Source organism: Hibiscus syriacus, unplaced genomic scaffold (assembly GCF_006381635.1).
Source record: "Hibiscus syriacus cultivar Baekdansim isolate YM2019G1 unplaced genomic scaffold, ASM638163v2 tig00110221_pilon, whole genome shotgun sequence".
In the NCBI taxonomy this organism is placed as follows: Eukaryota; Viridiplantae; Streptophyta; class Magnoliopsida; order Malvales; family Malvaceae; genus Hibiscus; species Hibiscus syriacus.
The window spans coordinates 585,476-657,564 of NW_024062635.1; the positions used below are offsets into that span (position 1 = coordinate 585,476).

General features: G+C 34.4%; 1 protein-coding gene, 2 long non-coding RNA genes and 1 pseudogene across 6 annotated transcripts; 3 read left to right on the forward strand and 1 right to left on the reverse strand.

The window, feature by feature from the left end:
- Positions 1–20,437: 20,437 nt before the first annotated feature.
- LOC120114273 lies at positions 20,438–38,579 on the forward strand. Its single transcript, XR_005515373.1, has 3 exons — positions 20,438–20,448; positions 25,805–25,808; positions 38,409–38,579. It is a non-coding gene; the product is annotated as an uncharacterized LOC120114273 (long non-coding RNA).
- On the forward strand, positions 30,619–34,013 carry LOC120114270 (KH domain-containing protein At1g09660/At1g09670-like). 4 transcript variants are annotated; one of them, XM_039135237.1, is made up of 8 exons: positions 30,619–30,782; positions 30,890–31,014; positions 31,381–31,466; positions 32,033–32,172; positions 32,375–32,509; positions 32,584–32,700; positions 33,263–33,406; positions 33,487–34,013. In XM_039135237.1, exons 2-8 carry the CDS (start codon positions 30,911–30,913, stop codon positions 33,643–33,645), a joined length of 885 nt encoding a protein of 294 aa, XP_038991168.1. In that variant the 5' UTR covers positions 30,619–30,782; positions 30,890–30,910; the 3' UTR covers positions 33,646–34,013. The 4 variants fall into 4 exon arrangements, with proteins under 4 accessions (XP_038991168.1, XP_038991167.1, XP_038991166.1 ...); XM_039135236.1 differs by having other exon boundaries at positions 30,619–30,781; positions 30,879–31,014; XM_039135235.1 differs by having other exon boundaries at positions 30,619–30,781; positions 30,884–31,014.
- LOC120114269 lies at positions 34,404–36,970 on the reverse strand (annotated as a pseudogene).
- LOC120114272 lies at positions 37,613–37,837 on the forward strand. Its single transcript, XR_005515372.1, has 2 exons — positions 37,613–37,664; positions 37,718–37,837. It is a non-coding gene; the product is annotated as an uncharacterized LOC120114272 (long non-coding RNA).
- Positions 38,580–72,089: the final 33,510 nt, after the last annotated feature.

Genomic DNA, 72,089 nt, shown 5'->3' on the forward strand with positions numbered 1-72,089 from the left:
TATAAAATCACATTATAAATAACCTGAAATTATAAACAAATTATACTATCAAAATCCAACTCGTAAATATAGTACCAATAAATAATAATGTAATTTAAAACATGTCTTCAAATTCAATATCACAATAAACGGGAGCAGTATTAAACAAAAGAGTTATCATTATAAAATCCGATATTTTAAAATAAGGTCCATGTCACCAAAATAAAGTCAACTTGCCAGATAAAAACATTACAATCTGATTTACTTCAAGAGATATGTTGATCCTCCAAGTGCTCGAACCAAGGTATCTAACCAACAGTATCTGAAATGGGAAAACATTTTCAAAAGGTGAGCTAGGCTCAGTGTGTCCCAACATTTCCATAAAATCACAATAGGTACAAATCATAGTCCAGTAATCTCACAAATTCGTAAAAGAGTTTAACTTTTTGAAAATCATAGTTTAAACCCTTTTCCGGTACACCATCAGTAGTTCCCAAAATTATTTTCCATATAGCTTACTTTATGCACATAGCAAAAAGAAAGCCGACTTAAGGATAGGCTCTGAAGCTTGTATCCTTAAGCCCAAGTCAATAAGTCCATATAGCTTACCCTAAGCACACAGCAAAGGAAAGCCGACCTAATGAAACATCTTGGGGCCCTCAAGAGTCACATTAGGCCCAGTTAGCTTGATCAGAGCTATTCCATCGTAATTCAATTCCAAAATTCAATTGCACCGTGACACAAATTCCATAAATCCAAAAACATGGTAATCATATACCAGTTCAAAACAAAAATTAGATAGCAGCCATATTCCATGAATTGTCACATTAAATTGGTGCATCAATAAAACAATAACCAATGAATTCGGTGTTCCACATATTAAAACCAATAAAACAGTTCAGTAATAAGTAGGGAACACACCTCGACAATAGATTCAAATAACAAATCTACTGATTGCTGGTTTCACCACGCTCTGCTATAGTTTTCGAACGGGTGAATACTGGTACACGTGGTTTAACTGATCTAGAAGAGCTGGGTCGAGCTGTCGAACGATCCGGAGAGTCTCTTGTACCTTCAAACAATAATATTTATCAGTCCCAAATCCTATTTAATTGTTCAAAGCTAAACTTCTTAAGTATATAAGCATTTTTCAGGTTTGACTATCAATTTGAGGTATTTCGAGTCTGAATTTGGCCAAACGGATTGCGGAATCGGAATCAAGGCGTCGAAAAACATAAAGTATGACTTTTCGAAAATTCAAATTCTTGGTCAAAGTCAAAGTCAACCACTTTGACCGTAGATTTGGAGACCTTCGGATTCGAATTTGACAAAACGGACCACGGAAACGGATTCGGCACGTCGAAAACTATCAGGATAGGTATACTCGGAAAAGATTAACGGTCGTTTAATGCTCGGTCAAAGCCATTTTAAGTTTTGGTCAAAGAAAGTCAACGGTCAACGGTCAATGGTCGGGTGGGTCGGGTCAACGGTCGGGTCGGGTCGGGTCAACGGTCGGGTCGGGTCAGACCGGTCAAACCGATTCAGACCGGTCAAACCGGTTCGAACCGGTTGAAACCGGTCAAACCGGTCAGAACCGGTTGAAAACCGGTTTCCAGCAGCCACTAGCCCTGCGGCGGTGCGTGTGGCGCGTGAGGCGTCCTCCGGGGCCCTAAAAATCCCGGAAAAATTTCTAAAAATTATTTTGAGCGATTTCGAGATACTTACAACGATCGGTTCAAATTTTTGAACGGCGGAGAGCTCGATTTCAAATCGGCTGAATCTTTGACTGCGCCACCTCCTCACGCGCCGCCGTCTACGGCGGACAAGGTTGACACCGGTGAACTCGGAACGGCACAAGGAACACGATGGTGCGGGAGGTGTCGTAAACGGAGCAACGATCAGCGGTGAATTTAAGATTTCCTCGGCGATAGAGCTAACAAAACCGTCGCTACTTTGACTGGAAATTCCCGACGTTTGGCCGCGTTTCGCTTCAATTAATTTGAAGGGTTTGTTCCTCGCTCGATGATGAACACAACGGTGGTTTTAAAACGATGATCGGAATTTGGACGGCGTCGGAATCGGAGTTGGAAACTGCGTATGGGAAAGGAAAATTGGGAGCATTTTGGTTCTGAAAATCAGAACCAAATGTACGCTTATAATCAAAGCTGCCGACAGTTTTAGGGTAAATTCAAGGCTTGGTCCTTGGATTTCCTTCAGTTCTAAAATGGCCTATAAACTCTCATAAATTTTGATTTAGTCACCAACAATTTACCAATTTTCACAATTAACCTCCAATTTCAATTAAATATTATTTTGTAAATATTCGGGTTGTTACAATTCTCCCCCCCTACAAGAAATTTCGTCCTCAAATTTACCTTATGAGAATAGTTGAGGAAACTGAGCCTCCATTGACTCCAATGTCTCCCAAGTAGCTTCTGAGGGGCCTCGATTACTCCACTGAACTTTGACCATTGGAATTCGTCTATTCCGAAGAACTCGTTCATCTCTCTCCAAGATCTGAATGGGCTCCTCTTCATATAACAAATCAGGTCTCAACTCTACTTCTTCAACCTGAATAATGTGACCTGGATCTGGATGGTATCTCCTCAACATTGATACATGAAAGACATCATGAATACGACTTAGCTCAGAAGGCAACTCAAGCTGATATGCAACAGGTCCTACCCTCTTCAAGATACGAAATGGTCCAATAAATCTTGGACTCAATTTACCCTTACGCCCGAATCTCAATACTTTCTTCCAGGGTGAAACTTTCAAAAAGACCCGATCTCCCACTTCAAACTGTATATCCTTCCTTCTTTGATCTGCATAAGATTTCTGCCTATCAAATGCCTCTTTCAGACGGTCATGGATTAATCTGACTGTGTCCTCCGTCTCTCGCACTAACTCAGGTCCCAACGTTTTCCTATCACGCAACTCAGTCCAACAGATCAGAGTGCGACATTTACGCCCATAGAGCGCTTCATAGGGTGCCATACGAATGCTGGTCTGATAACTGTTATTGTAAGCAAATTCAGCCAACGGCAAAAAGTTCTCCCAACTACCATGAAAATCGATTACGCAACCCCGCAACATATCCTCCAGAATCTGAATTACTCTCTCAGATTGACCATCAGTTTGTGGATGAAAGGATGTACTATAATCCAATCTTGTTCCCAAAGCTGTATGTAACGCCTTCCAAAATCTCGAAGTAAATCTTGGATCTCGATCAGAAATAATAGACAATGGAACACCATGCAATCTGACAATCTCTGAAATATACAATCTTGCCAGCTTATCCAAAGTATAATTTACTCGCACAGGAATGAAATGAGATGACTTTGTAAGTCTGTCAACAATCACCCAAACTGAATCTTTTTTCGAAGGAGTCATAGGCAAGCCAGTAACAAAATCCATAGTAATACGCTCCCATTTCCATTCAGGAATCTTGATAGGCTGTAACAAACCTGATGGATATTGATGTTCTGCCTTAACTTGCTGACAAGTCAAACATCTAGCCACAAAGTCAGATATGTCTTTCTTCATACCAATCCAATAATACCTCTCTCTCAAATTTCGGTACATCTTATCTCCTCCGGGGTGCATAGCATATGGACTACTATGAGCCTCAGTAAGGATAGTCTTCCTCAACTCAGCATCATCAGGCACACAATATCTACCTTTAAAGCATAAAACTTCATCCTGATCAATTGCGTAATCTGAGTTTGTCCCCTGCTCTACTTGCTCAAAGATGGAAAGTAAGGAGCTATCAAGGGGCTGTTTAGCTTTGATATCATCAACCAAGGTCGGCTTAACTTGCAATTCTGCTAACAAAGTGCCATCGTCATATAAATTCATCTTGGCCATTAAAGACCTCAACTCCGATACCGTCTTTTGACTCAAAGCATCTGCTACAATGTTAGCTTTACCAGGGTGGTAATCAATCACGCAATCATAATCCTTTAGAAGCTCTAACCAGCGACGCTGTCTCAAATTAAGTTCCTTCTGGGTCAGAAGATACTTTAAGCTCTTATGATCTTTGAAAATGTAACACTTCTCTCCATAAAGATAGTGTCTCCAAATCTTCAAGGCAAAAATTACTGCTGCCAACTCTAAATCATGAGTAGGATAGTTACTCTCATGCGGCCGCAGCTGACGGGATGCATAAGCCACCACCTTACTTTCCTGCATTAAAACACAACCAAGTCCTGAATGTGAAGCATCACTATACACTGTAAAATCCTTCCCGGACTCTGGTTGAATCAACACCGGTGCTTGAGTCAAAACCGCCTTTAATTTCTCAAAGCTCTCCTGTTGTGCCTCGCCCCAGTCAAACATCACATTCTTCCTTAACAACTTTGTCAAAGGAGAAGCAATGATCGAGAAGCCCTCAACAAAACGTCGATAATAACCAGCCAAGCCCAAGAAACTGCGGATTTCAGATACGTTATTAGGTCGTTTCCAATTCATAATAGCCTCTATCTTGCTGGGATCCACCTGAACACCTCGCGCAGAAATAATATGCCCCAGAAATGACACTTCTTGAAGCCAAAATTCACACTTGCTTAGTTTGGCATATAGACGATGCTCTCTCAAAGTCCGCAGAACGATCTTCAAATGCTCGTCATGCTCTGCCTCAGTACGAGAATAGATCAGAATATCGTCAATGAAGACCACCACAAATTGATCCAAATATGGTCGGAACACCCAATTCATCAAATCCATAAAAGCTGCAGGAGCGTTCGTCAAACCAAAAGGCATCACTAAAAATTCATAATGACCATATCTAGTGTGAATGGCTATTTTTGCAACATCAGATCCTTTAACTTTCAATTGATAATACCCCGAACGAAGATCAATCTTAGAGAATACAGTAGCTCCTCGCAATTGATCAAATAAGTCATCAATCCTGGGTAATGGGTATTTATTCTTGACCGTCATCTTGTTCAATTTCTGATAGTCAATACATAATCTTAGCGACCCATCCTTCTTTTTCACGAATAGAACTGGAGCTCCCCATGGTGAAGTACTATGTCGGATAAATCCTCGATCGAATAATTCTTGCAATTGGACTTTCAACTCCTTAAGTTCCTTTGGAGCCATACGATAAGGTGCCATAGAAATATGTGAAGATCCCGGATAAGTCTCAATCTCGAACTCTACCTCTCTATCAGGAGGTAACCCAGGCAACTCCTCCGGAAAAACATCAGGAAACTCGCTAACTGTACGAATCTCGTCGATCGTGGACAATGCACCTTTGGTGTTCAAAATACAAGCAATGAAGGTCTCATATCCCTTCCGGATCATATGATCAATTTCCATCGCTGAAACTATATTGGAAAGATAACCACGCCGTTCACCAATTAACACAACAGTCCGACCATCTGAAGTCTTCAGAGTAGCCCGCTTGTATTCGCAATCCAGCTTTACCTTATGTTTATTCAACCAATCCATTCCAAAATTAGATCGAACTCCCCTAAAGGAAGTTCCATAAGATCAGCGAGAAAAATTTCTCCCTGAACCTCGAGAGGACAACGCCGAAATACTTTATTCACTAATACCGCTTGTCCTACTGGACTTGTAACTGTAACAGTATTTTCAGTGTTCTCGATCGGAATCTGAAGGTTTTGAGATACTGAGCTCGATACATAGGAGTGAGTGGAGCCATTGTCCAATAATGCAAAGTATGGGGTAGAATTAATAGTAAATGTACCTGCAATAACCTCAGGCTCATCTCTGTCATCACGACGTCTAGTTGCATAAACTAAAGCTGGCTGTCTAGCCTCAGAAGCTGTTGGCCCTCTATTTTGCTGAGGTGGGCTCTACTATCTGTCCTGGACGCTGATCCTCGAGTCTTTTCTTGACTACGATCTCTAATTGGGGTCTGTATTGTAGTCTGCGAACGCACAGGAGTTTGGGTAGTGGTCTGCTCAAACGAAACTAACTGAGGACAATCCCTCCGATAATGACCACTAGATCCACACTGATAGCAAAGACCCATCTTCTTACGACACTCTCCTGAGTGCTGTTTACCACAATACTCACAAAGGGGCCCATTATAATACGACGAGGAACCGCCTCGACTGACAGCTAAAAGTGAGGATGCTGCAGGCCTGAAACGTGTATTGCTTCTCTGAGGGGCTGAAGTACGAGTCCTCTTTCCGGACTGTGCTGATGACTTCATCGGGCCTGAAAATTTCTTAGATCGATCTTGATCAACACGCTCTCTACCAGAAGCTAAAACCTCCACCTCTTCCGCATCTTTGGCTCTGCCCACCAGCACATCAAATATCTCATCCTGATGGGTTACAACTTGCCTACGCAGCTCGTATCTGAGTCCAAGGGTAAATTTACGACATCGATCACTCTCCGTAGGTACCATACTGAATCCATACTTCAGCAACTTCAGGAACTCGATCTCATATTCAGAAACAGTCATGTCTCCCTGAACCAGATCTTGAAACTGTTGTCGTCTCTGAGCTAAGTAGCGCTCTCCCAGAAAACGGCTCCGAAAGCGATCCTTAAAGAAATTCCAGGTCAAACGATCGGTAGGAACACTACTGGTCACTGACTCCCACCAAGTGTAGGCATTGCCATCTAACATCGCCACAGCACCCTGATATCTCTTAGTTGAGTCCAAACCCAACTGATCCATGCGTCTCTCTGTATCCTGGAGCCAATCTTCAGCTTCAGTAGGAGCTCCACCTATTTGTCCCCCAAAAGTTCTAACTCCATTGGCAATCAAAGTCTGCGAAATAGGAACCTCAGCTACAACACCAGTAGCTCTGACTGCTCCCTGTATTAACTGCAGAAATTGTCTACCAAAATTCTCATCCAAAGCAACTCTGGTAGACTCTGACTCAATATCGGTCGCTCCTATTATCGGTGTAGTCATGCCAATACCAGCGGCAGGAGGCAGATCTGTTGGGGTCGTAGGAGCATGATCACCTATCGGAGGTGGGGGATCTACCCGTATCTCATCGATCGGATCTGCGAATCTAGCCACTCGACCTCGTTCACGGCTAGTTCGACGACCACGTCTAGCACTCATTTTGATGGATCTCAAGTTTACTACAGAAGATAAACTTAGGGTTAGATAAGCACTTGGAGTCTCAAACATAGTTAAAATCTTAATAACTTTGTGACATGGCCTTAGTAACTCGTTTTGTAAATATTTCAAAACCGTATTTTCAATGTGGACTCATACACAGTCCGAGGGTTAAAAACCAAAAGCTCTGATACCAATAAATGTAACCCCCTAGACCCGGCCTATGCGTTTTGACTAAGTCTAGTGGATCACATTATGATTATTAAATACATTTTTCGAAACCGTTATTTCATCAATATAAAATCACATTATAAATAACCTGAAATTATAAACAAATTATACTATCAAAATCCAACTCGTAAATATAGTACCAATAAATAATAATGTAATTTAAAACATGTCTTCAAATTCAATATCACAATAAACCGAGCAGTATTAGCAAAAGAGTTATCATTATAAAATCTGATATTTTAAAATAAGGTCCATGTCACCAAAATAAAGTCAACTTGCCAGATATAAACATTACAATCTGATTTACTTCAAGAGATATGTTGATCCTCCAAGTGCTCGAACCAAGGTATCTAACCAACAGTATCTGAAATGGGAAAACATTTTCAAAAGGTGAGCTAGGCTCAGTGTGTCCCAACATTTCCATAAAATCACAATAGGTACAAATCATAGTCCAGTAATCTCACAAATTCGTAAAAGAGTTTAACTTTTGAAAATCATAGTTTAAACCCTTTTCCGGTACACCATCAGTAGTTCCCAAAATTATTTTCCATATAGCTTACTTTATGCACATAGCAAAAAGAAAGCGACTTAAGGATAGGCTCTGAAGCTTGTATCCTTAAGCCCAAGTCAATAAGTCCATATAGCTTACCCTAAGCACACAGCAAAGGAAAGCCGACCTAATGAAACATCTTGGGGCCCTCAAGAGTCACATTAGGCCCAGTTAGCTTGATCAGAGCTATTCCATCGTAATTCAATTCCAAAATTCAATTGCACCGTGACACAAATTCCATAAATCCAAAAACATGGTAATCATATACCAGTTCAAAACAAAAATTAGATAGCAGCCATATTCCATGAATTGTCACATTAAATTGGTGCATCAATAAAACAATAACCAATGAATTCGGTGTTCCACATATTAAAACCAATAAAACAGTTCAGTAATAAGTAGGGAACACACCTCGACAATAGATTCAAATAACAAATCTACTGATTGCTGGTTTCACCACGCTCTGCTATAGTTTTCGAACGGGTGAATACTGGTACACGTGGTTTAACTGATCTAGAAGAGCTGGGTCGAGCTGTCGAACGATCCGGAGAGTCTCTTGTACCTTCAAACAATAATATTTATCAGTCCCAAATCCTATTTAATTATTCAAAGCTAAACTTCTTAAGTATATAAGTATTTTTCGGGTTTGACTATCAATTTGAGGTATTTCGAGTCTGAATTTGGCCAAACGGATTGCGGAATCGGAATCAGGGCGTCGAAAAACATAAAGTATGACTTTTCGAAAATTCAAATTCTTGGTCAAAGTCAAAGTCAACCACTTTGACCGTAGATTTGGAGACCTTCGGATTCGAATTTGACAAAACGAACCACGGAAACGGATTCGGCACGTCGAAAACTATCAGGATAGGTATACTCAGAAAAGATTAACGGTCGTTTAATGCTCGGTCAAAGCCATTTTAAGTTTTGGTCAAAGAAAGTCAACGGTCAACGGTCGGGTCGGGTCGGGTCAACGGTCGGGTCGGGTCGGGTCAACGGTCGGGTCGGGTCAGACCGGTCAAACCGATTCAGACCGGTCAAACCGGTTCGAACCGGTTAAACCGGTTTCCAGCAGCCACTCGCCCTGCGGCGGCGCGTGAGGCGTCCTCCGGGGCCCTAAAAATCCCGGAAAAATTTCTAAAAATTATTTTGAGCGATTTCGAGATACTTACAACGATCGGTTCAAATTTTTGAACGGCGGAGAGCTCGATTTGAAATCGGCCGAATCTTTGACTGCACCACCTCCTCACGCGTCGCCGTCTACGGCGGACAAGGTTGACACCGGTGAACTCGGAACGGCACAAGGAACACGATGGTGTGGGAGGTGTCGTAAACAGAGCAACGATCAGCGGTGAATTTAAGATTTCCTCGGCGATAGAGCTAACAAAACCGTCGCTACTTTGACTGGAAATTCCCGACGTTTGGCTGCATTTCGCTTCAATTAATTTGAAGGGTTTGTTCCTCGCTCGATGATGAACACAACGGTGGTTTTAAAACGATGATCGGAATTTGGACGGCGTCGGAATCGGAGTTGGAAACTGCGTATGGGAAAGGAAAATTGGGAGCATTTTGGTTCTGAAAATCAGAACCAAATGTACGCTTATAATCAAAGCTGCCGACAGTTTTAGGGTAAATTCAAGGCTTGGTCCTTGGATTTCCTTCACTTCTAAAATGGCCTATAAACTCTCATAAATTTTGATTTAGTCACCAACAATTTACCAATTTTCACAATTAACCTCCAATTTCAATTAAATATTATTTTATAAATATTCGGGTTGTTACAATAGCTCCACAGACTAACAGATAAAATAGACTAATAAACCATTGCATAACGTTCTAGATGAGAGAACGAGTGAGATACAGCTAGTGAGGGGATGGCCTTACATTCGTATGTCGAGCTATGCTTGTGTGTGGCGAGGATACCTCAGTTTCCCCAGAGGGGCATTTTCAGTGGTATGTAGCTAAGCTACCTCAGTTTCCCTTGTGAGGCATTGCCAGTGTTTTGTGCCCTTGGGCCCTCACATATCCATGTGTATTTGTATTAGCACAGTACAACAAATACTCTTAAATCTTGGCTTGACGGTTGTGTTATATCGATCCAATGTTTTAGTTGAGCAGGAATTATACCGATGCTATGTAATTATCGGGTTCCCCTTGTAATACCCGCTTTTTGTCCGGTCAATTTTTTTCCAAAGCCGAAACATTTTTATTAAAGTTGATTTTTAAGTCCAATACATCAGTCAACTTAGAACCATTTTTTGGACAAGATTCAAACATTTTTAATGAAGTCTTTTCTTGAAACTGAACCGTCTTTCAATTAGCTTTTCAACACATTTTGAAACGCATCAATCGAACATCAGAAACTCAAGATATGCTTATTTTAGCAAAGACATCGTGTGCAGAAAATAGGATATGGGCCTAATACGGGGATTTTAATTTATTACTAATTTTCAATTATTTTGTTGAATATTTGTAATATTAAATTCAGTTTTCTACTTTTCATAGTTTATTTAGGGTAATTTATGATCATTTTATTATTTTAGAATTACTTTTCTTTTATTAACATATCTAGCATTAATGAAAAGATGTTAGCCTTTTTTCCTTTAGGGTTTTTTTGGGAGCCTATAAATAGACCCTCTTATTTTGTAATTAGGGGAAGAAAAGAAGAAAAAAAGAGAAAGGAGAAGGAAGAAGGAAGAAGAGAAAAGAATCATCCATTGTAATTTGAAGAGCAAGAGCAATAAAAGTGAGTTTTTTTTCATTGTTATTTTTTTTATTGTCTTTATTGTTTCGATCGACTTCGTTATTTTTTCCTTAAAAAAACTATTTCGGATGAGAGAAAACTGATGAACAAAGAAAATACTCCTAAATAGAATTTTGTAAATCTAACATTCCTTGATGTTTCTCCGTGAAAACCGATGATTTTCTTTTTATATATATTTTTTATTATTTTTTTATTTATTGTTTCGACATTGATTTTGTTTGAAAATTCCATCGAATGAGAGAACCAATGAATAAGATAAATGCTTTTAATTAGTTTTTCATAAATCAAGTCTTCCTTGAGGTTTCTCAATGAAATTGGTGGTGGATTTTGAATTAAAAGTTTATTATTTATTTATTTATCTTGATTTAATTTCACATTTTTTTATTTAAATGACCAAATGACACAATTTAAATCCCTATTAAATCCATATATTTTATTGAATATTTTTAATATTAAATTCAGTTTTCTACTTTTCATAGTTTATTTAGGGTAATTTATGATCATTTTATTATTTTAGAATTACTTTTCTTTTAATTAACATATCTAGCATTAATGAAAATATGTTAGCCTTTTTTATTTTACGGTTTTTTGGGAGCCTATAAATAGACTCTCTTATTTTGTAATTAGGGGGAGAAAAGAAAAAAAAGAGAAAGGAGGAGGAAGGGGAGAAAAGAATCATCCATTGTAATTTGAAGAGCAAGAGCAATAAAAGTGAGTTTTTTTCATTGTTATATTTTTTATTATTGTCTTTATTGTTTCGATCGACTTTGTTCTTTTTTCCTTAAAAAAACTATTTCGGATGAGAGAAAATTGATGAACAAAGAAAATACTCCTAAATAATTTTCGTAAATCTAACATTCCTTGATGTTTCTCCATGAAAACCGATGATTTTCTTTTTATATATATATTTTTATTATTATTTGTATTTTTTATTTCGACATTGATTTTGTTTGAAAATTCCATCGAATGAGAGAACCAATGAATAAGAAAAAGGCCTTTAATTAGATTTTCATAAATCAATCATTCCTTGAGGTTTCTCAATGAAATTGGTGGTGGATTTTGAATTAAAAGTTTATTATTTATTTATTTATCTTGATTTAATTTCAATTTTTATTTAAATGATTGAATAACACAATTTAAATCCCTATTAAATCCATATATTTTATACAGGTAGGAAATAATTACAATTGTTATTCTTATTATTTAATTTTTAAAATTTATTTTATTCCCTATTATGTATTTTCATTCTTAATTTATTAGCTTTTTAAAAAAAATCATATATAATTTTTTAAAAAAAATTTATTCTCATTAATTTCTCTTTATTATTATTATTTTTATGACAAGTTATTTTCTTACTAAATTTAATTCAACACTTTCATTTAATTTGATTTTTTACCATGTATTTTCTTAAATGTTTTCCTTTTTACTTTTAATTCACTTAATGCAACTACTTAACCTTTTCTTTTTGACTTTTTTATTTACTTTTAAATTTTTTGATATTCTTTCTTTTTATTTACTATAAAAATAATTCTTTTTTATTTTAAATTAATTTAATTTTGTTCATTTACTTTTCAAATCATTGTATTTATTTTTATTGTTTATATTAATTGTATGTGCCTTTTAAGTTTTGTACATTAATATTGATTCCATTTTTTTATGTTTGTTTATTTTATGTTGGTATTCGTGACACTTTTATTCGTGTTTGCAATTCAACCCAAATTTTCTTATTTTTATTTTTTCTTAAACCCTAATTTAGTTTGTTTCATCATACCAAATCTCAAAGGTAAATAATTTGGATCCTTTAAATTTTGGCTCTAACTTTAATTTTCACTATTAAGACAACTTGTATTTGTGATGGTACTGAGAGGGCAATGTGGGGGTGCTCATCCTTCCCCACATGTAATCGAGTCCTGAACCCTTCCAAGTGAATCTCTGGTGAGATGTAGATCCAACTAAAGGTAAAATTTAGGTATCCGACCTTACCTAATCGAAAAATATTGGTGGCGACTCCAAGAAGGTAAAATTCACTTTAAGTCGAAATGTGATCTTACGACCACTCGAAGTACCGTTGCGACAGCTTGGCGACTACACTGGGGACATGAAAAGAGTCAAGCCATAATCGATTATTTGTTATCTTTTTAAGAGAAAATTGTAAGTTTGAGCCTTTATTTAATTTTTATATCATTTTTATTTACATTTGATTATTTTAATTTTTTTGAATAAATAGTTGGACTAATCGTTTTTTAATGGAAATACTACTCATCTCAAGCTCTATATTCGACCTCCAAACCATTTTTTAAGTAGAGGTGAAAGCGACACCTTCGTGAGGATTTATTCTCCGTATAGTCCTAGTAAATAACTTTTGGGGTTCAATACCTTATGTCTTCGTGTGAATTTATTCTCCGTACAGACATAAGAAAATGTATCATCTCGAGTTTAACTCGGTCCACAGGAGCATGTGATGGGCTTAGGATAGAGGGTCTGGTAGGCCCAAGGGGGCACCAGCAAGGAGAACTCGGTTCCCTTTAGAACCAAACTGGGTTGCTGCAACGAATTAGAGCCCACCCCAAAGCTATATTCAAAACGTAGGATGTTTGATTTACTTTCTTGCTTTATATTTACTGTTCAAAGCATGCGAACTAGAAATATATGTGTTTAGGATTTGTTATATAAAATAAGCGTGCGGGATAAAAATCTTGTTCGGGTACGAACAAAAGCATATGGGGTAGACAATATGTGGGGTAGGAATTTTTATTATTATTTTAATTATTATGATTTCTATCTTACTAACTTGTTTCCTTTCTTTTCTACTTTTTTATTATTTGTGTAATTTAAAAGAGGTGTTGATTTGTAAAGTGTTTGTTAATCTCGAATAGTTTTCATTAATGGACAAAAGGGTTGTAACGCAAGAGGTCAAGAATGCAGAGGTATGACTATGGTCAGAAAATTAGACCAGTAAGAAAAAGGAGACAATCTGAAAGATAGCTATGTGTTAGATCTGGCTGGCTACAGCTCAATCAGTCTCAAGTAAAACGACCTTAAGGAATTGTGAAGCATCTGGGACAGTTGGAAAAATGACAAGAAGCATAAGTTTTATTAGCGATATGCGATATCGCATATCTTTTCTATATCAAGGTAGACGAACCCCTGATTCGAGCCCTAGTATAGTTTTACAATCTGGGGCACAACTATTTTACTTCCAATCAAGAAGACATTGTGCTCACAATCGAAGAATACGCCACTCTGTTACACTGTGAGGGAATCATAATAGATCAGGTCTTCATCAAATATATCAAGAGCCTGCCTTTCAAAGATGGATTAGCAAAGATTGCAGGGGTCAATGGAAAATGGGTGACTGATCAAATTTAGCCCAAAGGAAAATGGGAAGGAATTGCTTAGACCCACATCAGGCAACTGATGATGAATCATCCCGATGAGTGGAAGGAGATCGATTTTTTTTTGCACTAGGTATTAATGGCTTGGTTATTTTCCCAAAAAATTTGGGATATATTGAAGCGGTTGTGGTAGAATTGTTTGAACAACTACCTAAGAAGGTGAAACCTGCTCCAATAATCCTAGTTGAGACTATCCGATTGTTAAGCCACTGTATGAGGATGTGAAGAGGTTGTTTTATAGAATGCATACAATTACTACAAGTCTGGATTCATAGCCATTTCTAGAAGACTGACGGGATCTCGTACCATGGTTCAGTACGACATATTCCTCTTTAGAGGAATTCCTCACACAAAAATTGAAAGAAGGCTTTCCAAGAGAAAAGTGGATAAAGGTATTTATGCATCTTCAGGACAATGAGATTATGTGGGAGCCCCTTGGCTAACACGTAGTCACATTTTTTACCGATAAGGAGACTCAAAAGTGGTAATGTTACTTGGTTATCGGGAGGAATTGGCTACACTCCACTTTTAACCCTCCGACAGTATTGGGCACGAAATTTTGTTCCAGTCACACATGAGATATTTGGGTCCGAGTTCGTATACCATGAAGAAAACTACAAGAAGAAAGTCAAAGCCATAGTTGAATCATGGAAAAAAAAATTCAATCTGACGTCGTAGCTGCCAAAGACATGCTTACTCCGGATTATTTAGAATGGAGGAAGTTAAGGAAAAATGATAACATCCCCATACCTGATCATGAAGACACTCAGACCATTGAGGAGCATTTTAAATAAGTTCCATCTAAATTAGTGATAGGAAAAAATGAGTTTGAAGAATAAAAGAAAGAATTGAAGGAAAGATTGAAGAAGCTAAAAGGTTTCAGTGGAAGCTGGATGCAGATGTTCAAAAAGATCAAGCGGATAGGATGGAGAAGGAATAAAATAAAGTTTGCTACGAGATAGAGAATCTGAGAAAGGGGTACCAAGAGCATGTCCAGAAAAATGCTAGTTTGAAATGATCTTTAGAGTATTGGAGAGATGAAACAGGTAACTTAAAAAGGAAGTTTGAAGAGCAATGCGACATGGAAGCACTGAAAGATCAATTAAGGCCTCCCCAAAGATAACTATCGGAAAGTCGACACCAGAACCAGCGACTGAAGACCAAGGTAAATTACCTGGAGAAATCCCTTCGAAAGCAACAAGAGCAGGATAATATAGCTACAAAAAAATGAATTGTTAAACTAGAGGGCATTGTGGACAAGTATGAAAAGTAGGAAAGCAAACTTCATATAGTCCCTTGTGATGGGGGACACCAATGGCGTTTTTGTTGGGAACAAGCTCAGCGAAGGGTGAAAGCAAGGGATGCAATCATTCGGGACTTCTTAGAGAAAGTACAGAAAGCAATCCGTCACCTGTATGGTTTGGCAAGAGAAGCTGGAGTGGTCAAGCAGGGTATTCAGCTGATAACTGATAAAGCAAGAAGACTTATCAACCTATTAGAAGCTGTCTGAGATTTAGAAGATCTAGCTAGGGTGTACCTTTAAATTTTTGTTGAACCCTTTGTAATAAAATTGTTGCCTCAATCAAGGCTATTTACAATAATAGACACCTTTTTTAGATTAATGCCTCAGATTTTTCATGCATTTTGCATTTTTTTACACTTTGCATTAATGTACATTCATTGTTAAAGATAAAATCAACTAATAAATAATGTTTTGTTGAAAAAGAAACAAGTATTGAACCCATCTTGAACGCATATTACTTGACTCAAATCGAAGCAAATGGAAGCTAAACTAGAGGAGATCAAGGAAAATTTTGCCAAAAGGATCTGGAAAATAGAGCGAGCTAGAACCACAAGGACATCATCACGAAAAAACAAAGTAGCCTGGTTGATCAGATTGTGGCTAGGCTGGAATGCTTGAACTTTGTAAACGTCCCTATAGAAGAGGGATCGAAAGAATTGTGGAGTCACTACTACCATCAAAGTTGGTAATCACACCTGAAAACTTTCAAAGGTACTTGAGAGACTCTTCTACCATGAAAGCATAGGCTTCAACAACAAACCTGAAAGACCATCGCATTCCAGGCTTTAACGAAGAGGAGAAGTCTCAAAAAATGGAGGAAACAACATAGTTGGAAGACCGAATGAAAACTATCAAATGTGATAAGGACTCCTATAGAGTTAATGCCGCAATCGAGGAATGGGACATCTTGGGACAAGACAAGAGGAGATCATAACCATTACAATAGAGTTTTGTTGCTTAGGAAATTACGTATTGTTTGAATTTATCTTTTATATGCCTAAACTTTTTTAAAAAAAAGACATTTCTTTAAGTAACAGAGCATTGTTTGAAATTCAGTGAATATCAAGTATAATGAAATGCCCATTTTGAGAGATGAGGTTATAGCCTTTTGACATATGCCGAGATCAAATTTCTTTAAAAAAATAAAATCCATATTTTTTACCTGAAAAAAGAAAAAATGTTTTCTCTCACGTACAAGTATGGAAGTTGACAAGATGGGGCATCTTTGATGCATGACATTGTAAGACCAGTTAGTTTACATGTCTATTAAGGACATTCTGAGATGATATACAATTTTCACAAATGGAATGGTGGAATATACAAATTTGTCTTAGATCAATTGCTTGGGAATTGAGCTCTAAAGATGAAATTTTTGATTTTCACTGACGCTTACACTATAACAGATTCTTCCTGACAAACTTAGAAAATCTTGAAATCGAAGAATTAATGTGATATTAATGAATGATAATTTTAACAATGTTGGGGGCACTCCGCTGAAAGTAGTAGGTTGTTAATCTTCGGAGGTAATGTCTGAAGCAGCTATGGAGGTAATGTCGTGCTTTATGAAGTGAGTTTCATTCGAGTTTGTCAAGTCGAAGATTTTCTGACACTTGAATCCTTTGATTAAGGGTATTCCGCTAAAGTAATGGGCCATGTTAATTGACCTAACTTTATGAATACGAGTACATTTAGATCATGACACTAGTCTCTATGTGTCGAGATGAATCTTCCAACAAAATCTAAAGTGAGGACATTAAGTTTAGCAAAGTACAATTTAAAGAAAGAAGGTAAGGCCTGAGATAAACGTGGATTTGAAATTAAATTTTGATGAAATGTTGACTAAAGTAGTCAAGAAACATATGTTATAGTTAACTACACAAAAACAGTCAGGGGTTTTGTTTTTAGATCGATATTTCTGTGCTATCTCTGTTTAAGAAGTCTACAAAACTAGAATAAATGGAAAATTCATGAGAACTAAAATAGAAATGCTCTCTATAGGGCCTTGCAGTGGAGTGCATCAGTTGCGCTACTTGGTTCACGTCCTATTTGAAAATCATGAGAATCAAAACCAAATCGCATTGCCTTTCCATATCACTTATGGATCTTGACACTTTTCAAAGGGCTATAATTTTTTAAAACAAAATATATGATTCGTTTATTTGATATACAGTTGACGATACTTTGCTTCAATTGATCTGACATCATTTTTATACCAAACCTTTAAAAAAAAGGAGATGTACTAAGAAAATACATATTTTCTCAAAAAAATCGATTAAAGAACCTAAAACGATGTGGAGCATCTCCATAATTCTAATATCTTTTCCTTTCACCACATGTGCGTTCTGATGTGGTTCCTATCAAAAGAGAGCCTGATGATGCGAAGAAGAATGTAGCATTACAACCCATGGCCAGACATGGTACTGGATCAAAAGAACAAAAGATAATTATTCTAACTAATTATTTTAAAGTGAAAGTGGGCAATACAGATGGTTAATTCATCCAACATAGTGTCTCTCTTTACTATGAAGATGGTCATCAAGTAAGGTGCAAGAGACCTACAACAACGAGTTGGCTAGAAAGAGTTTTGCCCGTGATGACGAGAAGTTTGGTCGCTATCAAACCCCTTCCGAATAACAAGAATGAGTTCATTGTTGTACTTGAGGATGCCATATCGAAGAAAAACAATGGGAATGCAAGCTCTAATGGTAATGACAACCCAAATAGGAGTGGTAGGAAGAGAGAGATGCTCAAAGACATTTAGGGTAAGATAAGCTTTGCTGCCAAGATTCCCATGCAAGAAATTCAAAGTACTCTACTAGTACAAGAATCTGAGAACTCACAAGAAGCACTGAAGGTGGTTGATATAATTTTATGGTAGCATGCCTTCTTGTTCGCCAGTTTTTTTCATGACAATCAAAATAATTTTACAGACATTAGAGGAGGTATTCTTGGTTGTAGAGGTTTTCACTCGAAGAGACCTTTCATTGAATATTGATGCATCAACTACAATGATGATCAATCAAAACAAAAGAGAGCCTTACCCCCTCAACTAAACCAAGGCAAAAAAAGAGCATGAAAGGAGTACAAGATCACTGGATTGAGTGAGCAAGTGTACAAAGATCAGATAATCACCATGAAGCCGTCAGCGCTGTGGAAAGATCGACTCCAGGGATGAAATTAATAGACAAAGAATAAGATTATGTCCAAGAAATAAAACAAGAACTAATTTATTTTACATATATCTTAGACATACTTAAGAGCATCAAATTTATCATTTTCTGCATACATAATTTTTGCAGCTTTAGAGTTAAGTTTCAACTTCACAACAAATGATATTCGATTCAAAAGCGTCTTAAAAAATCGATGGCATTTTAACTTAACTCAATAATTAGGAGCTACATCTCAATCAACTCAACCTATAGAAAGATCTACAGGCCTTGGAATCAACTTCAAGTCCACGACGGAGGATGTTAGGTTCAAGAGTGAATTCAGAAGCCAATACGATCTAGCTTAACTCAACTACGAGGAGCTAGTTTCCAATTAAAGTTTTCAAGATAGATTTTAACCCCACGATGGAGGATATCCGACTGACAAAATATCTCACATGAATTTCTCACGAAGAGGAGTCATTCGAAGAACATCTCACATGGTTTTCCCGTGAAGGAGAGTCATCAAATGAGCATCTCACATTATTTAGACCCATGAAGGAGAACCATCTAGAGAATCAAGATTGACTTTCTAGTGAAGGAGAGTCCTCCAAAGAATCAAGTCGACTTAAACCGTGAGGGGGTCATCTCTTTTGGCTTTCCCGTGAAGGTAAGTCATCTAAAATCGACTACATTTTGGCTTAACTCATTGGTATTGAGCCATCTTCTAGTCATATCTTCTAAAATCAGATTTTAACTCTGCGACGGAGGATATCGACTTCAAGAATAGTAATCTACAACTTTGACTCACGATTTCAACTTCATAATGAAGGATATCATACCAAGGACACTTGAGATCAACTCAACTTCATGACGAATGAGTCATCTGTAACCTAGCTCAACTCAACAACGAGGAGCTATTTTTCAACCAAAGTCTTCAAGTCAAATTTCAACTTCACGACGAAGGATATTGGACTAGAATAAGACCCAAAATCAATTATGATTTAGCTTAACTCAACAACAATGAGATACTTTCTATTTCAAATTTCGAGCTTGATTTCAACTTCATGACAAAGGATATCATGCTCAAATCACCCAAGATCAACTCAACTTCACAACCAAAGAGTCGGCCACGATTTTAAATTCATGATGAAAGATATCTTGCTTAGGGAGCTATTTTCAAACCAAGGTCTTCAAGTCAAATTTCAAATTCATGACAAAGGATATTGGACTACAAGAAGACCCAAAATCAATTGTGATTTAGCTTAACTCAACAACAAGTAGTTACTTTCCAATCAATTTTCAAGCTAGATTTCAACTTCACGATGAAGGATATCATGCTCAAGTCATCCAAGATCGACTCAACTTCACAACGAATGAGTCATCCATGATTTCAACTTCACAATGAAGGATACTATGCTCAAGTTATCCAAGATCGACTCAACTTCACGATGAATGAGTCATCCATGATTTTAACTTCACGACGAAGGATATCATGCTCAATTTATCCAAGATCGACTCAACTTCCCGACGAATGAGTCATCCATGATTTCAACTTCACGACGAAGGATATCATGCTTAAGTCATCAAAGATCGACTCAACTTCACGACTAGGAGTCAACCACAACTCAACAACGAGGAGTTATTTTTCATCCAAGATTTCGAGTCAAATTTCAACTTAATGACGAAGGATATCAAGTTCGAGTCGTATGAGATTGACTCAACTTCACGATGAAGGAGTCATCCATAACATAATTTAACAACGATGAGCTATTTTCATCCAACTTAACCTGTAGAGGGTTTTTAGATTTTCTTGAGTCAAAATTTAACTTCAAGACGAAGGATATTGGACTCAAAGAGCATATTTATAGACACACTAACCAATGATTATGTTAACTTTTGCATATTCAATTACTCTGGGACCAAGACAAACTAGATGAATATTTTCAAACACATCTACTTGAAAATGTAGAAGATGAAGACAAGCCCTCATAATGAACTCCAAAAGGCCCAATTATATTGAAGATGCAGAAAAGTGGAAGAGCATATCAACCGAAGGATAAAGAAAACGATAATACCATGGAACAAACTTATATCAACGAACCAAAATCGGTCATATTTTATCTTTGTTATATTCACATTACATTCCAACAAGCAAAGAGGGGCAGCTATAATACCCAATTTTTGTCCGAACTATTTTTTTTCAAAGCCGAAACATATTTATTAAAGCTGATTTTGAAGTTCAATAAATCAACCAAATTGGAACGATTTTTTGGACAATTTGCAAACATTTTTAAGGCATGGTATCTCTTGAAACTGAACCGTATTTCATTTATCTTTCCAACGCATTTTTAAACACATCAATTAGACATGAGAAACTCAAGATATGCTTATTTTAGCGAAGACATCGTGTGTAGAAAATTGGACACATGCCTAATAAGTGGATTTTAATTTATTACGAATTTTCAATTATTTTATTGAATATTTGTAATTAAATTCAACTTTCTACTTTCCATAGTTTATTTAAGGTAATTTAGGATCTTTTTATTATTTTAGAATTACTTTTCTTTTAATTATCATATCTAGCATTAATGAAAATATGTTAGCCTTGTTTACTTTAGGGTTTTTTGGGAGCCTATAAATAGGCCCTCTTATTTTGTAATTAGGGGGGAGAAAAGGAAAAGAGGAGGAATGAGAGAAAATAATCATTCATTGTAATTTGAAGAGCAAGAGCAATAAAAGTGAGTTTTTTTTAATTGTTGTTTTTTTAATATTATTGTCTTTATTGTTTCGATCGACTTCGTTCTTTTTTCCTTAAAAGAACTATTTCGGATGAGAGAAAACCGATGAACTAGGAAAAAACTCCTAAATATATTTTCCTAAATCTAACATTCCTTGAGGTTTATAAGTGAAAACATATGCTTTTCTTTTTTATGTATATACTTTTATTATTTTTTGTATTTATTGCTTCGACATTGATTTTGTATGAAAATTCCATCGAATGAGAGAACCAATGAATAAGGATAATGCTTTTAATTAGATTTTCATAAATCAAGCATTCCTTGAGGTTTCTCAATGAAATTGGTGGTGGATTTTGAATGAAAAGTTTATTATTTATTTATCTTGATTTAATTTCAATTTTTTTTATTTAAATGGCCCAATGACCCAATTTAAATCCCTATTAGATCCATATATTTTATGCGGGTAGGAGATAATTATAACTGTTATTCTTATTATTTATTTTTAAAATTTATTTTATTCCCCATCATGTATTTTCATTCTCAATTTATTAGTTTTTTCAATTTCATATTTAATTTTTCTTTTAAATTTGATTCTCATTAATTGCACTTTAATATTATTATTTTTATGACAAGTTATTTTCTCATTAAATTTAATTCAACACTTTCATTTAATTTGATTTTTTTATCATAGATTTTCTTAGATTTTCTTTCCTTTTCACTTTTAATTCACTTAATGCAACTACTTAACCTTTTCTTTTGACTTTTCTATTTACTTTTGAATTCTTTGATATTCTTTCTTTTTATTTAATATAATAAGAATTCTTTTTTTATTTTAGATTTATTTTATTTTATTCATTTACTTTTCAAATCATTGTTTTTATTTTTATTGTTTATATTTATTGTATGTGCCTTTTAAGTTTTGTACATTAATACTAATTCCATTTATTTTTTATGTATGTTTCGTGACCCTTTTATTCATGTTTGCATATTGAACCCAATTTTTTTCTTAAACCCTAATTTTATTTGTTTCATGGTACCAAATCTCAAAGGTAAATAATTTGGATCGTTTCTTTAAAATTTGTCCTAACTTCAATTTCCACTATTTAGACAACTTGTAACCGTGATGGTACCGAAAGGGCAATGTAGGGGTGATCATCCTTCCCCACATGTAATCGACTCCTGAACACTTCTAAGTGAATCTTAGTAAGATGTGGATCTAGTTAAAGGTAAAATTTAGGTATCCAACCTTACCTAATCTAAAAAGGTTAGTGGTGACTCCAAAAAGGTAAAATTCACTTTAAGACAAAATGTGATCCCGGGACCACCCGAAGGACCGTTGCGACACCCATCCATAATTTACTTGATTTATATGTGAGACTAGGAGATTATTCAGTAGTTTAGAGGGAATTTTACCAATACTATGTGATTATCGAGTTCCTCAGCTAACTAGTATCTAATGGCTATGTGAGACCATATAATAGCAGTGTGTCATGTGTTGCATTTAGAGAAAGCACAATAGTTACAATCATTGTGCTAAGATACCCAATAGAGATGTACTCATGGCGATGCCCTTAGTAGAGGACTAAGGGAAGCATGAGACTCTTACTTTGGTGACAGAATAGATGAACCTTAAGTAAATATTACTTTAAATTATCATGCATCTATCTACTACTTAGTACCATGTCTTTAGCATGCTTGTGTTTATGTGACTCATAATGATGCTCTAGATAAACAATTATACTATTGGGTTTTGTAAGCTCATTGTTAAGATATTTTTAGTTCGTAAGTTATTAGCTTGAGTTGTACATAGAGCACCGTTACAACAGGACTTCTAACATCTCGTCTAAAGTACTATGTTATAGCTTTAGTGGGCATATGTATTCATAGGACCCTTATTACTGTATTCAAATTTATAACTCTGAGTTTGTATTATTTTGTTTTTAAACTATGTGTCACGAAGCTCCGATTTATAAAATTATTTTTATAACTATCATGTATGTCTATTTTGGTACCATATAATATATTTTGAAATGAAAATGAATAATTTTAAAAATTAAGGGGTGTTTCGACAGCCCAACGTGGTACTTTAATCCTAATCGAGTTTAGGGTGTTACATTTAGTGGTATCAGAGCATCAGGTTGAGTCGGTCGTAGGACCAATGATAAATTATAATAAGGTGTTAGTAAATACATGCCCCTAAGTAATTAAAATACTCGTATAAGTCTAAAATCTTGATGGTGCTTCCTTTATTTGTCTGTGTTGTAGAAATTGACGATGATAGATAGTTCCTAGCGTAGCCTCGAAGATAGGATGGAGAGTCGTGCCTCTCATTTTGATAACATTAATGACGGGTTATTGCCTAGGACAGAGGATTTTAAGGTCTCGTTGGGCGTGAGAGTCATAGAAACGATATTCTTTAGAGTTTTGGCTTTCACTCATAGAGAGATCATAGACGTTATTCATAGAGCACATACTATTAGTTGATCACTCGGAGTACTTTAGCATAAATAGTTAACTTCTATAGTTTAGGCAATGATTTTCCGATTTTGGTTGATCAATTTTTTAGAGAGACCATAAGGACTTTGAGGCAGCCTCACCTTACCCTAAGGAGTAAGTTAGAATGCATCACGCTTTGCTCAAGGGTGATGTTATCGACCGATGGGAGACTATAGAGGTGACTAAACAGCTAGATGCCTACATAGGATTAGTTACTAAGTGATTTTAGAGACAAGTATATTGGTAAGGCACACATGGATGGTTAATAATGCAATTCTCCCAGCTGGTTCAAGAAGATAATTCAGTGTACGAGTATGGGGGATATTTTCTTCAGTTTAGTCGTTATGCTCCAAAACTGGACGCGATTGAGTCCTTGAGGTGTAAGAAATTCCTCAAGGGACTTTATATTGGTATCTATGTGCAATTGTTGGCAGACCCACCTAGGGTATTTTTAGAGTTGACACGGCATGCTAAGACTATGGAGAAGGTTTAAAGCATGAAAAGGAGTTTGTTGGGTGAGTTAGGTACCCCAAGTATGATAATTTGTGTACCAATAAACCTATCACAATTGATGACAGAAAGAGCCTGAGATATGTATGACTAGAGGAGAGTAGTTTGTCACTCTAGTAGTGTTAGGGGTCAAAAGTAGGGTATCATAGGAGATCGTCAGCTCTACCATTTTTTATAAGCTCTAAAGGATCTAATGGAGTATTGAAATATATAGTGCAAGCTTATGGTAAAAATAACTGAGGAATATGCTTTAAACTCTCTAGGAAGTGCTATAGATGTAGATCATTGGCATATAGTGAGGGATTACCCTAATGCGGATGGCAATCTATTAACTCGACATAGAGGAGTGATCTCAATAGCTCAACATAGTAGAGAGCCTACCAAGAGAGATGTTAGTTCTATGCTTGAGAAAGAGAGTAGAGGAACAAATCGACCTGTTCTCGATTTGATTATACACGATCTAACTTATCATATCATAGCGAGATAGGTACAGGACATTGATGTCGTAGACGAGATGTCATATATGTTTTCAACTATCTTAGTTTTTCATGTTGATGCAATAGACATAAGTACGTGTATTCTTTTATGGTTTTAAGTGAACTATGTAGAAAAAGTATTTGTGTAGAGGATCACAATAAGAGGGTCCAAGTGCCTAATTGGTGGGCCTTAGTGGAATAGACAATGTTTACATTAGATGTTCATCGAGAACTTGAGTTAGACTTAGTAGGCGACCTAAGGGAAGTTGTTAGCACAAGTGTTACTTTAATCTTGGAGTTACAATTTTAGAGATATAGAATCCTCCACTCTTGTGTGTTCTCTCGGGGAGTATCCTTTTGGGTTATCAAGTTAGATATGAGACTATAAAGATGTTTGCGTATCATCAGTTGAGGGCTCATGTGACTGACCGTACAGAGATTTAGTAATCTCAAGTTCAGACTCTAAAGTATAGATTTCTAGAAGAGTGTTTAGAATACCCAAGTTACTCTAGCTAGTGTGACAATCATCTTGGTTTCCAGAAATATCAAGATATATCTCAGTTAGTATCAAGGTACTTCAGTCGTTAACTAGGAACAAATGCCCCTAGTACATGTGAGGAGTAAATTAGCAAGGTGTATGATTCCAATGTTGTGGTTTCGGATCTTAATGTAAATACTATGGATACTTCAGGTAAGATAGAGGGCATAAGTCTCGAGGTACTGAGAACCCTCCGACTACATCATAATGCCTTATTGTGGGAATGATAAACGATTCTAAGTACAAGATGCAGAGTCATATAATCCTTAAGTACGAGTACGGTTGTGAGAGATCTCCACTCTGTGACGCGTGCTCTTATGGAGAGCTAGACGTTGTTAGTTTTACTCAACAAGTAACCAATTTTTAATTGTGATTATTTTAAATGCACGATCCAGTGAGTAGTACACTTTTAAATTACAAGAAAAAAAAGAAACAATCAAGTAGCATGGATGAATATTGAATCAGAGTTACGCAGTGAAAATATTTTAGACTGATATGTAGAAAGTCATGAATCCTCATCATATCTTTAATAGTCACCATTGAGACCGTGTATGACAAGTGTTCATAGGATCTTGACATGTAGTATGATAAGTTAATTATAGTGTAGCACAATATGTTCACTCAATTGAGTAGAGTTCGCTAGTGAAGGGTTTAACAGTTATAGACGAGTCGTACATAAGTATTTTTCCTTATTAAGCATTTCGAGCATTTGATGTTAGACAGAAAGAAGGAGATTATTTCGCTATGGGCCTCTCAAATTTTTTTACTTAAGATTCGACACAGGTAGTGTCATTTAAAAAATCGTGGATCGATTTTGTGAGTTTCGAGTTGCATGTCTTGCTGCGAGGACTTTTTCCTTGATGTTCAAACTTGATAAGAGTTTAGGTGCATCGAGGCTTCTAAGTGTTTAACCTAAGGATAGTTTGTTATTCAAAACTTGATAAGAGTTTAGGTGTATCGATGCTTTTAAGTGTTTGACCTAAGGATAGTTCATTATTCGATCCAAGTAAATTTTGAGGAAGAAATTTCTATCAAGAGGGAGAGTTGTATCACCCTAAATTATGGGTTAGTAGTTTTGGGTTTATCTAAGAGTTAAGTAAACTGTTTGGATGTTTCAATTAAAGTCGTTAAGCCGAGTGTGGGCTTAATTGGTGTTTAATTAGGCCTAATTCATCATAAAAATGGATTTTTGCATAGTACAAAGATGATGAAGGATCAATAGTGTGATTTTACCATTTTAAAAAGATAAGAAGCCTTTTTATTTCCCATCATATTTTTCTCCTTATTTCCTATTCCCTCATCTCCTTCTCATCTTTTCTCTTCATATGTCATAGCTAAAGCTAAAGAGAAAGTGGGGGTTGAGTAACCAAGTATTTAAGGAGAGTGATAGCTAGTTAAAGAAGCTTCATTTCAGGATTTTATTAGCAATATAGTTTATTTCTAATCCTTTACGGTGTTAAGGTTTTTATAATCATGATGATTTATTGAGATTTGGGTATTTAAGAATTTTAGGGTTTATGCTTGATTTATTCCTTAGATGACATTATTATTGTAAAGATTGTGTTTTTATAATGTTAGATGACCCTATAAGACTCTATTAAGCTTTAGGTGTTGATTTAGAGTTAAATTATAGTGTTTGAGAGAGTTTTGGGTGATTCCCGAGCATATTTCTAGGTTTTCTAGGTTGTACTATCGATAATGTGAGTATCAATACTGTGAGTACTAATATTATGATTGCAATACTAATACTCTTCAACACCAAGAGATTTAAAACATCGCTTATTATATCTGAATATCTATATATTGCTATAAAATGTACAATTAAGCTTGAAACGGTCGTAATTTATGAAATGATTTAAATACCCCTATGTGGCATAAATTACCAAAATACCATCAATGATAAATAACTTCAAAAGTACCCCTGAAAGTGCACATAGTCAGCGATCGTAAATGACAAATCATTGTGAAAGATATGTTTGCAAGTGAGGTGGTGTATTATATGAAAAATGTGATAGAGAACCCGCGTATCATGTTAATATCGATAAGGCGTTGATGCATATCCCTCTAATTCAAGGGTGAATTAAAGGAAAGTGTAATGAGAGCGACTATAGTATGGCTACCAAAGAATGAACCCGAGTCAGGTATCAAACTATCAAATAATTCAATAAGTGAATAGTAGAAACAATAATCATCCTAAGATCATGAAACACGTAGATATCTCCTTAGAGACAAAAAATGACTAAAATGCCTTTCAACGTTAAATGACCAAAATAGAGCGGCTCCATAGACTAACAGATATAATAGACTAATAGACCCTTGTATAACATTCTAGATGAAAGAATGAGTGAGATAACAACTAGTGAGGGATGACCTTACTTTATTATACCGAGTTATATTGGTGTGTGACGAGGCTACCTCAGTTACCTTAGTGGGGTATTGTTAGTGGTGTGTAACTAGGCTACCTCAGTTGCCCTCGTAGGGCATTGTCACTGTTTTGTGGCCTTGGTCCCTCGTATATGTATTTGTAGTTATATTAACACAGTATAATAGATACTCTTGAGCTTGGCTTGACGGCTGTGTGAGACCGAGACAATGCTTCAGTTGAGTAGGAATTATACTGATGTTTTATGATTATTGGGTTCCCTTCCATGATCTACTTGATTGTCGTGTGAGACCAAAGATCATTTCAGCAGTTTAGTGGGCGTTTTACCAAAGCTATGTGGTTACCAGGTTTCCTCATCTAACTAGTATCTGATGGCTATGTGAGATAAATATTATTAGAATGTCATGTGTTACATTATGGGAATGCACAACAGTCATGGTTATTGTGGTTAGATACCCAATATAGGTGTAATCATGGCGAGACCCTTAGTAGAGGACTAAGGGAAACATGAGACTCTTACTTTAGTGACATAATAGTTGAACGTTAAATAGATAATACTTGATTATGATCATACATTTACTTACTACTTAGTATCATTTTTTAGCATGCTTGTGTTTATGTGACTCATAATGCTGCTCTAGATTAGCATTATATTATTGGGTCTTGTAACTCAGCGTGTGAATGCTTTCTGTTTACAAGTTATTAGCTTGAGTCATTCGTAGAGAACTGTCGTAGCATGAATTTCAACGTCTCATCCAGAGTATTGTACTGTAGCTTTAGTGGGCATGTGTATTCATATGACCTTTATTATTGTATTCAGATTTATCAAAGTATTTTTATAATTGTCATGTATGTCTACTTTGATATTATATAATATGTTTTGAAATGGAATGAATAGGTTTTGAAAATCATGGGTTATCTCAGCAACCCAACGTAGTACTGTAAGCCCAATCGAGTTTTGGATGTTACAACGGTGTTGTCTTATTTTTCTCATTTTCTACCACCATTTCTTCGACAGACGATGTTACGACTACCGTTTCTAGATTTTGAGTCTCTTTGATTATGGATAAGATATAAAATGATTCAAAAGCAAAGGTAAAAATAGAGAGAATTTGAAAGTTTTTATTTGATTTGAAAACCAAAGGGAATGAAAAGGGAATACGAGAATTAAAATAGGGAGAGTGATAAGAAGAAATGGAGGCAATATTAGTTGAAGATAAAGAGAACTATTATGTCATTGTTATTAGGAGTGTTAAAAATCGATTACCTGTTTTTAGGGTAGTATTTTTGTCGGCCTGTGACCCAGTTCGTTAAGTAAAATTCGGGTACCTGCATTTTTTGGTCTCGGGTATTCAATTCATCTATTTTTTTAATTTTTTTTTTAAAATAACATAGAAAATACAAATTTTTTTAAGAGTTCATTATACAATCCATAACAATAATTAGTGATTTAAAGTTAGTTTTAAGGATATATATATTAAATTTTATTTCTAAAATAAAAAATTAAAGTTATTAGTATCGATCATGATTTTTCTCGAATCTCATATTGACAAATTAATAAAAAAATGTAAAAATTAAAAGTATATAATACAAATCTAAGAAAAATGATTTAAATTTAATTTTAAGTAAAAAATATTAACATAAAATAAAAATATAATTTAAACTATATATATATTATCGGGTCGGGTATCCGGTTATAAACAAAATTTAGCCCAGACCCGACTCAACTATCCGGGAAAAATCATGGGTCGGGTAATTTTTTTAGAAAATTACCCAGTTTTTTAGGTTCGAGTTGGCGGGTTGACAGACTAAGTCAACCAGGTTGAATATTTTTGAGCACCCCTAATTGTTATTATTTCACTTTGTAATGAGATACCACCCTTTATTCTTCACCTATAAACTTTAATATTTTTAGCAATTTATTAATAATTTAATTTAATAATTATTTTAAATTTAAATAAGGATCAAATTGATAAGAGATTTAAATACCAAAGGTTTATTAAATTAAAGTCAATTTGATATAATGTGTTAGTTTTGAGAATTAAAACTATTATTATATCATGTTACATCTTTATTTTCATTGAGTAAACAAGCTAAACCTAATGATTGGTGACTAAAATAAAAAATGTAACATTATGTATGATTTTAAAAAAGAAATAATTAGATGACTAAAATAGAACAAACGGATAGGTGAATGACCAAATAGATAAATTACCTTTTAACTGTTTTAAGAATTCAACAGCTTTTGGTACCCGTGAATCAAATTTCTATTAAATTTTATTAAAAATTTGATTAAAATTTTAATAACCCAAACAATTGGTAAATAAATTTTATATACACTCACCCACCTTGGAAGATTTTGTAATATTGTTGATATTCACAAACAATTAACTAAAGGGATTAAATCCAAATATTTAATTTCAATAGTTTCACAGCAAAATAATGAAAAGGTTTTGCACGAAAATGTGAAAATGAAAAGGGTAAAAGTACACAAATGGTTCTCCTATTATAGGATACTACTTTATCGAGTCATCTGACTATTAAAAGTTATAAAATGATTATATAATTATTGAATGTTGCTTTGTTGAGTCCTTCAACTATTAAAAGTTACAATATGGTCACCTGACTATTCATATATTTCAAGCTCGTCATTTTTGTTAAAATATTGATGGTTGTCAAAACAAAACGTTAACATGTTGACCAATATATAATAGTCGTTTGAGATTTTGGATCAGATTTTATTATATCCCAGTTAATATGTTAATGTCCAGCTCAGATTGCCATCAATTTTTTAACGCAAAAGGACATGTTTGGAACATATCAATAGTTTGATGGCCGACCATTATATGACTTTTAATAGTCGGGAAATTTAACAAAGTAACATTCTTTAGTCAAAAGATCATTTTATAACTTTTAATAATCGATGATTCAATAAAGTATTACATTATAATTGGGGACCATTTGTATAGTTTACCCAATTTTAAAATGGGAGTGTGGTAAAAATTTGAGAGCGTATAAAAAGAGCAGTAAGAAAGCATCATATAGTTTTGTTGGGAGTAGGGCTTTAGTCTCTCTTTGATCGACACTCTGCTCCACATAAAAGAGAGGGCAGCAGACTTTGCATCTCTGCTCCTTTTTACTCATTTGCACCTTACCTTTCCTTTCTCCACCTCCACCTCCACCTCCCACTCCCACTCTCTCTCCCTCCCTTCCCTTTCATCAAAGTAAGTCTGCGGTTTTCTTCTTTAATCCTTATATATATTTGTTCATACGTTGGATTCTTGATTTTGAAGAGTTTTTTTTTAATATACGTTGAACTAGTTAAGCAGGAATATAAGGGAAGGTCGATTTATATGATGGGGGAGAGGATCCCACCAGGGAGTTACTTTCAGTATCCGCCTTCTGGAGTCCTTGCTTCCCCTCATAGGGCTTCTTCACTTCCTACGGATCGTGAAAGGTCAGTTTTTTCTTCTTCTTTATTTAAATACTTTTAATCAATCAAAGCTCTTTTTTTGTTCTTTTGGGGAAGTTTCACTCCAATATTTGATGGGATATTTTTTATTGATGTAATAATTAGAGATTCCTTTGTTTTAATTGATATGGGTTCTCGAAGTTGGTTTAAGGAAAAGCTTTAACCTTTTCTGTTTCTATCTTGTTGTTTTGGTACGAGTGATTGTTTTAAGGAAGAAGGTTCTGTTTTTTAATTGATGGTTATGTTTTCCTCATGTTGATGCTCTTATTTCATATTCTATTTTATCTTAGATTTATGTCTTATTGTGAATCATTGTTATACTCATTGTTACCTCACAATCAACTATGACAGATATTTAGCTGAATTATGGGCAGAGAAACAGAAATTGATACCTTTTATTCAAGTTCTGCCTCTATGTACCAGGCTTCTTAATCAAGGTTATTGAAGTTTCCTTTTCATTTTCTGCAATATAATATTCATTAGAAAGTTCTGAAACTGCTTGTGATATTTTTTGGTTGAATGGAAAATACTCTAATAGTAAAGCTTTCTATTTCAAGGATGCCTAAAACTGCCATCTATATTATTGTTCTGACTAATGTAAATTTCATTCCTCTAGATTTTACTTTAGATTTATCTTTATGTGCACACTGTTGTTTTGTTCCTTCCGAGAATAAGCCACACATGATGTAATAAACACAGTGATAGTCAATGATGTTGAACTGAAATTGTAAGCAAGTAACAGCGTAACGCAATCTGTCTGCCTAGTTAACCTTTATAATCCTAAACTAGCAACATGTGGTTTTAAATTATTACAGATTGAAGTGTTCTTAGACTAGATGGTTCTACTTGAAAATTAAAACAAGTAAACTGGAGGGCATGCCACCAGAGGGTTCTACCGAAAGATGTATCCCATGCCACAAATAAACTCCAAATGTCCATTTTTACCACTGAGGTAGTTTTGACAACATATCGAGTGTTTTATTTTTTTCTTATTTAACTGCAGAGATCAGAAGGGTCTCAGGACTTGCTCCCAGTTTTGTGGATCATGGGAGAATTGAGCATGATAGTCCTTTCAGGTCATTGGGTCAACATCCCAATGGGAGACTGATGGATTTGGAGGGGTGGTCTGTAATGCAAACAGAGGTAATGCAGTTTAATGGTTAATAAATTGTTTTTAAAATAACTTTTATATCGAACTTTGCAATTGCGTATCAGGTTAGTAAATTTCAATATCCTTGTTGTTGGCCCCTAATGTGATTTATTCTTACACCGAAATAATGTGCTTCTCATTAAATGTTAAATTAAAGGAAAATGAAATTCTTTTAATGTGATTATCTTGTTTCAGGAAAATGGGCACATGCAACGAGTTGCTCCAATTCAAGCTGCATCAATGGGTTGGCCTGGTTTGCCAAGAGCCCCACCAACACCTATTGTAAAGAGAGTTGTTAGACTTGATGTACCTGTGGATAAATATCCAGATGTAAGTTATCTTGAAAATTATAAGTTTTCATTTTCTTCTTTTTTAAGGTAATAGTTCTGACTAAGTTCTTGCAGTATAATTTTGTTGGCCGAATCTTGGGACCACGAGGGAACTCCTTAAAGAGAGTTGAAGCCATGACAGAGTGTAGGGTGTACATAAGAGGCAAGGGTTCTGTCAAGGATTCTGTAAAGGTATAGTCGATCATTTTAATTCTTTTATTTCCAACATGTAATTTTGGTAAAAGTGTGCAGTTGAGTCTTGAGATACTTCTTGTTCAGGCAAGTATTTTCTACTTTATCTTGAAAATTGGAGTGTGGCTGGTTGTCGAGCGAGGCTTAGGAGTATAATATCCTGCCCCCCACCCCATATTTGTCCTCTCAATCCATCTTCTACTGGAATTTTAAATTGTAGGCGATGCGAGAATTGATCTAGTTTGACATTTGCTGGTAATCTGCATATCCGTTTACATTCGTTGTACTCTGCATCTAGTATTTGTATCATATTTATTTGGGCTCCGTTAAAGATTTTTTCTGTTTATCCATTGTTTTTAGTTCATATGTATTTTTGTGCTTTTGACTTTTCTATTACAACAAAAGCAAAAGGTAAAAGCATCAAACGAATGGAACCCCAATCTTTTACATTTTGTGCTGGTAACTATTATGATCAATCAATGCAGTGATCATCTTTACTAAAAGTAACTTGTTCTGCTTCACTTGTTTTAAATTCTCAATCTGGCTGTTGACTTTTCTACAGGAAGAGAATCTGAAAGATAAACCTGGATATGAACACCTTAATGAGCCACTGCATGTGTTGGTGGAGGCTGAATTCCCCGAGGACATGGTAAATTCTCGATTGGAGTATGCTGTTGCAATACTAGAAAACCTTCTGAAGCCTGTTGTAAGAACAAAAAGCAATTTGTGATAATTTTATGTTACCCTTCCATTTCTGTTCTCTAACCCCTCATCCACCATTTCCAGGATGAATCCTTGGATAGCTACAAGAAACAGCAGCTTAGGGAGTTGGCTTTGCTAAATGGTACCTTAAGGGAAGAGAGCCCGAGTATGAGCCCAAGCATGAGTCCTAGTATGTCGCCCTTTAACAGTACAGGAATGAAGCGGGCGAAGACGGGCAGATGACCGTAGACATATGGCGATAAATCTGTGTCCTGTTGCCTTGCTGCACATACGGTCGCTTGAAATCATGACCATAGCTTAGGGAGGCTGAGTTAGGAAGAGCCAAGTCAAACTCCTTTGAGTTTTGGGCAATCTCCAATGATCCCTCTTTCATGCATCATTCATTCACCATAAGGTTTGACGTCTCTACTTCATTAGTTAAAATAACCTATTTCCCCTAATTGTTTTAGCCATGTTCTTCTGATGTGCTCCAACATTCTTTTTACTGACGATCTTGCATTATTTCTTGCATATATCTACATATGCGTGCCCTTCATAATAAGATACAATCACTGTATTGCCTATTGTCTTAATAGTAAGTATCGTCTCAATATCTTGTTTATTTTGCTTGCCTCTACCTGTATAACTTGAATGTTTTAAATGTCCTGATTATGTTCCCATTCATCTAACAAATTGGTTATACTTGCGGCATCTTCTAACGGAAAAAAGGTTATTTCTAGAATTCATGTTTGCCTGATTGCAAGGTATATAATCGAATATGCAATGAATACCGGTGAATCATTGGCATAGCATGATTTGTAATATAAGAATACAATGCGAACTATAATTGCCTCAGTAATAATGAAACAAAACGTACATAGCAGTCTCCGAATCCACTTATCTGATTTTTAAATCTTGATTGTAATATAAACTAAATCAAGTTCAGAAAAAAAATACGAGGGTAGAACAATAGCATACAACATAAGCTAGGAGATAACTTATTACTTAAAACATTTGGTATCCAAGAGAGGTTCTCCGTCAAAAGACACAATCTTCAATCATCTGATTCACCCGCTCCTTCTGTACTTCGTCTGAGATGTCAACTTTCTTCCATTCATAGAGTTCATGTCGCAGCACTCATCAATCAAAAGTTGATGAATCTCTTGCCCACGGAAAAGCAATAGCTCCTTCACCTTGTATGAGCTCCAATCAACAACATTTTCCCAAAAGCATACTTTCGTGCCAAATCCATTATTTGCGGGAATCCTCATTCTACTTGTAGTCAGAACCAGAGAATCCCCCAGGAGCATACATGTCCCAGAATCCTGAAATAAGCAGGAAATAAGTATCAGAAATCACAGTTCAAGGATTATATAAGGCAGTGTTGCAACGAAAACAACAGGTGTATACCTTTAATTGCAACCTCACGGAAATGGGTCTTTGTGTTAGAATAAAGCCTCTTCCAGTCATCCAGTATCATCTTACCAGGAGGCAGCAAATCAAGAGGATTCTTTGGTTGGGCTTTGGCGCCTCTTCCTCCCCAGCGGCTTCTGCCTTCGCTGGCTTTTACTCAACCTCCTTTTTGGCTTCTTTCTTAGGTTCATCCTTGGCTTTGGGTTTAGTTTCTTTTAGTTGGGCAGCAGGCTTCTTTGAAGGAGCAGGTGGCACAGACACTGCCTGCTTCACTTCACAAGAAACTTCTTGACATTTGGCTGGTTAACCATGGTCCAGAAGTACCTCTCATTTCAACATGAGGAAACTCTGAGGTAAAACTCTTGGTCATGATCTCAGAGAAGCCCAAGTAGAGGTTGCATATGATAATGTCAGCAAGGGTGACTAAATGTCCAATAAGAAAAGCGTTGGAAGCAAGATGAGCGTTAAAAGCACCAAACGCTCTCTTCAGTGCAGCAATACCAGCTTCCTCAGCCTGCAAAATATAGATAGAAATTAAGATAAACTAGATGGGCAAAATGAGACCATCAAAGTAATATAAGCTACGACTGAATTACAAAACGTAAAAAAATTTAACTCTTAGTAAGCCTATGCCAACTTGATTTATCAATTCAATGGCATGACTCTCGTACCAGAGTTACTTGGGCTTCTAGTGCTGTCACACATTCATTTACAGAAATTATGCACAGAGAAACACAGCTGTATCAAGTCCTCTTTAAAAAGAATAAAACAAGAATTGACAGGTAACCGACGCCATTTTCTTCCTTCGCTGTTCCCTCGAAGTTTCTATTTAGCCGACTTAGTTGTCTTAAGTCAGATATTAACATGGGACCTATTGTCTTAAAATTGGAAAGGGGGGGGGGGGGGGGAAACAATACAATGACCCAGCAAATAAAGCGCAATGAAAATGACACAAGAACCTGAGGGGAGAGGGGAAGAGAGTAGAACTTACTGGCGGAAGGTAAACACCATAACCAAGTCTTGGATACAACTATTTTGCAATATTAGTATCAATTTCCATGGATGTGAAATCAATTCATTGCTCGATATGACCCTAAGAAAGCCAAGGCATACATATATAAAAAGAGTTTCATGGTTTAAAATAAACTTAACTGATGGCAGAATAACAAGACCATTTTAGTATAAAATCCTTACATAATCAATCAATGTAGAACAATATAGAGGGTTGTCAGCCTTTGAGCGAGTTACTGCAGAGAAAAGTAAAGATACAAATACGTAAACAAATACCAGAGGACAAAAATGTAGGCTATGGAGTCAACATGTCATCTAACCATAACGAGCAATGGCATTGCTCTCAAATACATGACCCTCAGGTGTTTCCAACACAGGAACCTAAAGTCAGAGATATCCTTTCAGTAAATGACCTAGAAAAAAGGTTCCATTACATATTAAAAGGATTTTTCTCTAGTTTCAAACTATTACTAAGCATGGTTACCTTCCCCAAAGGGTTCATCTTGAGGAATTCAGGAGTCTTATTTGAGATACCCATCTCAAAGTTCTCAACCAGTCCGACCTCCACACCAGAATATTCTGCAGCAATGAGTGCCTTATAGGCATTTTTGTTTGTTTTTCCTGCATGCAAGACCTACAAGTAAATCAATCACACTACACTAGCACGAAGAACCAGATACCACAACCGATCCCTACAAAAAATTGTACTACTAATCCAGTAAAAACCCTGAAAAGGACCTCCTTTTTGAATGATTCTTTTAAATTTATATCATTTTACACCCTAAATTACTTGAAAGCAGCTAACATCTCCATATACATACACACTTAAGCTAATTGACTATAACGTCTTCCCATCTATCCTTCTGCTGGTCAATGGATCTCAATTTAAATAGAAGACGGTGAAGTTAAAATCATTTTTAATGCTTATTAACATCTACAAATCCATCAACTATCCCATTGATTTATGAGAGTAATTTTATAAAATATATTCCATCTTCAACTTCCTTTGTAATGCAGAATAGCTACTTAAAAGAATTTCCCTTACTAATTCTACTTTAAATAATTTCCCCTAATACTTCAATAGCTAAACTACCAAAAGCAAGTAATACTATATATACACACAAATAAACCTTACCAGCGACATGGCTTGATAGGGAAGGACGCTGCGATTTGAAGAATGAGATCTAGAAATGAAAAGTTGGATAACCAAAAAAAGGCATCAGTAACAATCCTTATCTATTAAAATGTAAAAATGAGAGAAGCGAATGAGAAATAACCTTGAAGTCGCAGCGATCAGGGGAGAAGGGAGAAGCAAGAGGGCGTTTCCCAAAAATTCTTTTTTTTAAATAAATGACCCCGACGTTTATTAAAAAAAAGGAAATTCTAAACGCTTAACTATCATTAATGATGAAGACTATTAATTTAATTTATAAAAAAAAAAATTTAAAAGGCTTAACGTGTAATTATAAATTAGTTAAAAATTAAAAAATAAATTTTTTAAAACAAAATATAAACTATATCAATAATCACCTAACTAGGGGTGTAAACGAGTCGAGTATAGCTCGACTCGAACTCGAAAACTTTAAATGTAGGCTCGACTCGAAAACTTTAAATGTAGGCTTGACTCGAAAACTCGCGAGCCTAAAATTTTCAAGCTCGACTCGAACTCGAAAAATAATATTGAAACTCAACTCGAACTCGAAAAGGCTCGAACTCAAAAAAAATTCAGGAGCTCGATTGAAGCTCGAGACTCAAGCTCGATTGAAGCTCGAACTCGATTCAAGCTCGAACTCAAGCTCTAATCAGCATTACTCCAAGTTAAGGATTCATCAAAATTAGTAAAACCTTCTTATAAAAAAAATTAGTAGAACCTTCTTATAAAAAAAATTAGTAGAACTACAATAATCCCACATAAATAAGAATAATGCAGCACTGAGGAACACCAGAGCCTTCAGCAGTGAATAGAAAGCAATAGCATTACATGATAAACTTGATTGCTTGAAGTTCTGGACCCAAAATCCAACTATACTGGAGATGACCATAGATGTCCCAACCTATGGTAAAAGCAATATATCACAGAATCAAACATGTTCTCCAATGAAAAGGAAAAAAAGGGAAAGAGTGATTGATTGCAAAATTTTGATGCATTATCGTCCACAACAAGCAAGCATACCTCTAGCATTTCAGCCCCAAGTCTCCCCTCTGACAATAGTACTTACTCTTCATCCCTTAATACTTGGACATCCTTAGAACTTAGAGAAAGTGGATCTTCAAATTGAATTAAGCTTATTAGGAACTTAATTATTTCTCTCCAAAAAATAAAGTTCTACAAGAAAATCTCCAACTACCGAAAGATTTTTCAGTTATACATAAACCAAACTGGTTCACCACCCATCAAAGTACACCTCATTTCTAGGAAGATTCTAGTTGAAACCAATTAGTGAATTTTAGGATTTAGAGTGAAAAATAGGGCATAGGGTTTAGGAAATTAATGACAGTGTCAATTGAAGTTCAAAAGAGAGATCTGCACAAAATTCCCTAATGGTTTCTAGTGAAAATCTGCATGAGCAAATGAAATTCAGAGTACAGAAATCAAAGCTTTGGTGTCCTTCCTTATCTGCAGTCAGCCACACATTCTAAGGTAACAAGTAAACACAATTTTTTTGTATTTCCTGCTTCTAACATTTACCGTAATCTCAATAGTCTCTTATCTAGCACTTTATTGCAAGGGAAAGATATTGCTCTATACCATAATATCAAGTTTCAAAAGTGTACTCCAAAATGAGATTGAAAAGTCATTATTATTCTCTTTTGTTCATTTCATGGAAAAATTAAAAAATTATTCAAAAACTAAAACAATATTACATCGTGTGTTAGAGAATAGGCAACTCCGTTGATGTTTAAGGCTATAACATGATCTCTCGGATCTTCCCATAAAATCCAAAGAAGTATAAGGTGTTGCCTGCAATGACAACAACTATGAATCCATGTAAGTGATACCGTTGCAGTATATTATCTGTTTCTACTGAAAAGAATAGGTAATGTCCTCAACAACAGAGGTTAACGAGATAGTTAATAATAGATGCTCTACTTCGCAAATGACTTTAAAGAAAAGCAACCAATCAATAGATTACTGGGGATGGATGTTGACCTCCAGTGAGCTTTCGCAACTAGCTGAAGATACAGACTATAGAGCACGACCATTTCTTTCAACTGATTGACGGTGTTGCATCACTGATGCTGCAATATGGCTCCTCGAGGTACTTGCACTTGCTGGCTGACATTAAATTCAGGGCAAAATATTAAAATTATAAATACAAGTACACAAGGCTATGCATCTGTTTGATTAAACAAGGGTCAACCGGAATATGATCGACAAGGCAGGTTTTAGAGATGAGAAATCGATAACCAGTTTGCAAGAAACTGGCAATGTATATCAATCAAACAATAAAACCAGTAAAAGAATCACGCAAAGCACAAAATTCTAAGAAAATGAACTCAGTAATCAAGCAGCAAAGAAAGCAATTTTATGTTCCTTTTGGCACTCATTAATCCAAAGACACATCATTAATCCAAAGAGATGGCTTTCAGTTCAAACTAGTAATAGATAAGCAGGAACTGGAACTTAAAGAAGAAACAAGAAGAAAGAAAAGCAAGCATGTTTACCCTACACCAACGTGTACGCTCCACAGAAAGGGTAAAGTGAGGGTTATTTGGGATATTGGTTCCTCAGCGGAGCTTTCGAAAAGGCAAACCTACGACGGTCGTATGGTTCGGCAGTGAGGGAGAGGGTGTTGTTTTGAGAGGCTTAGGGTTAAGATTTGGTTTGAGGAGAAGGGTTTGAGGTCTAGGTTTCTTGTCAGAGTCTTGGGGGAGCGTTTAGGCCACAGTGGCTGTGGGTTTCTGTTGAGTTAATCGATCGACGGAATTAGCCAAGAGGGGGGTGAATTGGCAATTAAAAATTCGGTGGAAGCTTTTGCAGAAAATTGAAAAGATTTGCACAGCGATTTAGAGTGGTTCGACTTTCTCAATCAAAGTCTACGTCCACTACCTTAGCTATCCACACTAAGGATTTTCCAACAAATTCACTAATTTGTTCTTTCTTTTGAGGCCAAAGAGATAACATTACAACACCCTCAAGAATATACCCCAATTCTCGAGAACACTCTTTTCCCAAAGAGAAGATTACAAATTTGCAAACTTACAAGGAAAACCTCACAAGGTAAGATGTTTGCACAATTCTAGAACAAGAAAAGAACACTCAAAGATAATTACAAATGAGCACAAATGGTGTTCTTGAAAGCAAAATGAATATTGAAGGGAAAATTGGCTTGATTTGCACAAACTTGGTGTTTGATGCTTTCTCTCTTGATTCTCTATGATTTCTTGGTGATCAAGGGCTTCAGAACTTGTTTAAATACACCTTGAATCACTTCTGAACGTTGGGGATAATTAATGAAGATAATATAGCCGTTTTAGTGTGAAAACAATTAATAAAACAGCTTGGAGCGTGGGGGGAATCGGTTCCTCATCATAGGGAATCGGTTCCCTAAGTGTAAAATTCAAATATTTCGACCGTTGAACAGGGGGGAATCGGTACCCCCTATGGGGGAATCGGTTCCATCCGAGCATTCTGGAAATCTCGGAGCCAAACCATTCAGGGGGGAATCGGTACCCCCTTGGGGGGGAATTGGTTCCCTCTGAGCAATCTGGAATTTTTGGCTTTAAAATGGTTCGAAATACTTTGAAAGATTATTTTGAAATTGTTTTAAGATTAAAACTTAATTTTACACTTAAGTAAGGATTAAAAATGATTTTTGAAATATTTTGAGTAATGTTTTGATATTCGAATAATTATATCGAATATACTTAGAAAATCATTTTGGAAAATCTTAAAATTCATTTAACTTAATTTGTTATATCGAAATATCAAAATGTTTTCAACATTCTCCCCCTTTTTGATATAACAAAACATTTTAATAATTTTAAGATTTTGAAATCAAGTTTTGAAATTACTCCCCCTTACTTTAACACTTCTCCCATTTATCATTTCAAAAACACACTTAAAACACACTTCTCCCCCTTTTTGTTAAATCAAAAAGATTCAAATAAGCGTGAAAAATATGTAGTCAGTTGATTAGGTATATGTATGCATAAGCTGCTAAGATCAAAATCAAGAGAACCGTTAGCCATTAGTTCCATAATCAATATTCATAAATAATGTGATATGGTAAAATTGGTCATATTGCTAATAATGTTGTAAATGATGCAATAATGAATAAATCACACCAAATATATAAGTTCACACCATCCATAAATCCAAACAAATTCACAATCCACAAATTCAAACATTCCAAAATATTCAAAATGTTAAAACAATAAGTTTGGAAAGTAAAACATTTAATCACATATCCGGATCAGGAGGAGGAAAACGAGCTCGCATAGCGGCCATTTCGTTAGTGAGGTCATTAATACGTGCGTTGGTTGCTTCATTATTTGCACGCATTTTCCTAAGAATTTCTAATTGTTGAGCTCCCATTGTGGATAAATGGGACTCTATAGAATTAAAGCGCGAATCCATGGTCGCATATCGGTAATCAAATGTCTCCATAAAAGATTGAAAATATGGAGGCATTTGAGTCGATTGTTGTGCTTGCTCTTCGGGCTGCTCCTCGGGCTGCTCAGGTTCATCTTCAGCTTCATCGATGTCTCGCATTAATTGCTCGAGATCTTCGTCAGCTTCTGGTAGAGCTTGTGAAGAACTAGCTCCCGGAGTAGTTGCAGAAGATCGAACCCATTCACCGATTTCTTTATTTTTGACCCATCCCGCTCTTGTTAAAGAAAGAAGATTGATTTGTTTCTTAAGAGGAAAAGCGGCATCTAGACCAACTCGAAGCTCGGCTTTAGAAAAGAGATTACTAAGGATACAACCGTAAACTAGTGAAGAACAGAGTTTCTTATTTGGCACTAGGTTAACGGTTTCAACGATCTCAGCAAAGATAATCTTGGAAAGGTTTATTTTTATGTTGTGTTCAAAACAATGCAACCACCATAGGTCTAAAGCTCTAAGAGTAGAATAACGACCCCCGGATGGTCGAAACCACCAAGTGATCATGAGATGAAGAAAACGCTCATGAAGATCTAGAACACTTGCACTATCATTCCGTTTATATCGTGAGCCTAAAACTTGTTTTTCATTTGATAAACCTTCATTATCCAAGCCTAAGGCATTGGCTATGTAATCCGGATCAAGATGGAAATATTGACCTAGGAGGTAGGAACATACTCCTATGGTTTTGGTCTTGTCACGATTTTTGATACAAACGGGATTACAGTAGAAGATACGAACAAGTTGATGATAGACAACGGGTTCAAGTTCGAAAACTTTATCAAATTTCTATTCGTGCAAGATAGGGAGATATTTAAAGTTAATAGCAACCATAACTTGAAGAGATGGGATACGTTCTTCCCTAATCTTATACGAGTCAAAATATTGGTAAAACCAATAACGATAATCTTTAGGACCCGGTTGATTGAAACAAGAATTTTGGATAGTCAAGTTAGGATCAAGATTTGGAATAGGATTTTGAGGAATAGGAGGAGGATTTGGAGGTGGATTTGGTTGACGAATAGAACGACTAGATGAAGACCTAGCACGTTTAGGATTAGACATGGTGAAGGAAATCGGAATTGATTGGATAACCTGCAATTTTAAAAACAAATGTATGCAATTTAATTAATCCCAAAACTCAATTGAGTCCTCAATATTTCAAGGTTCTCTAAATCAATCCTAATGGGCAAAGTTTTGAAAATTTTTGAAAAATATGGTTTTGAGAAACAATATATGTATAGTTTTCATAACAACAACATAATTTAATCAAAACACAATAATTTGAAAATTAACATTTTTTTTATTTTTTTTATTTCGAAAATTTAAAAAATTTTGGAAAGTTCTTGTGTTTTTGATGAAATTAGTTGTAACATCTAGTTTCTAATCACTAAACAATCAATGCCCGATCACTATTTCAACCTAGAACTAATTAAAACTAATCCTATGTTCAAAAATAATGAAATAGAGAGTTTAGAAAAATTTACCTTGAAATATGAAGATTGAGGGGATTTAGATGTTGTTTGCACGATTTTAATGACTCCAACAGGTTTAGAAGATGATATTTGAAGCGAATTCCGATTAATATCGTTGATTTGAGGTAAAAAAGGAGATAGGGAGAGAGTTTGGTCGGCAAGGAAGAAAATGGAGGGTTTTTGCGTGTTTTGAAGGGTTCTGCCCGATTTTAACAGAACCCCAGGGGGTATCGATTCCCCTGTGGGGGGGTCAGTTCCCCTTCAAAGGGGGAATCGGTTCCCTCATGGGGAGATCGATTCCCTCTGCACCAAAATGCTAAAATCCGATTTTAAACACCCAAAATGCTAAATTAATTTTCTCTAGTGGTATTGGCAACTCATATATTGAAAAATAATTATGTTCAAACAATTAAATTAATCTTTAATTGATATTTGAACATAAAATTAATTTTTCATCAAGAATCATAAACTTCCCCTAACTAATAGCATTGAATGCAATAAAAAAATTACTATTATGAGCATTTTTCAGTATTTATTAAAAGTGTTAAAAAAATATTTCTAAACACTATGTGAAGATAGGTTGGTCAAACCTAATTCTCTCCTAAGTGTCCAAAATCTTTCCTTGTCTAAGGGTTTTGTAAAGATATCCGCTAATTGATGCAAAGTATCAACATATTCTAGAACTACATCTTCCTTAGTGACATGGTCTCTAATGAAGTGATGTCTTATTTCAATGTGCTTAGTTCTATAGTGTTGGATGGGATTTTTAGTGAGACAAATAGCACTAGTATTGTCACACTTGATAGGAATGGTACCTACTTCAATTCCATAATCAAAAAGTTGTTGTTTCATCCATAAAACTTGTGCACAACAACTACCGACTGAAATGTATTCCGCTTCAGTGGTAGATAATGCAACACAATTTTGCTTCTTTGAAAACCAAGAAATCAGCATATTTCCAAGGAATTGACAAGTACCGGAGGTGCTTTTCCTATCTAATTTGCATCCTCCATAATCCGCATTAGAAAAGGCATGCAAGCTAAAGCTAGAGTCTCTAGGATACCAAAGTCCTAAACTAGGAGTGTCCTTAAGGTATCTAAAGATTCTCTTAACAGCTAGTAAATGTGATTCCTTAGGACATGATTGAAATCTAGCAGATAAGCAAACACTAAACATAATGTCCGGTCTACTTGCAGTTAGATAAAGCAAAGAGCCAATCATTGACCTATATAATTTAACATCTACACATTTACCTCCTTCATCTAAGTCAAGCTTTGTTGAAGAGCTCATTGGAGTGTCATGAGGTTTCCCGTTTTCCAGTCCAAACTTCTTGAGCATATCTTTGACGTACTTAGCTTGATTAATGAAGATGCCATCTTTTCTTTGCTTGATTTGGAGTCCCAAGAAAAATGAGAGCTCCCCTATCATGCTCATCTCAAACTCACTTTGCATTAGCTTAGAAAATTCTTGGCAAAGAACATCATTAGTAGAACCAAATATTATATCATCAACATAAATTTGAACTACTAATAAATCTTTACCTTTATGCTTTAAAAACAATGTAGTGTCAACCTTTCCTTTTGAAAAACCTTTTTCAATTAAAAAATTTGACAATCTTTCATACCAAGCTCTAGGAGCTTATTTTAAACCATAAAGAGCTTTTGTCAATTTAAGAACATGATCTGGAAATTTTGAATCTTCAAAACCTGGAGGTTATTCCACATACACTTCTTCTTTTATAAAACCATTTAAAAATGCACTTTTAACATCCATTTGATATAATTTAAATTCATGAAAACATGCAAATGCTAATAACATTCTAATTGCTTCCATCCTAGCTACGGGAGCGTATGTTTCATCATAGTCTATGCCCTCTTCTTGAGTATACCCTTGAGCAACAAGTCTAGCCTTGTTTCTCACTATATTACCACTCTCATCAAGCTTATTCCTAAATACCCATCTAGTACCCACAATAGATTTATTACTAGGCCTTTCAACTAATGTCCATACTTTACTTCTCTCAAATTGATTTAACTCTTCTTGCATAGCCATAATCCAATGTTCATCATTTAATGCTTCTTTAATATTCTTAGGCTTTATGCATGAGATAAATGCAACATAATTACAAATATTTCTAAGAGAAGATCGAGTTGTTACCCCTTTTGATGGATCACCTATAATTTCACCATCCTTGACATAGTTGTACTCTCTTGGATAAGATACTTCCCTTTCTTCAATGGTTGGATTCTCAAGAGGATCATGAGTTTCCTCATTTTTTGTTTCTTCCTTTGATGATGGTTCTCCAACTTCATGTCTAACATCATTTGTATTTATAACACCTACATCATCATTCACACAAGAATCCTTCCTCGGAAGGGGATTATCATCGAAAACAACATGTATAGACTCTTCTACAACTAAAGTTCTTTTATTAAATACACGATAGGCTTTAGAATTTAAGGAATAACCCAGAAAAATTCCTTCATCACTTCTAGCATCAAATTTGCCAAGGTTTTTTTTACCGTTGTTTAAAACAAAACATTTACATCCAAAAGGATGAAAATAACTAATGTTAGGCTTTTTATTTTTGAAAATTTCATATGGAGTTTTCTTTAAAATTGACCTAATCATTACTCGATTTACAACATAACAAGCGGTATTTGTGGCTTCCTCCCAAAAATATTTTGGCAAATTATTTTCACAAAGCATGGTTCTAGCCATTTCTTCTAAAGTTCGATTTTTCCTCTCAACAACTCCATTTTGTTGAGGGTTCTAGGTGTTGAAAAATTATGACTAATACCATTAGAATTACAAAATTCAATAAGTCCAAGATTTTCAAATTCAGTGCCATGATCACTCCTAACACTAGTTATAGAGTAACCCTTTTCATTTTGGATTATTTTTGGAAATGTGATGAACTGTTCTAATGCTTCATCTTTAGTACTTAAAAATAGAACCCAAGTATATCTAGAATAGTCATCTACCAAGACAAATGCATATTGTTTTCCACCCAAGCTAGTAGTCCTAGTTGGCCCAAAAAGATCTACATGGATCAATTGTAATACTCTACTAGTTGATACGTCATTAATGGATTTAAAAGAAACACGCTTTTGTTTTCCTTTAGCACAAGCATCACAGATTTTATCATTATCAAATTTAAGCTTAGGCAACCCTCGAACTAAATCACCTTGAATTAGCCGTTGCAAAACACTCATACTAGCATGTCCTAGTCTCCTATTCCATAACCAACTATCATGTTCATCTTTAGCAACTAGGCATAAATTTTTCATATCAAAAGAATCTAAATGCACCATGTAAATGTTCCCTATTCTATGACCAACAAGCATAATCTGATTAGATGCAATGTCAATGGCTTTACAACCATTAATTTCAATTAAGACATTGAATCCTTTATCGCATAATTGACTAATACTCAATAGATTATGCTTTAATCCATTCACATATAAAACATTCTTAATTTGTATGGAAGAAGTATTACCTATTGTACCAATACCTTCAATGTGACCTTTTGAATTGTCTCCAAAAGTCACTTCTCCTCCATTTTTGGCGTTAAGCTCAATGAACCGGCTTTTGTCTCCGGTCATATGTCTTGAGCATCCACTATCAAGGTACCATGAATTTGAATTTGTTTCCCGTGCCTTGTAGCAATGCTCCTTTCCCTACAAACATAGATTAATTTTTGATTTTTGGTACCCAAATTCTTTTGGGTCCATATTCATTAGTTTCCAAAATCCTAGTCCCCTTAGGTATCCATTTGTGTAGGATATTTTTATCTTTAATAGTAATGAAATCTTTAGGAACCCACATACTTCTAACGATTTTTCCATTAGAGGTTCTTTGGGGACCTCTATGATTGTAGTTTCTAAAACTTTTTCTAACAAAGTTGGATTTTAAATTTCCACCTTTTTCAAAATGTTTTGTTCCAACTTTATCAAAAGAAGTTTTAAGATCATCAATTTTCTTTTGATGATCATCATTGATCTTTGAAAGTAAATTTTGCAAATCTAAATTTTTCTTTTCAAACTCTTCTAGTTTGATTTGCAATTCTTTGATTTTACTTTCAAGATCGTTGTTGGTTTTGGATATGAGTTTGTTTTCATTTTTCAATTTTGAAACATCATTTTTATATTTTAAAAATAATTTCTCATAATCCGAAGCCAACCCATTATATTCCTTTAATAACTCATCATAGGATAAATCATCAAAATCGGATGAGTTAGAGGTTACCTTAGAATCTTCCCCAAATGCCATCAAGCACAAGTTAGCTACTTCTTGTTCCTCTTCATCGGAACTTTCTTCATCGCTCCATGTAGCCACATGAGCCTTGTGCTTATTCTTTGATTGACCCTTTTTCTTCAATTGTGGGCAATCATATTTAACATGCCCTGGCTTTTTGCATTCGTAGCAAATGATTGGGTCCTTCTCTTTTGGTTCATTTTTGAGGCCTTCATTTCGTTTGAATTTTCTTCCTCGATAAGGTCTCATCATTTTTCTGAACCGTTTGGCAAACAATGCCATTTCCTTGTCATCGTCATCGTTATTCGAATCACTCTCATCTTTTGTGGATTTGAGAGCAACTCCAATGTTTTTCTTCTTCTCCTTCTCCTTTGGTGTCTCGTCAATTTTGTCGAGGTCCACCTCATCTTTGAGCATCATTTCATGAGTGAGGAGTGACCCAATTAGCTCTTCAAGAGTTAAGGACGTTAAGTCCTTAGACTCGATGATTGCCGTCTTCTTTGATTGCCACGATTTTGGGAGGGAGTAGACTAACTTCCTCACAAGCTTTTCATTTGAAATGATCTCTCCATATGATTTGAGACCATTGACAATCGTTGAAAATCTATCTGTCATAGCTTTGATATCTTCATTTGGTTTCATCCTGAAATTTTCATAGCTATGCGTTAGAATACTAATTTTAGATTTCTTTACCTCATCGGTACTTTCATGAGTGACTTGAAGTTTGTCCCATATTTCTTTGGCGGTTGTACTCGATGAAACTCTTCCGTATTCATCTGGTCCAAGAGCACAAAAAATGATATGGATGGCTTTGGAGTTGAGCTGGAACATTCTTGTCTCTCCTTCACTCCACAACCTTGGATGAGTGAGAGGTTTGATGTATCCTTCTTCTACAACATTCCATGCTCCCATGTCACTTGCTTGAATGAAGTACATCATTCTATTCTTCCAATAGGCATAGTTAGCTCCATTGAAGAAAGGAGGCTTGTTGACGGGCATCGAATCGAGACCGGAGTCGAAGTTTGAAGCGGAGGCCATTGATGACTTTGATAATCGATATAACTCTTCCCGAATCAACTCAAGAGGTGATTAAACATTCAAATGAGTTAGGCTCTGATACCAATTGTTGAGTTAATCGATCGACGGAATTAGCCAAGAGGGGGGTGAATTGGCAATTAAAAATTCGGTGGAAGCTTTTGCAGAAAATTGAAAAGATTTGCACAGCGATTTAGAGTGGTTCGACTTTCTCAATCAAAGTCTACGTCCATTACCTTAGCTATCCACACTAAGGATTTTCCAACAAGTTCACTAATTTGTTCTTTCTTTTGAGGCCAAAGAGATAACCTTACAACACCCTCAAGAATATACCCCAATTCTTGAGAACACTCTTTTCCCAAAGAGAAGATTACAAATTTGCAAACTTACAAGGAAAACCTCACAAGGTAAGATGTTTGCACAATTCTAGAACAAGAAAAGAACACTCAAAGATAATTACAAATGAGCACAAATGGTGTTATTGAAAGCAAAAATGAATATTGAAGGGAAAATTGGCTTGATTTGCACAAACTTGGTGTTTGATGCTTTCTCTCTTGATTCTCTATGATTTCTTGTTGATCAAGGGCTTCAGAACTTGTTTAAATACACCTTGAATCACTTCTGAACGTTGGGGATAATTAATGAAGATAATATAGCCGTTTTAGTGTGAAAACAATTAATAAAACAGCTTGGAGCGTGGGGGGAATCGGTTCCTCATCATAGGGAATCGGTTCCCTAAGTGTAAAATTCAAATATTTCGACCATTGAACAGGGGGGAATCGGTACCCCCTATGGGGGAATCGGTTCCCTCCGAGCATTCTGGAAATCTCGGAGCCAAACCATTCAGGGGGAATCGGTACCCCCTTGGGGGGGGAATTGGTTCCCTCTGAGCAATCTGGAATTTTTGGCTTTGAAATGGTTCGAAATACTTTGAAAGATTATTTTGAAATTGTTTTAAGATTAAAACTTAATTTTACACTTAAGTAAGGATTAAAAATGATTTTTGAAATATTTTGAGTAATGTTTTGATATTCGAATAATTATATCGAATATACTTAGAAAATCATTTTGGAAAATCTTAAAATTCATTTAACTTAATTTGTTATATCGAAATATCAAAATGTTTTCAACAGTTTCTGCTAGGGCTACGAGTGGACGATGTTTGAGAGAACGACGAGGGGGAAGTTTTAACCAGGGAATGTTTTGAGGGAAATGAATTAGGGTAAGAGTTTTTACCTTAGATATATTGTTTTAGTGTTCCTTCAATTTGTGCTTGTTTTCAATTGTGTCTTGTAATTTTAATTATTTGACATTGTATTCCCTTTGTTGGCTTGTTTAATTTAATGAGTAATTTCTACTTTGTATGCCTATTTTCAGTTTTATATTGTTTTGGTTCTTTATGTCATTTTTAAAATATACGTTTAAATTATTAATAGTAGGTTTAATCTTATATTGTTTCATCTTAATGTATGTACATTTGCATTTCATTCGTATGCATGCACGTATCGTGTAAGCACACTTTAGTTTAGGTAATAATTTAGTCCATGTTTAAGATTATCTTCTTTAAGTAGTTATGTATAACTTAAACCATAAACCATAAACCCTAAATCCTAAACTATAAACCATAAACCCTTAACCTAACCCTTAACCCTTAACCCTAAACTCTAAACTCTAAACCTTTAATCTTAAACTATAAACCCTAAACCCTAAACCCTAAACCCTAAACCTTAACACTAAACCCTAAACCCTATCACATAATTATAAGGGATTAGATGTCTTAGTTGTATTATAGAATTTTTAATATATTTTTAAAATTTTATAATTATCAATAATGTATTTTTAATAATGTAATTTTAAAAAATCTAAGATTATAATATAATATTTTTTTGAGCTGCTCACGAGCTTTTCGAGTCGAATATCGAGTATCTCGTTTCGGCTCGTTAAGAAATCGAGTCGAGTTCATTTGATCCGAGTATTTATCGAGCCTTGATCAAGTCGATCTCAAGTAGCCCGCGATCTGTCTCGTCTCATTTACAACCCTACACCTAACTATTGCCCCTCTTTATTTTGACCACCATTTTTGAAACATTGTCAATCAGGTAACTCAACTATTTAAATGCATTCAATTAAACTACTTGCTGTTAATATTTAACGGAAAAGTTGACGTGACAGTTAAAATATTTGATATTATTAAACATTTGGTCTATGTTACTTATATATTTTATCAATTTGGTCCCAATTTTAATAAATTAAAACAAACTTAACCCTCAAATCAAATTGTGTCAAAGTAATCTTTATTCATCTTATTCTTTCAATTTGTGCGAAAACAAACAAGAAAGAAAAGAAAAGAAAACTTACAAAAAAATTAATTTCATTTTTGAGAAATTAAAAAAAATCAAATGCTTTGATTTCAAAAGTACATCTATATTAAGTAAAATCAAAATTTAAACTCTAAAAAACTAATCCAAAACAATTAAATTTAACTTATAATGCAATGAATTAGGTAAAAGTAAAGTTATAATACTTGGAAAGATGAATAATAAAAAAATATTTTTAAACAAATGGTCTAAGAGTAATTACAAAATAAAATAAAGCATCTAATATAAACTCTTAAAATCATTGAAAAATATAATTTAAACACATGAATTTGTCACACTAATTGTCTTGTGTGTATCGATGTAAAATATAATATTTTAAGCAAAAAAATAACATGGAAAAATGTTGGCATGTATATTTTACTTTATTATTTAGAAATAATAAAAGTCGATAAAGAGAAGAAAAATTGTATTGGCTAGTATTAAATTGGATTCCTCTCTAATTATCTACTTTGGCATATTTGAGGGTTAAATTTATTTTAATTTATTAAAATTTATATAAGTAAAAATGATTAAATCTGTAATTATACCAAATATTTTAACTGTCACGTCAATTTTTCTGTTCAATATTAACGACAAATGGTTTTATTAAATGGATTTAAATAGTATTTGAGTGACCTAATTGAAAAAATTTCAAAAATGATTGTCAAAATAAAAAGGGGCAATAGTTAGGTGGTCACTAGTATAATTTACCTTTTATTTTAAATAATTTACCTTTAAATTTTTAACTAATTTATAATTATACGTTGTATCCTTTAGAATTTTAATGTTTTATAAATTAATTTATCGGTGATCATCATTAGTGGTGCTTATCACCTCTCGTCGAGTGTGAAAGAATCATCCTTAGAAAAATACCACAAATTACACACGTAGGATTACTTCGCGTCCTATAAAACGTGTGTCAAGACCTCGCTTTTTATAGAGCGCGAGACTCCTTTAACGTGGAAACACTTTTAAGAGAATACAATTTAATATGTCTATAAATGACTTCGCGTTTCAGCAATTTATCGTGTTCATAATTTAAAACACCTAGCGTTCTATAGAACGTGATGTATAAACATTTCCAGCCCACACAACAAAGTGTTAGTAGGCATGTTCGAGGGGTATTTTCGAGTAGTTAGTCTAATTTTTTTTTGTAATTTATAAGATTAGAGCATAGTATTGGAATTTATCTTTTAGTTAAGGAAAATATCGACACATACGAGATATTGTAAGCGTGTTAAAAATCGCTTTGAAAAAGGTTCCAAAGTTTGTTTTGTACATTAAGAAAAAGCTAAAATGGTTTGAGAGGTATATTCGCGCGAGGGTTCGGGTAGTTAATCTGAAAATTTTCATAATTTATAAGATTAGAGGCATTGTATTGGTACTTATTTTTTAGTTGAGGATAATACAAGCACATATGAGATATTTAAGTTGGGTAAAAAACGCGTTCAAAATGGTTCCAAAGCTTGGTTTTGTGCATGAAGAATAGTCTAGCATGGCTTGATAGGCATGTTCGGGGAGTATTTTCGGGAATTTAATTTGAAAATTTTCGTAATTTATAAGATTATAGGCATATTATTGGTACTTATGTTTCAATTGAGGCTAGTATCGGCACAAAAGAGACATTCCAAGAGGTGTAAAAATCGCGTTCAAAATGGTTTGAAAACAAAAGAAATTGAAAACTAACGAATATATTTTGTTAATTACAAAAGTAGTAAATAATTTCAGCTCTCTGGTTCTTTCTCTATGTTGAACTAAATCCTCTTTAGAGTATATCCTAGTAACATAAAAATAAATATAATACTAGAAATTAAAACAAAATAAATTTCAATGTTAGAAAATATGATTACATAATTATGATACATAAATTGCAAACGAAGCGATGTTTTTCGCTATGCTTGATCCTAGTTTTGATGGAACGAGAAGATGATGCCATGTTAACCCCGTAAAAATGGTAAAACCCATGCATTTTTACTTGGGTTATTGGTTGTTTAAAAGTCCTTTTAGTTGCATATAGCCCGTGTAGTTTCATATGGTGGTGTGATCTTGCTCATTTTTATTTATTTATGAAATTGGTACTGCTTAAAGAGAAATGTGGTGTTTCAGTGGTGATTGGTTCATGTAAATGAGGTTGAAGGAGAATGGAGAAATGTTTTAGCATTATGGACGATATTCGTGGGAGCAAAAAAGGACAAAAATATGAAGTTATTTTATTCTTACTGCTCACCTGAATTCCCTTTGCCAGCTGTCCATGTTACCCCTCCTCTATAAATAGTTAAGAACACCCTCATTTAAGGCAGCCTTGGAAAGTATAAGATAAGAGATAGAAATAAGAAAGACGACGACACCAACTCATTCATTCTTTTCATTTCATTTTTTGTGGGTTCCTCCATTTATCAAGCTCCAAGGGGATAACAAGCTAGGCCTTTAAGAAAAGCTAGTGAACTAGAGGCGAATCTTAACAGTTTATGGTAACTGACGGCTTGAAAGTTTTCCTTTATCCTTTGCTTTCTCTTAGCTTTATTTATCTTTGTTGGGTTGTAATGAAAAGAATGATGATGGATGATATTTTCCCCACCATGAACTAACTTTATTTGGCATGGGTTTATTGTGGATGATTATGCTTTTGTTGAATGGATGGTTTAGTGTTTTCCATGTTTAAATACTTGCTTTGTTCATTGTTTTAATTTGCAGATTTGCAAGAGCTTTCAAGAGATAACCTTTATCTATGTTTGATGCTTGATATCGAGAGAGTTAAGATTAGATTGACATGAATAATGGGGTTGAAATGGGAAGCAAAACCCTAACTTGCCTTAGAGATTATGATAGGATTTCAACGATTAAAAGGAGTATGGCTTAATCGATGGTAATTTGTTACTGTTTACGCTGAGAGGTATTGTTGTTGTATTTCTACTATCAGGTTTATTACTAGAGATAGCTTGGAAACACTTTAACAAACACTGTCAAGCAATATACTAATGGAAAATGTTAACCATTCTAGAAGATAAGACATATGATTCCATAGTAGACCAGACCCATTTTTTTATCCTTCTTGTGAGCTTGTTTGCGTGAGGTTTGTCTCGTTGTCTTATCTCATAACCCAATTCTCAATCTAGTTTAGTTATAGCATTCCATTGTTTAAATTTCTTTTACAACACTCCATACTTCTCACTTTGCCACAACATTAACATCAATTGTTCGTACCATATATATACTTGCTTATAGATTTTAAGTATACATACTTTACTTGATTTCCCTTTAATTCTTGTAGAATTGATATAAAATCATCATTTTATCACTTATTTGACGTGTATACTTGTACAATTTGCGTATCAAATTATAGTACACCCACACATGTAATATGCCATCAGAAGGTGATGCCTTTTTAGAAATGAGAAGAAAAAGGTTCATAAGATAGGTGGGTTTGATGGAATGGAAATTTCCTTAGAAGTTTCCTAAATTTCATGTCCAAGGGAAACCCTGGGTTCTTGAGTGGAGGTGTGCCATTTTTCATATTAGAAGAGGATGCCATCGGAAGAGAATACCTTCTTAGAAACAATAAGTTTCTCGAGAAGGTCAGGTTACTCGTGTTGAAGAAGGTTAACGAGACTGGCAGATTTGATGAAGAGTGAATCAGACATAAAAACGAAATTTGAAAACCATGCCCACGACTGCAAAAACAACAAACACCCTCTAATGACTTGTTTGTTAGAATTAGTGATTGGTTTGATGGTAGAAAAGGATGCCACCAGAAAAGTATACTTTTAGAAACGAGAAAGTTTCTCGAGAAGGCCAAATTAGTCATGTTGAAGAAGGTTTACCATTCTTCATGTGTTGTCCTTATAAAGGGCATCCACTTCTGGTGGCATAACTTATAGCACTGATATTGGCATAAGGAACTCTAAGTTTTGCGCCAAATTGTTCCACTAGAAGAGGAGCCCTTTATAAGTAAAGACCTAGAGTTCTACATTAGAATTCCATTAAAAGAGGACACCTTTTATAAATAGGGTTAAACTCGCGTTCTATGTAATACCCCAAACATCAGGCCAGTGACTAAAATACAAGGATTCAAAATTGTTGAAAACATTTTTGTTTCGATATAACAAATTAGTTTAAATGAATTTTAAGATTTTACAAATGATTTTCTAAAGTATATTCGATTCAATTAATCAAATATCAAATTATTACTCCAAGTCTTTTAAGATCAATTTCAAACCTTACTAAATGTGTAAAATTGTTTTTTACACTTAATATATTTTTTTGAAACAATTTTCACAAAGTATTTTAAACCAAAATCAAGCCTAAAATCAATTTTCCAGAGTGATGCACCGATGCACCAATCCATGCATCGATGCACCATGAATTAAATTGAACATCGAATGCATTTCATGCATCGATGCACATACCATGCACCGATGCACTGAGGATTTTATGAAAACATCGAATGCATTTGATGCATCGATGCACCAGCCATGCATCGATGCACTCTGGCTATTTTGAAACATCGAATGCACTTGATGCATCGATGCACTCTTAGTGCACCAATGCACTAAGGATCCAACGATCAAAATATTTGAATTATACACTGATGCACTGATGCACCATGGGTATGCATCGATGCACTGACGCTCTCAACTGCTTTAATTAATTGTTTTCACACTTAAACGGCTCTATTGACTCCACTAATCACCCCCAACGTTCATAAGTGATTCAAGGTGTATTTAAACAAGCTTAGAAGCCATTGATAAAAAAAAAAGAAACATCAAGCAACTAGAATCAAGAGAGAATCAAAGAGAAAGCATCAAACCTCAAGTTTGAGCATTTCAAGCCTATTTTTCATTCAATATTCATTTTGCTTTCAAGAACACTTATTGTGCTCAATTGTATTTATTCTTGAGTGTTCTTTCTTTGTTCTAGAATTGCGCAAACATATTTTCCTTATGAGGTTTTTCTTGTGAGTTTGCAAATTTGTAATTTTCTCTTTGAGAAAAGAGTGTTCTCAAGAATTGGGGTATATTCTTGAGGGAGTTGTAAGGTTATCTCTTTGGACTCAAAAGAAAGAACAAATTAGTGAATTTGTTGGAAAATCCTTAGTGTGGATAGCTAAGGTAGTGGACGTAGACTTTGGTTGATAAAGTCGAACCACTCTAAATCGTTGTACAATTACTTTCAATTTTCTGCAAAAGCTTCCACCAAAATTTTTATTGCCAATTCACCCCCTCTTGACTGATTCCATCGATCGATTAACTCAACAATTGATATCAGAGCCTCACTCATTTGAAGGTTTAATCGCCTCTTGATTCGATTCGGGAAGAGTTACATCGATTATCAAATCATCAATGGCCTCCGCTTCAAATTTTGACTCCGATCTCGATTCGATGCCCGACAACAAGCCTCCTTTCTTCAATGGATCAAACTATGCCTATTGGAAAAATAGGATGATGTACTTCATTCAAGCAAGTGACATAGGAGCATGGAATGCCGTAGAAGAATGATACATCAAGCCTCTCACTCATCCAAGATTGTGGAGTGAAGGAGAGACAAGAATGTTCCAGCTCAACTCCAAAGCCATCCATATCATATTTTGTGCTCTTGGACCAGATGAATACGGAAGAGTTTCATCTTGTACAACCGCCAAAGAAATATGGGACAAACTTCAAGTCACTCATGAAGGTACCGATGAGGTAAAGAAATCCAAAATTAGTATTCTAACGCATAGCTATGAAAATTTCAAGATGAAACCAAATGAAGATATCAAAGCTATGACAGATAGATTTTCAACGATTATCAATGGTCTCAAATCATATGGAGAGATCATTTCAAATGAAAAGCTTGTGAGGAAGTTAGTCTACTCTCTTCCTAAATCGCGGCAATCAAAGAAGACGGCAATCATCGAGTCTAAGGACCTAACGTCCTTAATTCTTGAAGAGCTAATCGGTTCTCTTATCACTCATGAAATGATGCTTGAAGATGAAGTGAACCTCGATAAGATTGACGAGACACCAAAGGAGAAGGAAAAGAAGAAAAATATTGGAGTTGCTCTCAAATCTACAAAAGGTGAGAGTGATTCGAATGACGATAATGATGACAAGGAAATGGAATTATTTGCCGAACGATTCAGAAAATTGATGATGCCCAACCGAGGTAGAAAATTCAAACGCAATGAAGGCTTCAAAACTGAATCGAATGAGAAAGACCCGATCATTTGCTATGAATGCAAAAAGTCGGGCCATGTCAAATATGATTGCCTACAATTGAAGAAAAAGGGTCAATCCAAAAAGAAGCACAAGGCTCATGTAGCTACATGGAGCGATGAAGAAGGTTCCGATGAAGAGGAACAAGAAGTTGCAAACTTGTGCTTGATGGCTATCGGGGAAGATTCTAAGGTAACCTCTAACTCATTCGATTCAGATGAATTATCTTATGATGAGTTATTAGAGGATTATAATGATTTGGCTTCGGATTATAAGAATCTATTTTCAAAATAAAAAAAATTATATTTCAAAATTGAAAAACGAAAATAGTCTTTTATCCAAGACCAACAATGAGCTTGAAAGTAAGATAAAAGAATTGCAAATCAAAATAATTGATTTTGAAAAGAAAAATACTGATTTGGATAACTTACTTTCAAAACATGATGATCATCAAAAGAAGATTGATGATCTTAAAAATTATTTTAATAAGGTTAGTACAAAAAGTTTTGAAAAAGGTGAGAATTCAAAATCCAACTTTGTTAAGAAAAGTTTTAGAAACTACAATCATAGAAGTCCTCAAAGAACTTTAAATGGTAAAATCATTAGAAGTATATGAGTTCCTAAAGAACTCATTACTACTAAAGATAAAAATGTCCTTCATAAATGGATACCTAAGGGGACAAGGATTTTAGAAACTAATGAATATGGACCCAAAAGAATTTGGGTACCAAAAATTAGAAATTAATCTATGTTTGTAGGAAAAGGACCATTGCTACAAGGCACGGGAAACAAATACAAATTCATGGTACAGTTAAAACTCTATAAATTAATATGTCAGGACCGGAGAAATTTATTAATTTAGAGAGTTATTAATTTATCAATAAATTAATAATTATTAATTTAAAGAGTTTTTAAGTAATTATACTGTACATACCAAACAAAAAGGCAAATTAGTCTATGCCTCTTAGAATTTCATTGCAAGAGATGAGTTAAATTAATAATGAGCTCCAAATAGACTTGAATTTTAAAGGAAAACAGACAACTATTGAATCATATTTCAATAGAGTGTAATATTTTTTTTTCAGTTTCTATGAATTATTAATTTATGATTTTCTTGGGACTGAAAATTATAATTGGATCTCACGAAAAATTATTATCTTATTATTTTATCGAGTTTTTCAATTTTTTACATTGGCCCAAGTCGGGACCGGACAAATTTATTATTTTAGAGAGTTTATTAATTTACCGAGTATTAATTTAAAGAGTTTCTATTGTACCTTGATAGTGGATGCTCGAGACACATGACCGGAGACAAAAGTCGGTTCATAGAGCTTAATGCCAAAAATGGAGGAGAAGTGACTTTTGGTGATAATTAAAAAGGTCACATTGAAGGTATTGGTACTATAGGTAATACATCTTCCATACAAATTAAAAATGTGTTATATGTGAATGGATTAAAGCATAATCTATTGAGTATTAGTCAATTATGCGATAAGGGATTCAATGTCATGTTTGAAATTAATGGTTGTAAAGTCATTGACATTGCATCTAATCGGATTATGCTTGTTGGTCATAGAATAGGAAACATATACATGGTGCATTTAGACTTTATTGATATGACTAATTTGTGCCTAGTTGCTAAGGATGAACATGATAGTTGGTTATGGCATAGGGGACTAGGACATGCTAGTATGAGTGTTTTGCAACGGCTAATTCAAGGAGACTTAGTAAGAGGGTTGCCTAAGCTTAAATTTGATAATGATAAAATCTGTGATGCTTGTGCTAAAAGAAAATAAAAGCGAATTTCTTTTAAATCCATTAATGATGTATCAACTAGTAGAGTATTACAATTGATCCATATAGATCTTTTTGGGCCAACTAGGACTACTAGATTGGGTGGAAAACAATATGCATTTGTCTTGGTAGATGACTATTCTAGATATACTTGGGTTCTATTCTTAAGTACTAAAGATGAAGCATTAGAAAAATTCATCACGTTTTCAAAAGTAATCCAAAAGGAAAAAGTTTACTCTATAACTAGTGTTAGGAGTGATCATGGAACTGAATTTGAAAATCTTGGATTTACTGAGTTTTGTAATTCTAATGGTATTAGCCATAATTTTTCAGCACCTAGTACCCCTCAATAAAATGGAGTTGTTGAGAGGAAAAATCGAACTTTAGAAGAAATGTCCAGAACCATGCTTTGTGAAAATAATTTGCCAAAATATTTTTGGACGGAAGCCACAAATACCGCTTGTTATGTTGTAAATCGAGTAATGATTAGGCCAATTTTAAAGAAAACTCCATATGAAAATTTCAAAAATAAAAAGCCTAACATTAGCTATTTTAATCCTTTTGGATGTAAATGTTTTGTTTTAAACAACGGTAAAGAAAACCTTGGCAAATTTGATGCTAAAAATGATGAAGTAATTTTTATGGGTTATTCCTTAAATTCTAAAGCTTATCGAGTTTTTAATAAAAGAACTTTGGTTGTAGAAGAGTCTATACATGTTGTTTTTTATGATAATCTCCTTCCGAGGAAGGATTCATGTTTGAATGATGATGTAGGTATTATAAATACAAATGACGTTAGACATGACGTTGGAGAATCATCATCAAATGAAGAAACAAAAGATGAGGAAACTCATGATCCTCTTGAGAATCCAACCATTGAAGAAAGAGAAGTATCTTATCCAAGAGAGTACAACTATGTCAAGGATGGTGAGATTATAGGTGATCCATCCAAAGGGGTAACAACTCAATCTTCTCTTAGAAATATTTGTAATTATGTTGCATTTATTTCATGCATAGAGCCTAAGAATATTAAAGAAGCATTAAATGATGAACAATTTATTATGGCTATGCAAGAAGAGTTAAATAAATTTGAGAGAAGTAAAGTATGGACATTAGTTGAAAGGCCTAGTAATAAAACTACTGTAGGTACTAGATGGGTATTTAGGAATAAACTTGATGAGAGTGGTAATATAGTGAGAAACAAGGCTAGACTTGTTGCTCAAGGGTATACTCAAGAAGAGGGCATAGACTATGATGAAACATACGCTCCCGTAGCTAGGATGGAAGCAATTAGAATGTTATTAGCATTTGCATGTTTTCATGAATTTAAACTATATCAAATGGATGTTAAAAGTGTATTTTTAAATGGTTTTATAAAAGAAGAAGTGTATGTGGAACAACTCCAGGTTTTGAAGATTCAAAATTTTCGGATCATGTTCTTAAATTGACAAAAGCACTTTATGGTTTAAAATAAGCTCCTAGAGCTTGGTATGAAAGATTGTCAATTTTTTTAATTGAAAAAGGTTTTTCAAAAGGGAAGGTTGACACTACATTTTTTTAAAGCATAAAGGTAAAGATTTATTAGTAGTTCAAATTTATGTTGATGATATAATATTTGGTTCTACTAATGATGTTCTTTGCCAAGAATTTTCTAAGCTAATGCAAAGCGAATTCGAAGTGAGCATGATGGGGGAGCTCTCATTTTTCTTGGGACTCCAAATCAAGCAAACAAAAGATGGCATCTTCATCAATCAAGCTAAGTACGTCAAAGATATGCTCAAGAAGTTTGAAATGGAAAATGGGAAACCTCATGACACTCCAATGAGCTCTTCTACAAAGCTTGACTTGGATGAAGGAGGTAAATGTGTGGATGTTAAATTATATAGGCAAATGATTGGTTCTTTGCTTTATCTAACTGCAAGTAGACCGGACATTATGTTTAGTGTTTGCTTATGTGCTAGATTTTAATCATGCCCTAAGGAATCACATTTACTAACTGTCAAGAGAATCTTTAGATACCTTAAGGACACTCCTAGTTTAGGACTTTGGTATCCTAGAGACTCTAGCTTTAGCTTGCATGCTTTTTCTGATGCGGATTATGGAAGATGCAAATTAAATAGGAAAACCACCTCCAGTACTTGCCAATTCCTTGGAAATATGTTGATTTCATGGTTTTCAGAGAAACAAAATTGTGTTGCATTATCTACCACTGAAGCCGAATACATTTCAGCTGGTAGTTGTTGTGCACAAGTTTTATGGATGAAACAACAACTTTTTGATTATGGAATTGAAGTATGTACTATTCCTATCAAGTGTAATAATACTAGCGCTATTTTTCTAACTAAAAATCCCATCCAACACTCTGGAACTAAGCATATTGAAATTAGACATCACTTCATTAGAGACCATGTCGCTAAGGAAGATGTAGTTCTAGAATTTGTTTATACTTTGCACCAATTAGCGGATATTTTTTCAAAACCTTTAGATAAGGAAAGATTTTGAACACTTAGGAGAGAATTAGGTTTAACTGGCCTATCTTCACTTAGTGTTTAAAATAATTTTAGCACTTTTAAGAATAAATGAAAAATGCTTATAATGATAATTTTTGATTGCATTCATTACTATTAGTTAGGGGGAGTTTATGTTATTTGGTGAAAAGTAATGTTCAAATGTTGTTTAAAGAGAAATTTGATTGATTGAACATGATTAATTTTTAATATATGAGTTGCCAATACCACTAGAGCTAATTAATTTAGCATTTTAAGTGTTTAAAATGGATTTTTGACATTTTTGTGCTTCATGCATCGATACACTTAATAGTGCATCGATGCATCCCTTTGAATGTGCATCGATTCATTTTGCTGATGCACCGATGCATTCCTTGAATGTGCATCGATTCATTTTGCTGATGCACCGATGCATTCCTTGAATGTGCATCGATGCACAGGGCCATGCATCGATGCATCCGTCGAGTTTTGGGTTAAAATGCATGATTTTCTTCATTTTTTCATACCCTAAACCTAAAAACTCTCCCGTCGTTCGTCCCTCTCTAACACTAAATCCTTCTCTTACTCAAAATCATCGGAAAATCATCGGTTTCTTCGTGCTTTTCATCTTCAAAATCTGCTTATATCATTAAATCATGCAAAACAACTCCGCATCCCTCTCAATCCGAATTTTCAAGGTAATATTTCAAAAACCTCTATTTTATTGATTTTTGATTTTAGAACTAGTTTTGATTAGTTCTAGGATGAACATTATATCGGGCATTGATTGTTTGTTGGTTCTAAACTAGATTTTACTACCAATTTCGTCAAAAATAAACAAATTTTCAAGATTTTTCTTTAAATTTCGAACTTAAAATATATATATATAATTTTAAAAATTAGTAATATTTTTGATTTAATTGTGTTGTTTTCATGAAAACTATATTATGATTAAATAGTTTTCAAAACATGCCCATTAGGATATGGTTTAGAGAACCTTGAATTATTGAGGACTCATTTGAGTTTTGGAATTGATTGTGCATACATGTGTTTCAAATTGAACGTGATATTCCTTATTCCAATTTCCTTTAATCATGTCAAATCCTAAACGACCTAGGTCATCTTTGAGTCGGTCAAACCAAAACCGTCCTCCCGTTCCTCAACCTCCTAATCCCGTTCCTCCTCCACCTTCATCTCTATTAGGATCTTGTTTTAACATGCCTGAGCGTCGTAGAGATGAATTGTACTCTAGGTACAGAAACTCTTTCCAAACTTATAGAATCCGTGAAGAGCGTATTCCTTTGCTTCAAGCTATGGTTGACATTGATTTCGAATACCTTCTAATTCTTAAAGCTTGGAAGTTTGATAAATTGCTTAAGCTTAAACCTATCGTCTATCAACAATTGGTCCGCATTTTCTATTCCAATGCGGTGTGTATTCAAAATGAAACTCGTGCATCGATGCATCCGTCGAGTTTTGGGTTAAAATGCATGATTTTCTTCATTTTTTCATACCCTAAACCTAAAAACTCTCCCATCGTTCGTCCCTCTCTAACACTAAATCCTTCTCTTACTCAAAATCATCGGAAAATCATCGGTTTCTTCGTGCTTTTCATCTTCAAAATCTGCTTATATCATTAAATCATGCAAAACAACTCCGCATCCCTCTCAATCCGAATTTTCAAGGTAATATTTCAAAACCTCTATTTTATTGATTTTTGATTTTAGAACTAGTTTGATTAGTTCTAGGATGAACATATATCGGGCATTGATTGTTTGTTGGTTCTAAAACTAGATTTACTACCAATTTCGTCAAAAATAAACAAATTTTCAAGATTTTTCTTTAAATTTCGAACTTAAAATATATATATATAATTTTAAAAATTAGTAATATTTTTGATTTAATTGTGTTGTTTTCATGAAAACTATATTATGATTAAATAGTTTTCAAAACATGCCCATTAGGATATGGTTTAGAGAACCTTGAATTATTGAGGACTCATTTGAGTTTTGGAATTGATTGTGCATACATGTGTTTCAAATTGAACGTGATATTCCTTATTCCAATTTCCTTTAATCATGTCAAATCCTAAACGACCTAGGTCATCTTTGAGTCGGTCAAACCAAAACCGTCCTCCCGTTCCTCAACCTCCTAATCCCGTTCCTCCTCCACCTTCATCTCTATTAGGATCTTGTTTTAACATGCCTGAGCGTCGTAGAGATGAATTGTACTCTAGGTACAGAAACTCTTTCCAAACTTATAGAATCCGTGAAGAGCGTATTCCTTTGCTTCAAGCTATGGTTGACATTGATTTCGAATACCTTCTAATTCTTAAAGCTTGGAAGTTTGATAAATTGCTTAACCTTAAACCTATCGTCTATCAACAATTGGTCCGCATTTTCTATTCCAATGCGGTGTGTATTCAAAATGAAACTCAATGTGGAACTATAGCCATTAGATCTTATCTTTTAGGCCAATATATTAATATTGACCCCGAGACTATAGCTTTCCGATTTGGGTTAGATGATAGTGGTGTTTATAATGAGAGTGAAAATGTGGAATATCCCTATGTTCCAAACTCAAGTGTTAGTACTCTACGATCTCATCACGATCGTTTTCTCCATTTGATGATCTCTTGGTGGTTTAGACCATCCGAAGGTAGGTACTTCACACTTCGTGCTAGGGATTTATGGTGTATGTATTGTATTAAAAAAAATCAAAATAAATCTGCCCCACTTAGTAATCTCTTTATCAAACTTGGTCTAGAAGTCTCTCTCGACAATCCTATCCAACTCTAAAATCAAATCAATCTCACATCCTTGAAGAAAGCGGATTGAAAACAAGACGAGGTAACCGGTCAATGGTTTTTTAGACCCGGCTAGCAAACTCCGGGAGCTAGTTCCTCACGAACTGCTCCTAGCTCCTCTCGTGCTCCTCCTCCTCCGGCTCCGGCTGATGATGATGATCCTGAATTTCAACAACTTATGCAAGACATCGATGATCACGTACCTGATGACGAGCCTGCACCGGAACTAGCTCCACAAAAAGATCAAATGCCTCCATATTTTCGTTCGTTTTTGGAGACATTTGATTTAAGGTATGCGTCCATGAATTCACGCTTCACATTCATTGAGTCCTAGCTCTCTACCTTGGTAGCTCGACAACAAGATATGAATGATCGTTTGGATGCACTCACGCTTGAGATGAGAGCTCGTTACCCTCCTCCTCCTCCCGATCCTTCGATGGATGAATAGACTTATCTTGCTTTGATTGTTTTTGGGTTTGAACTTGAATTTAAAATTGTTAAAACATTTTGGGAAATTCTAGGGGGTACGACATATAAAATTTTAGAGGGTGCGAAATTAGAGGAATTTGAACTATAGAGGAATTTGAAATTTCTAGGGGGTGCGACTGTACCCCCAGCACCCCCTCGGTCTATCCCTATTTTTCGACCTTTGAAACCGATGATTATTTGATCCCAAATTATACTGAGAGACTCGCTTTGACACGCTGAGTCCGAATCCGGTGGTTGTTTCACCAAAAAATGTCTCCAAACTCGTGAATCTCGACTAAAACACTTTAGTTTCCTTATTTTTGATATCCTATTCATGGACTTCGAAGCATACTTCGACAAAATTGAGGTCGGATTTGGACTCAAGGGATCAAGGTGAAGTGACTGATAAAATCTATGACCGAACGGCCACCATCTAATGCCGTCGACGTTTCGATTTCCTCACTTATGATCAAATGAATTCAGAGCATGTTTCGATAAAATGGAGGTCGAATTTGGACTTGAGCGTTTAGACGAAGCATCCGATGAAATCTAGGACCGAATAGCCACCATCTACGGTCGTCAAGGATGGAATCCAACGGCGACCAACAATGTACGACCACCATCTAGGTTTAATTTTATATTTTAGATTATTTTTATATTAAATAATAATAATAATAAACGCCGCATCAAAATAATAATGAAATAATTCAAAATGGTCAAAGTAAAATTCAGAAATTCAATGGGTAAATTTAAAAATTAAAAATACAGTGAATAAAATATGTGAAAATAAAATTCAAAAATAAATGATGTAGTTTACCCATTATACAATTATTACCGTAATCCTTCAGATTTGCTGCATGTTTTCCCACTAAGAATTTCTTATTTTTGTCTATAAAATTATATTTATTCTACACTTACTAAGTAATTTATATGGATAAAGAGATATTATTTTTTTCTAAAGATTTGAAGTTAGAATATACACATTTATAGGATATATGTTGTTAATGACTAATAAAAATTCTAAAGAGATAATGAGATAACACCTTCTGATCATCTTATATTATTTGAAAAAAAATTATACTTATTTTTTTTATCAATCTACTGAAAAATATTATATTCAATTAATTTTTTTAATAGATGTGATTTATGGAATTATTTTATTTATGAATTAAAAAATTAATGAATCGTGATAACTAAAAGTTATATATTTTATAAAAATATATGTAATATTTTAAATTTTTTACTTTATTTTATACTTACATATCAATTGAAATTTGGATATCCGCATAAAAAAATCACATATCATAAAAAGTCTATTTTTAGAAAATATGTTAAAAGTATAAAATTGAATTATAAAAAAATAAATTGTTATATTAATAAAGTCATTTTTGTTACAGTGATTTATAAATTTTAGTATAAAATAAAAATCTGTCATTTTGAGAAAATTTTCGAGTAAATATATACTCTGCACAATTTTGTAACTAATATAATAATTTTAAATCAAGTCATGCTAGTACTGAACTTATGAAATTGGAAGTAAATACAGTATGGGAGATATAAAAAAATAAAAATTAAGTAATCAATAACAATTTTAATTAAAAAAAAACCCCGCCTAAATAGAAAATATTAAAAGTGGGTTAAAAATAACAAAATTAAGTACAATAATTGTAGATGTTTTTCTGCGATAATTTTAAACTTTTCATTTTAAGAATTTTATCTATCTAGTGTTTTAAAATAATAATAATAATAATAATTCTAGAATAATTTAAGTGCTGTGGAATTTTATATTTTTATCTCTGATATAGATGGCAGAGCCATAGTTTGGTGAGAGTAGATATATGTCCACTCTGAAATTCAAAATTTTTCGATTAATTACTTGTTTCATTGATGGTCTCTACCTTGAAATTCTTCGTGCCCACCTTGAAATTCTTCGATTAATTACTTACTTTACAGATGTGCTCACCCTAAAATTTTTTTTATATCTATCTTATTTAAAAAATTTATGTTATTAATATATATATATCCTGAAACGCCACTTTAGGGATGGAGCTGCGTATTTGGGTTGTAAATTCTAATGGCAGCTCAGCTGGTGTCGTTATACGTGTGTGACTGCGAGGGGAATTGATTCTGCAATGCGCTTCTGAGTCATTGGGGCATGGTTCTCGGCCTAAGGCTAGCATGGGAGCAGGGCTTTGAACGTGTCAATAAAATCTGACAGCCTTGTGCTATTCAACTGATGGAGGATGATGACGGTGTTGCGAGCTCATGTTCGCTACCTGTGGTGGAGCAACAGTTCCGTGAAATTCGAATTTTTTTCGATAGTTCACTCCGAAATTTTTCGTGACAACTTTGAGTTTCGGAATTTTATTTACACTCATTCTATTTAAAAAAATTATATTATTAATATATGTGTGTTCACTCTAAAAATATTTCTGAATCCGTCAATATTCGCTACTTAGAAAAATCTATAATAAGCGGTAGAAATGTTGGGCAACATCGTAGTGGATGCTCTTGCTAAATTTTCACAGCCTAACTCTTTGTTTTGTTTTTTGTTTTATTGAAAGGAGGCAATGGCCATAAGCAATTAAACCTAATATAACATAAGGAGGGCAAGCATTGCCCTGGTGCATCAAAGGGATAATGGAACTAGGAGATTCAAAGAGCCTTTGCATCTTGTAATCAAGGGGAATACCGAACTATGAAAGACTATCAACCACCATGTTGTCTTCACGGGGAACCCAGAGAAACTCGACATACCAGCTACGATTACACATCTGAGAGATAGCGCGAACAAGGGGAAGCAAAATGCTATCAGCAGTAAGATTCTTGAGGAGGCTAATGGCTTGGAGGATGTCCGACTGAACTTGCAGAAGTTTGATTTCATAATGTATATAACACCCTTAACCCGTATACATACTCGGATAAAGTCAAATATGTCATTTAGCTTTGTATACATTCAATGGTTGAAAACCCAATACAATTTTGAACTTTTAAAATGAATCCAATTTAATTCTTTTAAATAAATAATATAATCACATAAAATCATATTATAATATTTAAGCATCCAAATTAATATCAGTTTTAGGCAATAACTAGAGAGTTCTATAATGTTTCATATCATACAGTAAACTGCCTAGTAACTGTCTAATTTAAAAATATTTCTTTATTCTTATAAAATATCATTTTTATCCAAAACATAAAACATATATTCATACTTATATCCATAATAACATATCTTAGACATTTCTTATTCATATACATGCCATCTAGAAGAATTTAAAATAGTAAAATGTCATTATTGATACTTGTAATTAGTCTTTGTTGATTGATGTCCAACTCGACTCTTCACTTCACTTGCTCTTCTTTACCTACACGTGAAAATAATTACACGCTAATTATACACTTAGTGAGACATTATAAACAAACTAAAATGATATAAATATTATACAACTTAACAACATCTAAACAACATATTCGCTTATATAAAACTTAATAATAACATAAAAATTTAAAACATTAACTTAAATTCAAATAAAATCATTAAATATCCAAACAGATTTATTCAAACTATTTTTCCTCATCAGAATCCTGAAAATCTTCATCCCATGATTTTGTCAAGAACAAGATAAACAATATCATACATAATAATCATATCACATTTTTTTTCATTCATATACATTTCAGAACTTTAATATTTTATTTTCATCTCTCACTTTCACATTCCTTTTCACATTTCATTTTCATAATTAGTACTTTCATAGTTTAGAATTCATTCTTAGATTCATAACTTTTTTTTCAAATTCATAACTTAATTTCAAGTTCATAGCCCAATGCATATTTATGAGAATGCAAGGTACATGATTCATACATAATGTGCGCGCTAAGCACTACACGGTGCCAATCATCATCATAAGATGCACTCCAACTGCAAAACATGTCATATGCACCAACAATGCTATACGTAATGACACGAATGTACCATAACTTGACTTACTTGAATTTTACTCAACTTCCTGGTATGTCAAGTGTACCTACCACTCTCAATGCAACATACAATGGGCATTTTCATTAATTATTATATGCTATTTAGTTATCAAATATATCATTGTCTCAACATATCCAACTTTTCATATCATAACATAATGGGCAGTTCATACCCTAAATCATTCATAAAACTTTTTAGAGATATTATGGAAATAATCCACAATGAAAATAAAAATATACTTTAAAATAATATGATGTTGACTTATCATAAGTCGTCTGTGATCAGAATAATTAAATAAAAAATTGCACTTACTTATTATTACTTTCTCTTTTAAACATATAAATATTATATTTCCTTGTATAATAAATATCATAATTTATCATGTCAATGTAATAACATTAACTTATTTCAAACATTATAAGATAACATATATTATAAGGTATCATAAAATACATAGTTTACCACATTCTCATTTTATTTCATATTCTGGAAGTTTTCGCTACATTCAAAGAAATATTATTCTATATTAATATATACACTTAAAAATTATTATATTATAAAAACTAGACTCGAATACAAATCTAACCATATAAGGAACTTCTTCTAGTTAAGCTTATATAATTTATAGTGAATTTTCGAAGTTGACTTATAAAAGTTGTTTTGAGCAGAATCTGCTGACCTTTTTTCTGACTGTTCAGAAACCAAATTTGATCAGATTTCACTAACTTGTATTTTCAGCTTATGCACTAATTCTATTAGCATACCAAATGAACTTATATGCATGAATCACAAAATTTCATAATATTCACTTCTTTCCATAGTAACTCCGTCACTGGCTCATCGCAAGCCAATGTTTGCACGATAACATAAATACAATTAAATATGCACCCACCTGGTGCCCTTAGCTTGTAAATCTTCCTTAAAAATTCACATTTCCTCCTTAAGCTCTCCTCAGCTTTAACATCGCTTGATCTTGATTTCAAGAACACAATCCAGGGTTTATGGGGATCACGAAATGGAGGTCGAAGAAGGTCTTATTTTCTTGAACTTTCTCATTAATTTCATGAGCATTTGTCATTTATTAAGCTTAAATAATATAAATTCATTTAATGGGAAATGATAATTTTACCATTAAAGAAATTTGATAATTACATCCATACCAAGCCGCATGTTACTTATCATCTTGCCAAAGTCAAAGATAAACAAATTATTATGCCCTTTATAGTTGTTCCATGCACTTTTCCAAAAATTTAAATCTTGTCATTTTCATCCAATGGTCCAAATTAAACATGGAAATTGTAACACCCATCTCCCGTATACCTTTTCATACATGAGATACAGATGTCACATCACTTTTAATGCAGTTCCTCATTTGAAAAACCATAAATTTTTTGTTTTTAAACACATAACATTTTTAAGATAAAGAAAAACATTGATTGTAATTTGTTACAAAGTTCTACTTAATTAAAAATTCAGAGCATTTTTTAGTACTTTAATTACATGCCAAATAAGTTTTTCCAAAATAAACTGGATTGTCCTATTGTTACTGAGGAGTGCACCTTAATTGATTATCACTCCTGCTACAGCTGCACTCCTTACTCAGCTAATCTCTGCCTTTACCTATGCGTGAAATCAACACATGTTAAATATGTACTTAGTGAGACATAATATTGTAAAGAAACATTAATATATACTTAAGCATATCATGGTTATATAAGCATATCGTTGTTATTTGATTTCAAATAATTCGTATCATCTATAAGGATTAGATAAATCCCTATTGTTGAAACCAAACTTCTTTCATAATATTATCATAAACATCCTTAGTATGTCCAACATACTTTTCTTTTTGTACATTTTCTTTAGTTATTATTCATTAATTTCATTTATGGCATCCTTTCATGCCTTAATTCATCCTTTCAAGCATTTATTTATGACATCCTTTCATGCCTTAATGCATCATTTCATGCATTTTAGTTATGGCATCCTTTCATGCCTTAATGCATCCTTTCATGCATTTTAGTTATGACATCCTTTCATGCATTATCCTTTCATGCAGTTTAGTTATGGCATCCTTTCATGCCTTAATGCATCCTTTCATACATTTTAGTTATGGCATCCTTTCATGCCTTAATGCATCTTTTCATGCATTTTTATTATGAATTCATTTTAGAACAGTTCATACTCAAAAACTCATTCATAATATCCTTTATATACATATAATGATAACATATTAATTACTATAAAAATACATTAACTTAAACGTTCTAATTTGAATAATTGTGAATCTTTTTCATCTCAAATAATTACAATAAATGTACTCATCTGGTACTCCCCGATAATAAGATTTAGAGATATTTGGCTAATCATCAACTTTATCTTTCCCCATTTTCTTGCTAGATTCAGGAGCTTGGTTACGATCTACACAAGCATCCATTAAGTACACATAACGTACCAATGTTAGTATACTCCTTAACATTATACTTTAATAATATTAAAAAGTACCATTATTTCAATTTCTATAACAATTTCAACTTATCTTGTAGTTCCAAGCTCAATAGTATCGGTACTACAACCCTGGTATTGATACTTCTATACTATGGTACCGATAAATTTGGGGTATTACAATTCTCCTCCCCTTAAGAAAAATTCATCCCTGAATTTAAAAAAATACATGAACCAAAAAGGTATGGAAACTGCATTCTCAGCTTCTTCAACCTTATGATTTTTCCAGAGTACTTTAGCTAAAGGAATCTTCTTGTTACGTAATTCCTTGATTTCTCTAGCTAGGATCCACACTGGTTCTTCTTCATAAGTTAAATCTGATTGGATCTCTATCTTATCTGGTGTGATAATATAGGACAGATCTGATCGGTATCTTCTGAGCATCGATACGTGAAAAACATTGTGGATTTTATCAATATCCGGAGGCAAAGCTAATTGATATGCTATTGGTCTGACCCTTTTCAAGATCTCATAAGGTCCAATAAATCTCGGACTCAGCTTTCCTTTGCGCCCAAATCTCAAAACTTTCTTCCAATGTGACACCTTTAGAAATACTTTATCTCCCACTTGAAAATCAATTTCTTTTCTTTTCACATCAGCATAAGATTTCTTCCGATCGGAGGCTATCTTTAGATTGACCTGAATAATATTTAATTTCTCCTCCATTTCTTTAATCAAATCGGACCCAACTAGGTCTCGGTCTTTTAGTTCAAACCAATTTAATGGTATTCGACACTTTCTCCCATACAAAGCTTCATACGGGGCCATCTTAATACTCGATTGATAACTGTTATTATATGCAAATTTCACTAAAGACAAATACGTTTCCCATGATCCTTTAAACTCAATCACACATGCCTTTAGCATATCCTCAAGTAAGTAAACCTTGGGTCTCAATCGGACATTATTAAAATAGGAACTCCATGTAGTCTGAAAATCTTTTTATATACAATTCCATAAACTTATCCATCGAGTAATATACTCGAACTGGAATAAAATGAGCTGTCTTGGTCAATCGATCACAATTACCTATATAAAGTCCTTTTTACCTGGTAACAATGGTAACCCCGAAACAAAATCCATAGTAACTCGCTCCCGCTTCCACTTGAGAATGGATATCGGTTGTAGCAATCCAGAGGGAACTTGATGTTAAGATTTCACTTGCTGACATATCAAACAATTTGCTACAAACTCTGATACAACACTTTTCATACCAGGCCACCAATAACAACTTTTTAAATCCTGATACAACTTATTCCCTCCAGATGCATCGCCAAAGGACTATAACGTGCC

Coding starts and splice junctions, on each gene's coding strand:
- LOC120114270 (XM_039135237.1), top strand. CDS start 30,911: ATGATGGGGGAGAGGATCCCACCAGGGAGTTACTTTCAGTATCCGCCT. Junction 31,467..32,032: donor TACCAGGCTTCTTAATCAAG/GTTATTGAAGTT, acceptor ATTTAACTGCAG/AGATCAGAAGGGTCTCAGGA. Junction 32,701..33,262: donor CTGTCAAGGATTCTGTAAAG/GTATAGTCGATC, acceptor ACTTTTCTACAG/GAAGAGAATCTGAAAGATAA.